Raw genomic sequence first — 70482 nt, forward strand, 5'->3', positions numbered from 1 at the left:
CTTTTATAGAAAGTGCTTACATCAGTTAAACACAGTGTTCCGTGAGCCATAAACAGAGTTAATTGCTGTTCTCACAATGTTTCCCACATCCCCTGCGATCACATAGCCCAAGTTTCCCATACATCCTTTAGATGCATACATCCTGCATCACAGTATTCCTGATGACTGCAAGTCCATACAACGCTTTCAGGTGCTCTGCATAATGCGGTTCGTTTTGAGCATCTTCACACACACCTTTGGCCATCTCACCTCTCCCTTCCCTATCCTGTGAGACCACCACCACAGTAATTTCAGGTCTCATTGTTCGTTTCCTTCTCTTTGTTGGTCTGTAGGACGAGTGATTTGCTGTGTGCACTGGGATTTAAGATACACGCTGGTTAAATCTGTGGTATGAGGGCAGACTGACAAGCTGGATAATGCCAATGCACTCTCAGTGGGTCAAATAATGACTAACACTCTGGGTCACTCTCTCAGCAGAGAGTGTCTTCTGTATCTACAGTTCTGATCCACACAGCACTAACAGAAATGTACTATATTTGAGACCCATGCACTTTGGCAGATTTGTTTACAATCTGGAAGTAGCATCTGGATCTGACAATTTCATAACATCATAAAACCTGACTAAAACTATCAATAGATATGACTGATGCCACTAGAAAAGGGGTCACTCACACAGCTATTACTGGACAACTCCTCACATCTCTTTTAATTTTGGATTATCAACATTTGTTACTATTTACAAACAGAAGGAATTTAATACTATCCTTCATTTTTCCTCAGATCTAATTTCTGACAATTACATTGTTTTGCTTTATTTAATTTCCTACCCTGTTAAACAGAAGCTTTCTCCTCTCTGGTTCTTTCAACAGAAGTAATTTCTCTCCACAAAAGAAGATGAATTTTTCCCTTTTCTTGAAGGACTTTTGTGGTGCTTGACAGCAGATTCCTCGTGGGTGCAGCTGTATGAGGTCTGGGTGGTGTATTCCAGCTCCTGACAGGCACATATGCAGGCTCACTCTAGAGCAGGGTAACAGCATCATCATCCCTACTGCTCCCCTTTTGCTCTCCTTGCTACTGTCGGTGAAACTGCTTTGTTATTTGATCAAATAATTGGACTTTTTTGGCAGAGAGGGACTGTTAGGTTGAAAAGGTTTGTATAGAGAAACAACAGATGCTAAGTTACAGCAATATGAAATTTGGTTAATCCATACGGTGATCTAATGTGTCCTGCAGGTGAAAACACCTTTGATTTTGAGGCTTTTTTTAAATATTAACTTACTAGTAACAGATAAACACTTTCAGCCATCTGCATGTGGGCAAACACACTTGAAGAGGTTTTTTGCACTCTTTAAGAGTTCGACACCGAAAGCCCTGTTGTGATTTCACTTAAGGAAGGGGAACACCATTCTCGTTCCCGAGCATTAGGTTTTGGAAGCAGGCATCTTAAGTTCTTATCTCTAAGAACTCCTGCGGAGCCTCACCTAATTTTCACTGTAAAGAAGAGCTAAATATCACACAGCCGCAGAATCACAGAATGGTTCGGGTCGGAAGGGACCTTAAGGATCCCCTGGCTCCACCCCCTGCCACGGACAGGGACATCTTCCAATAGATACGTTTGGAGAGGAAGTGAGACTTGGCTTCTGACGAGCACCAGCCATACAAATACTGTGATGCCCAAGCCCTCGGAGCTCCCCCGCAGCTCCAAAAAAACGCCCCAAAAACCAAAACCCCAGGCGGTTCAGCATTCCCGTAAATGGCAAAGCTGGCAGAGTTCTGTCACCGCCACTAGCAGCCCGGGCGTGCCGAGCCGCTGGGACCGTCCGAGCCGCGCTGCCAGAGCCGTGCCTGCCGCGTTTGCTCGGGAAGCCCAAAGCAAACAAGCGGCTGAGGCCCGCTGGCCCGCTATTCCCGGGATGGGCCAGCAGCGGCCATGGCGGGAGGGGCGCTGAGGGGAGCGCGGGGAGGGCGGCGCGGCGCCAGGGCGCCTGCGCAAGCGGGTGGGCGGCGGGCCGGGGGCGCGCCGGGAGTGTGGCTGCGTCCCTGTGGCACTGGGAGCGTGTCCCTGTCCGTGCGGCAGCGGGGACCACGCCGGGAGCGGGGCCGAGCCCCTGCAGCGCCGGGAACGGTGGGAGGCGCGGGCCCCGTAAGTACGAGCTCCGTGTGCAGAGCGGGGGAGCGCGGCGAGGAGCTGCCCGTCCTGAGGGCGAGCGGGTAGGACTGCGGGGGGAGGGTGTGGGAATGAGCGCTGGCGGTAGCGAGCGCCCGGCCGGTGTTTCGGTTTGGAATCGTTAGCGGCGGGGCCAGGGGGGCTGGTTTAATTCCACCTCCTCGGACTTGGAGCATCTGGTACGTGGCCGAAACTGGGTCGTCTTGTGCAGCTCAGGAGTTCCAGGGAGTCCCTGTGCGTGCGGGGAACCCCTCATGGGCATCACAGGCAGGACTTGAGGCTGTGATCGTGCGAGTAATGGTATGGGACATAATGTCATCACAGCATAGCTTTACTGAAATAATTTGCAATAGTTACATATTTAAAAATTACGTACCAGGTGGAAGTACGTATTGTACCGGGCTCGGGGATTGGAAGTCAGGAGGACGCCTGCAATGCACTGGTTTTTGCACTTTAACTACAGCTTTGAATGGGTTTATGTTAATACAGTACCGGGTGGTTTTTTTCTCCATTTCACACATGGAAACCGGAGCACAGGCAAGTGATGCTGTTAACTAAAATTTTCTTACTGACAGGACATAATTTTTTTCAGTCACTACTCCAGGTGTTATTTTGGAGGAGCCAGAATAGTGATCAGAGGGCTTGTAAGGAGACTTGCACAGGTTCATGGAAACTGCCATTTGACAAAAACACCCCAGAGGATGATGGAAATGCGTGTGCAGGTGTTGAGGGGAAGCAGAAGTGGGGCTACTAGCAAGAATATTCAAGGTTTTACTTCTGAATCATAATATAAATGCTTTTAAAGTAGAGCTCTGATAAGATTTGAATCCTTTCAGACTTAAGATTTTCATAACACTCGAGGAGTAATAGTCAAAAAGAAGAATATGTATATTCAGTTTCCTACTAATGCTTGCTTGTCTCAAAGAGTTAACAATGAATATCTCTTGTGGATTTGACAATTTTTCTACCCCTTCATTTAACAGCTATGGAAGTTCCCAAGGGACAGCTGAGGCAGTTTACAAGACAGTTTTCAACAGAGAGGTTTAGAGAAACAGAAGGTGAAAGTTTGATGTCTTTGAGATAGCTACCATTAAAAAAACCCAAAGAAATAAACTTTGGGATCAGTTCACATTCTTCAACTTAAATATTTACACTTTTTGTCAATGAAGTTGGTAGCTGTGTGAGATGCTCTTTCTCTAAATATCTTTTTTTCTTTGCCAGCTCAGTGATGATTCTGTAGGTCTTCTGTCGTTAATTACAAATACTCTGATTAAATTTGGAATACTTAAAAGTGCAAGTTCAGGGTATTGTATTGTTCTCTCTCACTGTTCAACTTGGATAATGTTTCATGAACCTTTCTTTAACAGTGTGAAGTATCACCTTTCATCCAGGATGCTGCTACTGTGAATGAGTTTTTGTGATAAACACTTCCCTTAGGTATGATTGATCTTGTTTTTGATTTATGTGGGTATTTCCTTGTCATTTTTGTAAAAGCTGTGTTTCATTTTCACAAATACTTTTCAGTTAGAAGCAAGACATTTGCTACTTCAACTTTGGAAAACTTGGCTTTTTGTTTTTCTCCTTGGTTTGAGTTGGCATGTCCTTCTCTTTTAAATAATATGTAGTAAAAAATAGGAGTTGATGGGTGTTTGCTGGCTTTCTATAATATGATCTTAAGTCTAAGTTACCTGTATGAGTTTGGTGAACTTGGGTTTTGTTAGTTTGAAGGAGGTCTGCCTGGAGATTCTGTAGCCTGGTCGATTGATGCAAGAATTTGGTTAAAAGCTGTTGGTTTTGGTTTTTTTTTTTTTTTTTGCAAATAAATAGTTCAAAAGTCACCCAGCAGGTCTGCAACTGGGATAGCTGTTTTTTTTTTGCTTCAGAGACTGGAAGTTTTGCCCTGCATATAAATAGGACCTTGAAAATATGGTAAAACAATGGGAGAGAGCTTCCATCACGTTTTTCTTTATGGTTTTCAACATCTTTAGCTTTATAAGTATTTTGTCTTCTGTTTGAAGTGCTTTGGCATGCCTACAAGTAACATGCCTTAGAGCTGCAATTGGGTCATCTTGGTGTCCTGAGAGCAACAGCTGGGTAATATTTATTTGTCAGGCAGTGAATTGTGGGATAAAGTTATCATGCATTCTAATTCAGATAATCCTTTTAAACAGATATAATGATGATTGTAAATGTATGCAGTTAAAAGTAAGAGCAATGTTTTTGGATCTGGTGTTAGTGGGACATCATCAGCACTAATCTTGTGTTTCCCCTCAGTCTTCAGTTCTGTAGTTGGCTTCTGAACTCTTGCAGCTAATTTTATTCATCAGTGAGATGGGAAGGGGTAAGGCCTGCACAGTAATGGGAAGTGAAAGGTTGGAAAGGAGCCACTTATCCCTGCTCTGCTTCTGAGTTAAGTATCATCCCTCTTGACCTTCTCTCTTCTTCCTGGAAAGAGAGAGAGGTCTTGGTGCTTTTGTGTGGAGGGTTGTAGAGACAGGAGCTCTTTAGCCCTGAGAGGGTCGGAGAGGAGGAGCCCACATCGCCATCTCCTTTAATTCTCCAGACTCTCAAGCAGGATCTGGTTAGGTGGGGGAAAGAAATTAGTAACTGAATGTAAGAGTGATATGCTATCTCCCTCTGCCTGAAATTTTGCTGAGCTACTTGTCCAAAAGGTTTAATAATATCCTGAGTCTTGGGAGTATATTTTTCAAATTGCTTCTGCAAGCATTTGATTAAAATTTCGTGTTGCAATGTTGTACTAGTTTTGAATTCCAAAATGTTGTTCTAGGCCATATCACTTCCAAAGGGTTTGAGTTAGAGCTCTTAAATTGTATGTTTGAAAGTTTTCTGCTGCATAAAAATCCATTTGCCAATTGGTTGAAAACTGGCATATGTATAAAACACATAAATTGTGTTTTAATGTGGAAAAAGTCCTGTACATTTAATAGCTTAACAAAGTCATGCCATCTGCGCAGCTTTTTGATAGATGTCTTTGCAGTAGGCCCTGACAATTTGTAATCCTTACTGGAATAAGACTGCAAAAATAATAAAAAAGTAAATCTGTTCATGCCTAAGGAAGCTTTAGCTGGAATGTCTTTGGTGCAGTTCTCATGCTGAAGTACCTTTATGAGAAACAAATAATGGGATTCTGTTCTCAGTTAAGATTTCATAATACATGTTCAACTCTATTAGTTTTCATTTTTTTTACAACTTTGTTCATAGGTACTTGTAAACTGAAAATTATAAATGTATTAAGTCTATACTACTTCTGTATTGCTTTATTTATCTGTGGTTGACACTTTCATTTAAAAAACTGTGTTGTGAAGCTGAAATAAGAATACACTATATTGTAATATAGTGGTTTTCTCAGATGTTATTTTATTGTGCAGGAGAGAATTGAGTGAGGAATTTGACCAGGAATGTGTTGACATGTTTTTATAAAGTATCAAGGCCTGTGACATCTGTCACCTATACTGACTGATGCCACTCCAGCAAGGCAGCAGCTGCCAGAAAAAGATAGGGTATTGCTGAGTTGAGTCGTGACCTGAGCATTCCATTACACACGAGGTTCCTGTGTTCTCAGAAATCTATTTTATCATGTGGTTTTTCAGGGTATTCCACTCATCTTGGATGGGAAGATGTTTTTGAAAAGTGCTGTATTTCTTTAAAAAATGTTTCTGTGGTAAGCATTAGGGAGTGATGGGCTGTGCCAGAACTGTTTGCTGTATCCCTCACTCCGTCGCTTCGGCTGGGCTCAGGCTGACAGTGCTGCATCTTACAGTGAGGTCAGTGGCTCAGCTGTAGCTGTGTAACAAGAGGGGCCATTCATAAATGTGTTTCTTGGCCTAGAGATGTTAGATGGCATTTCCTAGCGTAGCATCAGAATTCACTGTGCCTTAGGAAAGTGGAAACTGTACTGCAGTGTTGGAGTAACACCCGCTCATTTGCTATGGCTGGACGTACAGGCTGCAGAGAACTCTCTCACCTGAGTGTACAGTAGTTGACCCTATGTTGTAACAGGAGGAGATGCCTTGAGGGAAGCTGCAGCCTGTGGCATCCTGGCCTGGATCAGCAATAGTCTGCCCAGCAGGATTAGGGCAGTGATTGTCCCCCTGTGTTCAGCACTGGTGAAGCCACACCTTGAATCCTGTGTTGGTTTCTGGGCCCCTCACTAGAAGAAAGACATTGAGGTGAGTGCTGGTTTGGCCAAATTTAGACATATATCGTCTGAGAGAAGGCAGGTTACAAACCACCCCTCCCCCACCAGGTTTGGGAAAAAAGAAACTTTTTCCTCGAAGGAAAGTGAAAGAGATAAAAACTATTTATTTAACAAACACACGGGAAAAGGATAATACTGCTAAATAATAAAATCTCTCGCTGTGAGGAAAAGCCTGGGAAAATGTTGGAGTCCTCCCTTTGGTCTCCCTCTTCCTCGGAGCTGGGACTTGGCCCAGGGCCAGGCCCTCTGTGCTCGGTGGAAAGTCCTCCCGATGGGTTCTGATATTGAAGCAGTCCAGCAGAAAAAGGGAAAAAATCCAAAATTCCTGGAAAAACAAAGTTCAACTCTGTGGAGAAAAAAAATCCCGAAAAATGGCTGAACAAGCAAGCAGGGTGCTTTTCCTGCTCTCACACTCCCAGCAGCAGAAGGAAGAAAAAATGCGGAGAGCGAGAGTGTGTTGTCTGTCTGTGTCCTTGAAAAGCACTGCTTTGAGAAGTTTGCTCGGTTTTCGCTCTCTCCGCTCAGTTTAAAAGCATAGAAAGGCATAAAACTAACTTCTGGGCATAGAGCAACTATAGGGAATACTACATCAAGTCACCCCAAGACAAAATGCTTAAGCAAGTCCAGACAAGGGCAGCAGAGCTGGTGAAAGGTCTGGAGCACAAGTCCTATGGGGAGCAGCTGAGGGAGCTGGGGTTGTTTAGCCTGGAGAAAAGGAGACTCAGGAGAGATCTTACCTCTCTTTACAACTACCTGAAAGGGTCGGTCTCTCCTCCCAAGTAATGAGCAACAGGACAAGAGGAAATAACCTCAAGTTGCACCAGGGGAGGTTTAGATTGGATACTGGGAAACATTTCTTTGTAGAAAGGGTTGTCAAGTCTTGGAGCAAGCTGCCCTGGAAAGTGATTGAGTCACTGTTCCTGGAAGTATTTAAAAGACTTGTAGATGAGGTGCTTAGGAGCATGGTTTAGTGGTGGGCTTAGCAGTGCTGGGTTAATGGTTGGACTCAACGATCACAGAGGTCTTTTCTAACTTAAATGATTCTACAATTCTATGACCTGCATTCCTTGTCCCCCTGCACTGTTGTGGATTGGAAAGTAGAGGAGGTGGGAATGAATAAATGAAGTTGAGTCTGGGAAGAAGGGAGTAGAGGTGAATTGTACTTTTTGTCTCTCACCATCCCACTCAGTTTTTAATTGACAATAAATTACTTTTCCCCAAGTTGTCTCTGCCTTGTCAGTTGATAAATGACCTCTGAGTATTTACCTCCCCCTCTTCTGTTCAGGAGCGGTAAAGTGAGGGAGTGGCTGGATGAGTGCCTAGCAGCTGGAAAATCAGGAACACATGTTCAAAGGACAATGGACTTCACACATACCAGTGCTTAGGGACTGCTGCATTTGTCTAGTGCATTCTCTGTGGAGAGAGTTGTTCAGCTTATTGATCATAAACCAGAGCAGGCTGGAACATGGGAATAGCACTCCTTGTTTGGGGTAATATTGAGTGGAATAACAATGGTGTCCCTGTTAGGGATAAGTGAGATAATGAGACACACCTATTTTCTTCTCTGTCCTGCACATCCGAGTTAAAAATGTATGGAAAGTGCTCTTTCAGTGCTTTTCTGCTGTGATACTCTCTTTGTATGAAATGGATTTATTGTATTTACCTCCCAAGCCTTTCCTCATTTATGTTGTTGCAATTGCTGCTTCTGTGATGCCCACACTCCTGGAGACAGTAAGCTGTGTAAGCTAAAATATCCAGGCTATTGCCCTGGTTTCAGCTGGGATAGGGTTAATTTCCTTCCTAGTAGCTAGTAGAGTGGTGTGGTTTTCATTTAGTATGAAAATAACATTGATAACACACTTAGTAGTGCTTACCCCAAGTCATGGACTTCCCAGTTTCCCAGTGAAAAGGCTGAAGTGGCACAAGAGGTTGTGAGGGGGAATGGCCAGAACACCTGACCCAAAATGGCCAAAGGAATATTCCATACCAGAGGGCATCATGCTCAGTGGGAAGGCTGGCCAGAGGCAGCTGCTCAGGGTCTGGCCAGGCACTGGTGAGCAATTGCGTCATGTCTGTTCTATATTCTAATTATCATTACTGTCACAGTTATTCTAGTTATTGTTTTCTTCCTTTTCTGTCCTATTAAGCTGTTTTTATCTCAGCCTGGGAGTTTTATCATTATTACTTTTCTGATTCTCTCCCCCATCCCACTGTTGGTGGGGAGTTGAGGGAGTGGCTGTGTGGTGTTGCCAGCTGGGGTTAAACCACGTCAGTTGTTTCCTGGTGTGTTACGTATTCTTTTATCTTTTTTTTAGTTTGTAATTCAGGGAGTTGGAGCTGCCAGTACTTTTGTTCCTTTATATTGAGTATCAAGCAGTTATCAAGTAATAAATAATAAGAAAAAGAGTGTGGAGCCAGCACATCTGTGTATCTCTGTATTCTTGACATAACTGGAATATTATAGCTGGTAGTGGCTGTTACTGTAATCAGGCCCCACAAATGCACCTTGGTCTGTTTGTTTTTAACTCATACATTTCCTCTTTAAAATTGCCTGGTTCCAAGCAGTTTGTAGAATGTTACCAGTCGTTGCCTGGAAATATCTGTTATCATTCTCCTAAAATAACCATTCCCAGTCAACTGAAAGCTGAACTACTGTTTTTCTGCTGGTTGTCATATCAGGTTTTCTGACATTTTTCAGTGGGAAGTGTAGACAAAGGATTACAGAAGATTGCTAGAAATACTGCTTGTTTCCTAATTCAGCCAGCTCCATGTTTTCATGAGAGCTTGTGCTGGTGCACAGAAATTATAGTTTGGGGACTGGACCAGAGAGAAAGATGAGATGGTGACTAGTTGAGACCCAGACTGGTCTGGCTTTGTGACTGACCAGTTGAAACATGTGGTAGTACTAAAGGCTCTTTCCACACTACTGAGTATCTGAAAGGAGGAAGCTTTTCCCCGAAATACTTGTGCTGTCTTGATAATAGATAAGACCTTTCTGGCACAGAGGAGGTGGCACTCACTGGGGAAGCCTTGAAATACCTACCTGCTGGGGAATGCATGTGTTGCACAAGGAGTTCAAACAGGTTTGAGTTACCAGAGATTATCACTCCTCCTGAGGCTGTACCTATACTTTCTCTCCCATCCCTTACAACAATTCACCATACCCATATACCGTGTCTGCTCAGTTCTTATCTTTTCTGTATCTTTAGGTAATATCTGTATACCATCTGGAAGCACAAGAAAATCCCACACCTTAGCAGACAGGTGTGCTCATAAATTCCTCTGATGTAGATGCAGTTCTACTGAAGGAAGTGTGTTTGTCAGCACACACATACACAGAGCAGCTCAGGAGGAGGGTTAGGGAAGTTGGCAGGAAAACTGTACCGGAGCTGGGCTAGCACTGACATTGCAGTACTGCATCCCTGGTAGCCTGGGGGAGCCCCAGATGGGTGAGATGACAAAGTGACACCTCTGTTTCCGTCCAGCTGATCCTCTGAGGTAGCTAGAGAAGTTTTACAGGTCAGAGTGGTAGGAAAAGCACAGTGAGGGACAACCTTGTAGTAGAAAGTTGTCTTTCATGAAAAAGGTCAGTGAGCCAGGCTGTTTGCATGAAGTAGATGCTTTGGTCCATGGTGGGACTGTCATCAATGGGTATGTCCAGGTGATAACAGACAGGAGCGTGGTGGGAGCATCGGGACTTCTCCACAGATGTGGACATGAGGGTGGTGGGCAGCTTGATGTATGTAAGAAGAATGACATCTCTAATGTTTAAAATCTCCAAATGGAGCAGGTGCCAAAAGGGCACTGATAGAAATTGTGGTTTGGTTTTAGGAGCAAAGGCTTGAGCCTTTGTTTCTAATGGAAGGGTTTGTTGTGGGAATTATTTCTGAGCAGTATTGCTTCTGTCCTGGCATGCCTGAGTGCCTCTGTGCTGGTTCTGCTGTGCTAGGAGGAAAGGAGGGAGGCTGGCTGCCATCTGGGGCTGGTTCGTGAGCTGAGGGAGGGGCATGTGGGACAGCACCAGAGAGCCTCTTTGGCCTGAGGAAAAGTGGGATGTGTTGGCTCTTTTTTTTTTCTTTCTCCTTTAAATTTTTTTTTTCTCCCATCCTGTGATTTGAGCTGATTCTTTCCTGCAGCCTGTGACAGGTAACAGAGGTCTCTTTATGGTGTGGGGTTTCCTGGATGAAAAGTGTCTGCTGCTTGTGAAGTGCTCTCCGTAGTTCTTGGAGTGAGTGTTCGACAGGAAGGAGAGCGATGGCAGCAGCAGTGAATGGTTTAATGTGCTTTCTTCATTTGGCTTGAAATTCTGAGAGGTGGAAAGGGAGTTTGTTTGAGGATTGGATTTATTTTGCTTGTTGTTTTTCTTTTGAAATAGCACAATTTCTCAGCGCAGTTGGTGGGTTTTAAATAGGAAGAGGTAACAGGATTGTTAAAGTGTTGCATAAAAGAGGTGTTAAAAGCTACTGGCCTAGCGCCCTACTAAGAAACTAATCTGTTGAAAAGAAGGAAGTGTCTGTGAAAGGAGCAGGTATAGACTCTTGTGAAACTTGAAGACTTGGACTGTCCTGCATAGAAAAGCTGATGCTGTACAGTGATCTTTCTGTCTTGACAGATGTGAACGATTTTAGTTCCTTCTTGGTGGATTTCATGAAGAAGTCTGTTACACTTCAGATACACGTGGAGCTAACCCATTGCTGCTTTTGATTTTGGCCTAGATAAATTAATAAATTGTCTGCTTAGTACAGAGCTGATTAAATGCAGTCCCAAGGAACTTTTTCATGCTTCATTTCCTGCTTCAACTTATTACAGTTTTTAGAGTTCGGTTAAAGTGAATGCTCATTGCTGCTGAACCTGTTCTGCTACCTTTGGAATATGTGCATGAGCTTTAGGAGCTTGCAAGGGTTTCTGGAAAATCCTGCGTGGGAAATCTGTCCTTACTCGACTGTGTGAAACAGGTGGAGTCAGAAAGTTGGTTTGTGTAAATTAAAACTTAATTTTCCTTTCATCAGATGAATTATTGCTCTTCTGCATGAGTGTTGTGATGAGCTGAAGGTGACTAATGGTTGTGATCGTGCGTGCATATTTATGCTGCTCGGTTGAAGTGCTCAAGTGTATTTTAAGAGAGAGCAGCATTCTGTTGCTGCCACAGAACCCAGTGGAGATGTGAGTTTAGTTATTATGGGAAATTATTCACACTGACAGTAGTATAGTGTGAATATTTGTTAGAGACAAGTAACGTGAACTTTTAGTAGCAACTACTTATAGAATCTTGCAAAGCTGACAAAGGAAATTCACATGTGTGAGATTTGGAACAAGAGTGGAGGAGAGTAGAAATAGGGTTGGTGCAGTAAGCTCATAGTTTATGTCCATAATTTTAGCATCCTAGTATCTTAGCAATTTTACACCTGCATGCTCTTCCTGATATTTTAACAAAAACAACAAAATATTTCAGAAGCTGCTTCTGACTAATACTGCTGACTGCCTCCTGATGTTTCTTTATGTCTTTTCCCATGGATAGTTAATTTAAAATTTTATTTATGGAAAAAATAATTTCTTTTGGGGGAGGGACCATTTGCACTAATGTGAGTACCAGTGGTAAGCAACTGTTTTAACTCCTTTTAAAGATTGTAGTCCACTTCTGGGAAAGTGGGAAGCTGTGAATATAATAAACACCTTTTGATAGTAATTCGTTGCATGTTAAATTCAGTATCTTAACTTTTATGTTGTCCTTTTCAGCCCAGGTTTATCTGGGGCACACTTGGATTGGGTGATGGAGAAGGAAATTCCCTCCTTGTGCATGCACTTGGTGCACTGGGATTTTTGTGTTTTTTTGGAGAAAATTACACCCCTTGGGGGAAGTGCCTCACCTCATGAATGCTGCATAGTAGCTCAGAGGCCATGAAAGGCAGCAATTGAGATTATTCCATAGAAACTTGCAGGTAGAGTTTAGATAAGCAGATTCTAAGGTCTTTGATTTAATAATTACAGGCTAATATTACCCATAGGGTCCACACTGCTTTCAGATGATTCATAGAGCTTATCACTGATTTCCTGTATGCAACTATTGCAGGGTATAAACCACTGGGGGAGGATGGACATTTTCTCTTTTATTTGAGTCCCTCTACTTCCTTAGAGCAACACTGTGTGTTGCATGTGAATGGGGAGAGCAAGTTGGTTATTCCTTGAAGTGTCTGCTAGCAGGGACAGCAGCTGGTCATTCCCAGTGAACCCTGAGAAGCTTGGGAGTTCATCTTGTTAGTCCTGGGTCAGGCTCCCACATCCCACAAATTCTCCAAAAGACACCTGGCCTAAACTAGTGGAAATGTGGACTTACTCTATTCCTTGTGCCTGTGATACCTCTCCAGGGTCTCATGTACTTTGGAGGCTGGTATAAAATAACCTTTTCCATGTTTTTGTGTTTCTTCTCTTTGATCTAGCCTGTTTTATGTGCATTGTCTTTAATCACTGCCTTTGCTTCACTTAGCCTCAGTCCATGTTCTTCTCAGAGGCAGCAGTTTTCTCGTGTGTTTTCTGTATCAAAGTTCTCTTTCATTGAAGTTTCATTCTTTCTCTGCTATGAGATGATAATAACAGCGAAAAGAACTAGAGTGGTAACTATAGGATGATGGCAGTAAAAGGCTGTATGAAAATGGAGCTCTTGAAAGAGGGCAGGAAGTGGAACAAAGGATTGGCTCCTCACAGACCTAACACTTTTGAAAAACTGAACCTTTCCCTTAAAAAGCAGGAAGATTTTCCTCCTTCAGCTGCGTGTGAGAGGGGAGTACTGGACAAAGACCCATAAGGTGGTGCTGACAGGTAGCAGATAAAGAATAATGATTTCTGATACCGGTCAGGTTTCACGCTGCATTGTGCAGTGCAACATAGCATTGGTAATACTGTCTTTCAGAAGAAAACAGTTTATTTCTGCAAAGATTCAGGTGGTTTTCATTTTGGTGGGGCTTTACTCATACCCAGCAGAATCTCTTGCTTTGCAGCTGTTGTTAATTTTGGTAGGAATGGAAGTAGTAAAACCTGTGTATTGCCAAGTACTGTACACAGACATAACACTGGGTAGTGGTTGCACTTTCTGATCTGAAAAAAAAAAAAAAAAGATTGAGAGAGAAGAACAAAACAGGAAAGTGGTTTACATAAAATCATGCAGCTGGTTTGTGGCTGAGCTAGGACCAAAGCTCAGTGTCTTGGTTTCTGACCAATTGTTGGTATTTGCTGTTCCTTTTGTGTATTGTCATAACCTGTTTTCATGAAGTCTGTGAAGGTGTAGTAGTGGAGGTGGCAGAAACTAATTCTCTCCTTCCTTTTTTCTTTTTTTGTGGTCCAGGTTAAAGTCCTGTTTTGTGACATTTGAAGAGCAAACAATACTATGGCTCCATGAATTTCAAAACTGCAGGAAGTGTGGCAGCCCTCCCTACCTCCAGCTTTCCTTCCCTGACGTTCTTATTGGGAACTGTGGTTTCATCCCCACTGGATATGCAGTGACCTGCCTTGGCATCAGAGCAGAGGAAGCAGTTTGTGAATCAGGGAAAGCCATGGCCTTAGGCTTGAATGTTTATCACCTCTTCTATAAGTTCAAAGTGTTGGTGCTTGTCACTTCGATTTTGATGGTGCTATGGACCACATTCAGTTACTTAGTGGACACCAGACAGGAAATTCCTAAAGCTAAGAGCATGGTGGAATTTTTCAGGAAGGTAACTAGCCTGGAGCACAGTCAAAAGGAAGAGAAGATCAAATCCACTGCAGACATTCCCATGGTGAAGTCATTTCAGGGTCCCTGCCCAGCTCTGTCCCCGTACCTGCGTAAGTGATGGTGTTTTCCTCTCCTCTCTGACAAGTTAATCTGCTGTAGTGCTGCTGACTTGGATTTCTTCCTAGCCGTTTACCAGCTGGACACCTTTCCTGTGAGACCAGTACAACCAGTTGCAGGAAGCACTCCAGGGTGGGAAGTGTCGTGTGGCACGGAGTGCCTGTGCTGGGTCTGGCTGGGAGAGCAGCTGGTGCTGCGCTCTGCATTTGTGGGTAAAACAGCTTTGGTGACACATCGGTAACTTGGCTACTCTGAATGGCATTTGCACTCTCCTGAGGCTTTGTCTCTGTCTGTTTTGGCCCCCTAAAATCCAGTGGGGTGGGCAGGAGGCTGGGAGTGGGCACAGCCCAGACTGCTGACCCCAGCTGACTGCAGGGGTGTTCCATACCCTGTGACTGTGCCATTTATCATGCTCAGCAGTAAAAGCTCGAGGAAAGGAGGAAGGAGGGATGTTCGTGGTGGCAGCATTTGTCTTCCCAACAACTGCTGAATGTGCTGAAGCCCTGCTTCCCTCGATGTGGCCAGACACCTGCCTGCCAGTGGGGCTTAATGAAAGAATTTTTCTTTTTCCCTTGCTTATGTGTGCATCTTTTGCTTTTTTTTTTTAATTAAACTATTTTTGTCTCAACCACAAGTGTTTTCACCTTTCCTCAGGTTTTTACCTTTTCATTATTAAATATACTTTTGTGTCTCTGTGTTGACAATTGAAGGACTTCACAACTCTGTTGGAGTTAGCATTAATTATGATGAAGGTTCAAATGGGTGACTGTTTTCTTGGTTTGGGCATTTTTATTATTCTTCTTTCTTGGCTTGGTACTGCTAGCAGCACCAGGCTCCTGCTTTGCAGTATCATGTCATTATCTTCTTTCTCTTCCTTATTGTGAACCTGATTAGGGATTTGTTTGGGAAGGTGGATTCTTCCTTCTTCCCTGATGTAAACCAAAAAGTTTCTGTCTCCCTGCACACCCTCACTCCAACCCCAAGGTGTATTTGCTTAAGTAAATGCAGCATGGCTGTATTGTACTTTTTCATGGGCTTGCTGAGTCCAGAGGAGCTGGCATGATAGCTCAGTGGGAGATAAGAGATGAAAATTTCATTTGGCTACAGAAAACCTTGCTATGTTTTATCTTACAAATTGATAACCTTAAGCCTGTCATGCTTTTTTTGTGCTTTAGGTAGTGATGACTTCTTACAGCCACAGTCCTATGTCTCTTTCCACTTTCTTCTCCTGCGCTTTGCCTGGCAGTCATTTTTGCCCAGTCCTTCTGCAGTAGCTTAGAACTTCTCTTGAGTTTTTTTAAAATATTTTTTATTGCCACTACTTCATAATCAATTTAAGTGACTACATGCTTGACACCCTCTCTTTCCAGTGCCTGTGTAATATCCTTGTAGTACTACTTTTCTCTTGGAAGGGTAAGGAAACCAGTTGGGGCTTGAACTTGGGTTTCTTACACTGGTTACAGAGTGCCTCATTAAGTGACTGGACCAGCCACAATCTGAAATGACTCAGGAAAGCTTCTTGTGCTTCTCTTACAGGAGGTGCCAGCAAACTCTCCTTCAAACCATCTGTTACACTGGAAGAAGTGCAAAAGGAGAACCCTCAGGTAGCCAAGGGCCGGTACCACCCTGTGGAGTGCTCAGCCCTGCAGCACGTGGCCATCCTTATCCCCCACCGTAACCGAGAGAAGCATCTGCTGTACCTCCTGCAGCATCTCCACCCCTTCCTGCAAAGGCAGCAGCTGGATTATGGCATCTACGTCATTCACCAGGTGAGGCAGCTGTGCAGAGCTGTTTGGGTGAGGGTGATGGCTGTGCCGTGCAGCCTGAGGAGAGGCTTCTGCTGCCTCTGCCGTCTGACATCCATCCTCCAAACCTGCTTTGAACAGTTCTGCTTGCTGAGGAGTGCAACAGTGCCTGCAGCCACTGCTGGTGGCACTACTGGATCTCAGGGCTGGGAAGTGTTGACAGTGTCTTTAACTGGTGTTCATTTCCCAGTCTAAGTAACTTAGTGTTCCTGAGTTAGCATTCAAGGTAAGCATCTTTTGCACTGCTAATGCAACTCACTTCTCTTGCAGTATCCACACATGTAACTAGGCTGGCCTGTTCTGTCGTCACATTTGGAGTCATTTGGATAGAAGGCCTCAGTTTGTCTCTAGTCCCTCTCTCCCATCAGGCTCTTGTGCTTAGTAAGTTGTGTGTATAATATGGTTTTATGTTTGCTTTCTCAAACTAAACACAACAGCTGCTGCTTGTAGTTGCTTTATTTGCTCATCAAGTGTGGTGGGAAGTAGTCGTGATGGAAGAGCACTTGGTTCCTGAAAGTTTTATTAATTTCTTTATTTGCATTCTTCCTAGCAATGGTGTTTCAGTGGCTAAAACTTAAGCAGACCTGTGCCACATTCTTTCATCAAGGTGCTTATGTTCTACTTGCATGTGCTAATAGCATTATATATTGTTCTTTCATAATATGTTGTCTTTTTGTTGATCTTCTGTTATGTTTGTTTTCTTTCACTGTCATTTACTTATGTGTTCTGCTTTGGCTCCAAACAGACATTTCAGACAGCAGAAGAAAAAGGTGATAAATTAATACAGTTTCTCTTCCCTCCTGATTAAAGAGCCTAGAGTCAATTAATCAGTATGAGGCAGCGCTTTCTAGGTGAAAGCTTACACTCTTACACTTTTGCTCAGCTGAATGTCTCAGCAGAGCTGCAATAAAAGTCATGGCATCATATATTTACTTGGAATGAACTGCTCTTTCATTGTTTAGAGTCATCATGTGGCCTGTAGAGTGGTAAAACTGAGGGCTTTCTTTTTTCTGCATTACTACGTATTATAATCATCATCTACTGGCTCATTCTAGCAGGAAGTGGTGGTTAGGAATAAATTATTGGGAGAATGGGCATATCTTTTTAATTTCTTGAAATATGTGAAGTGGAGAACTGCTGTTTTCATGTTAGCAAAAAGTAATACAGAAGTATGGAAGTTTTGTCTGATGAGAGCAGCAGTGTCAAACCTGAACTTACTCTGTCAGAGATTGTGCTTGGAAGATTGGAAGCTTTCACATAGCTTTTCCATGCAGATAGGCATGCCCAAAGCCTGGAAAGTGGGTCTAACAAAACTCTTCTGGGGCAAATCCATTTTTACTCTCAATTTGTGATGTCATTAGTTGTTTTAAGTCTGTTCTGAGGAAAGACAAACAGGAACTTGACTGTTGAAATAGCCTGTTTTGGAGGTAGATTAAATGGGCCTTTTGTATTTTTTTCTATGAGCCTCTGAAGGCCTTACTCCAGATTTCTTCTTTTTGGGCTACTTTTAACATCTCTAAAGTCATGCTTCTTTAAATGTATGCATACATGAATGCTGTACTTAGAACAGTGTGAGTTTGTAATCCCTAAAGGGCGAGTAATTTCTTGCCCAAGTAAATTTTGTCTTGTGGTCAGTGTTCTTCTTCCATAGAAACAAAGGGAGACAATTCTGTCCTTGATAAAAGATGACTAAGTTCTGCTATTTGTTCAGTGTGTGGTCTGACATGGAAAACTGCCCTTCCTGGAAAGCACTGTCAGCTGGCATTTGGGTGCTGTGGTGGCTTTTGTGATAGGAAAACAGAATTTCAGCAGATGGAAGATGCTGCTCCTGAACTAAGCTGGGTTTGATACTCAATAGAAGTGATGGTCTCCAAATGTGTCTGACACCTGATTTGTTCTGTTCACTCAATAACCTATGTTTTCATCCTCAGGAGGAGATTATCTCATGGGTATTTTTATATACAGGACATTTTAAGAAGAACAAACAAACAAAAATCCAAAACACACAAAAGCTCCCCCATTCAGAAATTTGACACCCTGATTTTGGGTGAATTGTATCTAAATTTTCTAATGGAAAATTAATCTCCAGAGAATGAATGCAATTGATTATCCACCTCTTAACTTCTCAGAATGGGCACTGTATTGTATTTTTCAGACTGCAGGTATGGAGTTATAAATCCCATAAATCATCTTCGTGCAGGAGCAGATGGTTGTTTTAGTGATGGTGAACAAATTCTGCTTTAGAGGAAAGTGTTACTTTTTAGCACAATAAAACATGTTTTGTATACAACAGCTTTTCCCTGCAGCTCACTTTCTCTTAGCCTGGGGAGGCCAGCTTCTTTCTCATTTTCCATGGAGCCTCTTTCTGTCCAGGCACCTTCTAGAAAATACCCTAGAATTCCAAGCAGTTTCTCTTGAAATTTTTTTATTATTATTCTTTCAAGTATATCAGGTTCCTTGCTCTGGAAAATGACTGTCCTGTCCATTTCTGGGAGGGCAAAGTTTGGTCCTCTGGTTCCAGGTGGGAACTGGAGGCAGATCCTCACTTTGTCCTCAAGAGCAGAAAGATAAGCACATGTATTGCTCCAAAGTGACATGATAAGCTTACAAAACTGCCAGGTGTGTGTGGATATACCTATACCTCAGCAGTGAAAAATTAGATTTTTGAAAAGCAGCTACTAACTAACTTACAGCAAAAGCAAATGATGAAGACTAGTAAAAAGAAGGTGAAGCTCTGTGCTAGGAGCAGGCCGCATGCAACAGCATAATCAGGTTATAGGTAGGAGGTAAAAATGAGGAGACCTGCTTTTCGCTTCCCACTCTGCCATCTGTGTGTGAGCTGAGGAAATACAGGGAACTCTTTTAGCATCGCTGTCCTTGAGGCTGAGGGAACAAGCATAAATCGTTTGTGGCAAGGGCTCTGACAGCTAGAGATTAATTAGCATGGGATTAACATGGGGATTTGGTTTTGCTCTTTTAAAAAGAACTTCCATAAGCCTTACTGACACAGTTGTATGGAACACATTTTTAGGCTATACTGGTACCTCTCTGTTGTGGAGCCTGATGGTAACTCCAGGACTGGGGGCAGAAGGGCAGTTAAGCCACATGATGGAGCACTCACAGGTGGGGTGCCCAGCTAGCCACAGGCTTTCCTGGCCCTGGCTGTGTGTGTTCATGATGAATAGAGGCTGGAGAAACACTTTGCACCTTTGGTCACTCTGATGCTGTGCCCAGTGTTACGGGGCACTCTTTGTGCAGTCACTGCTGCCGAGGTGCTGGAAAAGCCTCACGGATGTGGTTGCAAACCAAGCAATGGGAACAAATGCCCGGGAGCAGCTCTGGTTTAAAAGCTGTGGCACCTTCTTCAGAGTTGTTTTTTTCCATTCTCTTCCACAGGCTGGCAACACCAAATTTAATCGAGCTAAACTGCTGAATGTAGGATACCTAGAGGCCCTAAAAGAAGCAAGCTGGGACTGTTTCATTTTCCATGATGTGGATCTGGTGCCAGAAAATGACTTTAACATTTACATGTGTGACACACAACCAAAGCACCTTGTAGTTGGCAGGAACAATACTGGATACAGGTAGGAAACCAGTAATATGGAAAGAACACCAGCGGGGAAATGCCATGTTACTGATAATGTTCCTCTTCTGATGGAGCTCTATGCTGATATCTACCCTTCCTTCTGACACCAGGTTTCTGGTGGTAACACTTCACCTCTCTGGAGTACAGGACTGGACAGACACCTCTGAAGTCAGCCCTGTGGTTTCCTGTACAAATGATCATAGATTCTGGTTTCTGGGGTTGAATTAAGAGGTGTTTCAAGAGGAAAGCAATCTGCCAGAGGTTGTGCAGAGACCTTCTGTCAAAGCTAGATACACATTTACAGTTTCCTGATCCTGTGGTTTGAGGGTGGGACTTTACTGTAATAGAACTTGCCACTTACTTCTGCTGTTGAAGAGGTAGTGCCTGATATTGAGAGCTCAAGTGTGGTAATTTGCCAAGGGATAGGTCTGTCCTTTAATTATTGGATTGAACAGTGTATAACACAAGATAATTCTGATTTTTAAATGAGTCCCCTAAGCGCTCATGTGATCTAAATAGTTTGAAGTGAAAAGTCAGGTTCAGTCTACCTCAGAGAGGAAAGGCTCTTGAACTTGGTGAATTTAATGACTAAAAGTGTTTACACTTGTTTCTTTCAAGATTCACTTCATGTCATGTCACTCTAAATATTGATTAGAAGTGGGCTTTGCAAAAGCTAATCTCAAAGTACTTTGAAGTAAAGCTCTGCTTTGCTTCTGCATTTCCTTTGTTAAGTATATGAGAGAGAGGTGGGATGTGCCAATACTTACACAGAATAATATTCACTTTCCAGTCATTTAGTGAAAACTGGAACAAGTACACACATCCAAGGCTTTTGGAGCACTTGCAGAGCCTTGCAGAGTATTCCACTGGAATACTGGTGGCTTGAATTTGAGTAGTACTTTTTCTGTGTCACTGCCTGTGTTTACGCATCCATGAAGTGGGGATAATAATGCTCTGCTTCCAAGGCATGTCTGAAGGAATTCAGATTCTGAGCTCAAGAATGATACTTGAACTGAGCTGATACCACAGGTTGAAATCTCGGTTGGGTGACTTCAGTGTTTTGCTGCAGCTGGGGTGAGCATACTGAGACATGTTGCTCAGATGAGGTAGAGAAAATGGAACTGTTCTGTATTAACACAAAACGTCCTGCACAGGAATGTGGGTTGGTTTGTGTTTTGTGGGAATTTTTTTGTTTTGTTTTGGTTTTAGGGTGTTTCTGGGGGAAGTGGGGGTTTTTTTGTTTGTCTGTTTTTTGGTTTTGGGTTTTTCTTTAGTTTCCTGGTGTTGCATGGGGGGAATTATTTTTCTTCCAGGGGGCTATATTCTATTGTGATGCAGTGTGCAGTAATCTTAGCACCCGTATTTCTTTGGAGATCCAGTGCCTTATCTTTAGCTACATAACTACAGCTCAGTTTTAGATTCTTTTAGACAAGATTTATATATTAAAGCTTTGAAGATAAGATTGGGAAAACTCTTTTATTTTAATAAAGGTTTTTCCTTGAGACCAGCACAACATCTTTTCCTCCTGACCATTCCTATTGTATGTATTCTTCAGTCAGTTTTAAAAATTCCAAAGGAGCTGATGTTCCCTTGTCCTCAGGGAAGGGTGGTTACAGGGGTTGTTACAGTGATGCATGTTTGCAGGTGATGTCAGCTGGGAGCAAGTTATGCTTGGGCCCTGCCAGTTCTGCGCTGCCTGAGAAGGGTTGAAAGCACTGTCCTGGTTACAGGATCACAGAATGGATGGGGTTGGAAGGGACCTCTGGGGATCATCCAGTCTGCCACCCTTGCCAAGGCACGGTCTCCTAGAGCAGGTGACACAGGAACTTGTCCAGGTGGATTTTGAATATCTCCAGAGAGGGAGAGTCCACGACCTCCCTAGGTAGCCTGTGCCACTGCTCTGCCACCCTCCATGGAAAGAAGTTCTTTCTCATGTTGAAGTGGAACTTTTTGTGTTTTAGTTTATGGCCGTTGCTCTTCATCCTGTCACTGGAAACCACTCAAGTGTCTGGCACCATCCTCTTGGCATCACCTTTGAGGTATTTATTTGCATTGATGAAATCCCCTCTCAGCCTTCTCCAGACTAAACAGGACCAGCTCCCGCAGGCTCTTCTCATAAGAGAGATGCTCCAGACGTCTCATGATCTTTGTGGCCTCTGCTGGACCCTCTCCTGCAGTTCCTTGTCTTTCTTGACCTGTGGAGACCAGAACTGAACACAGCACTCCAGATGTGGCCTCTCTAGGGTTGAGTAGAGGGGGAGAATCCCCCCTTGATCTGCTGGCCCCACTCTTCCCAATGCACCTCAGCTGTGGTTCCTTTGGTGTCTGCGTCTCCAGTGGTGTAGGAGAATTACGGGGTGAATAAGCAAGCAGTGGGGTGTGTGTATGGATGTGTGCATGGGCAGTCAGTTCCCAAACTGTCAGGCTGCTGGAATGGGATGTGATCCTGTTGGTGAGTGACCTGAAAGCACAGCTGAGTAGGGCTCTGCCCTGCTGTTCCTGTTTATGGAACCTCCTTGCTGTCCGTTCCATCTGTTTACTGCGTTCCTCTGGAGTATCTGTAGCAGAAGTCTCAAGGCAGTAATGTGTAATTAAAACTTGATGGAACCTCCTCTACCTTGTGGCTTGTCTCTTCCAGGAGAGGAGATAAAGGGGAGAGAAAAATTTGTTCACAAGTCAGGCCTGACCAACCTGATTAGCCTTCTCTGATTTGACTAGCGTGGATGAGGGTGTAGTAGTGGATAATGTTTATCTTAGGAAGGCTTTTAACACTGTCTCCCATAATGGTCCCACTGACAAAGTGATGAAATATGGACTAATAAGAGGACACTGAGATGGGCTAAAACTGGCAGAACTGCTGGGCTCAAAGGGTTCTGAATAGTAGAGCAAAGTCCAGCTGGAGGCCAGTCACTAGTGGTTTACACCGGGGTTTGATACTGGGGCTGGTACTAGTTAGTATCTTCATCAGTAGCCTGGAAGATTGCAGATTGCATTCTCAGCAGGTTTTCAGAGGACAGAAATCTCACAGGGTTGGTTTATGTAGCATGACCTTTGTCAGGCTGGAGAATGTGGGCAGCAGGAATCTGAACAAAGAAGTTCATCAAAGGAAAATGCAGGGTCCTGGGCCTGGAGAGAAGTAACTCTGTGCACCAGTAGCTGCTGGAGGCTAACTTTCTGGAAAGCAGCTTTACAGGAAAGGATCTGGGCCAGCAAGGTGTCCTTGTGACAAAGGCCACTGGCACCTCTGGGCTGCATTAGTGGGGGAGTTATCAGCAGGTTGAGGGAGGTGATTATTCCTTTCTACTCAGCACCATGGAAATGATACCTGGAGTGCTGTGTCCACTTCTGGCACACACAGGAGCAAGTCCAAATGAGAGCCTGAGATGATGATGAAGGGATTGCAGCATCTGACATGTGAGGGAGGCTGACAGTGCTGGGACTGTTTAGCAGAGAGAAGGCAGAGGGGGATCTTGGAAATGTGTATACATACCTGATGGACTGGAGTAGAGACTGTGGAGCCAGACCCTTCTCAGTGAAAGGCAAGAGGTAATGGGCACAAACTGAAATACAGGAAATTCCACTTAAACATATGAAAAAGCTTTCTTACTGTGAAGGTGGTCAAATACTGGAACAGGTTGCCCAGAGAGGTTGTGGAGTCTCCATCCTTGGAGATGCTCAGAATCTGACTGAACATGTTCCTCAGCAAGTTGCTCTAGCAGACCCTGCTCTGAGCAGAGACGTTGGATTGCATGATTTCCAGGGGCCCCTTTGACCTTCACAATTCCTCTGTGATGCTGTGACTGGAACAAAAATCAGCCAGGAAAAAGAGTCTTGAGGGAGGTTTTGTTGGGGGTCTTGTGTTGTTTTTTTTTTTCTCCTCTGGTGTTTTTAAAATTACATTAATGGTAAACCAGAAATAATAATAAGCATTGTCTGGCATGTCAAATGCCATAATGAGTACTTTCTAGCCCTGGCAATTTGTTCATCTGTTTAGATTCATATATGTGTGCAAATCAAAATGCAATCTGCAGCCATGTGCCCATCACCTCTGAATGGGCAGGGGCAAGGTAGTAGAGGCTGTGTTGTAATGTTACCTTAAGGGCCAAGACAGAGGAGGGCGTCATAAAAAACAATTAGCAGAATGGCCTAAGATAAATAAAGATGGTATGCAAACACCTTTTTAAAGTAGATAAATTTTTCAGGATGAGGAAGGTAAAAGTTAGAAATTAATCTCTAGAGCTGAGCTCAATTACATTGGGTTACTAAGTAACTTGCACTGTACCTTACCTTGGAATTGTTACTGCAATATCCAGTAGCACATGTCCCCTTGCTGTGAGCTGATTTCATTCCAAGTCTTTCAGATTCAGCTCTAAGATAATCAATGGCTTGCTGTTGTTACTGCAAAGCTTCTACCACATTAGTGCATAGCTTTGTTGCTTTTCTGTACATCAGAGTCCCCGAAGTGAAATACCTTTTTGGCTGGCAAGCGGAATTGTGTAAAGAGAGAGAAGCTTCTCTCAGTTGGGTAGGTAACTTTTTCTGGTCTAAAGCAAATCATCATCTTTTTGTGAAAGGAGAAAGAGAACAGGGCCAGCTTTTAAGGATTTGTGCACCCTTAATTCTGTGAAAGACATGTCTAGATCTGGAGTGATATTTTCATTGTTGATGGAATTTGACTTAATTCTTCGTTCTCTCTTCTTGTACCTCTAGGTTACGGTACCGGGGCTATTTTGGAGGTGTAACTGCTCTTACAAGAGATCAGTTTGCCAAAGTGAATGGATTCTCTAACAGCTACTGGGGTTGGGGTGGAGAAGATGATGACCTTCGAATCAGGTAAACAATGAGGAATTAGTTAAAAAAAATTTTAAAAAGTGGCGCAACTTCACACCAAGCCTCCAAGAGCACAACACTACAGGGGCCTTCATTCAAACCAGTATTGAACAGTATTGCAGTGGAGATGTGAAGTGCAGGATGCACTTCTGTGAGCAGTTTCCTCTTTGCAAGGGTTAGCTGTGTCTGATGCCTAGTCCTCTTCCTCACAGTTGGTTGTGGGTTATTTGGTTGGTTTGGTTCGATTTTGTCTCAGACACACAGCATTTGTATTCTTGCTTGGAAATTGGTTATAATTGAAGTCTGGAGTGTGGTTTGCCAGAGACACACAAATGTATTGAGTTCCAGTACTTTGCAAGAGTGTGGGAGTGTTTTGGTGGGACTGGGTGTTCTGCATTCATTGACTACTGGATTTACTCCAAGTAGGGCTTAGTTGGTATTTGTGTGGTGTTGATTATAGTGAAGATAGCAAATAACTTGAATTTTAGAAAAGCTACATATATATGCATATGCCCTTTGCTCTTGTGAAAACTTATTTTGCAGCTGTGCCTGTCAAAGTAGGAGAAACCTGTTGGCTGGAGAGGTTTAGTGGGACAAAGAAGTCAGCAAAACTTTTTTGTTGATCTTTTGCCATTTGCCTAGGAAGAAACCTCTAATCCTGCATTGCTATTAGTAAATGGAGAAAAAAACCACAAGCAAACAACCCACAACTCTGCAAGCTCTGCTGGCAGAGCCTATCAGTTTGGCTTATCATTTTTAGTTGCTATCCTTTCCAGTTGCTTTAATATGCAAACATTTTGGGGACAAAAAGTTTATATCCCTGGTGATGTTATGTAAATATACAGGGGATCAAGTGTGTTGAAAGTTAGGAACTTGCAAATGAAAGTGTTTCTCGGTGTCAGTCCAGCGGATTGCTCAGCTGTATCTCAAGAAATCTAAAAGGTCTGCTGGAGGCATGGATTTCTGTCCTTTCTTAACCACAACTATTTCTTCCTTCTTAATTCTGCTTAGACACACCAAATTCTCTGTGACCTCCTGGGAGTTGGCTTTTATAGTGTAGGGGGTGGCTTGGTGCCTTCTTATTCCCTGGCTTCCCAGGGTGATAGTTCTTTCAGATGTTCCCATGGGCAGCAGAGAAGCAGCAGGACAGCAGGATTTACTGAGGGTCTCTATGATGTTTGCAGGGAGTTGGAAACAAAACTGATGCTTGTGTGTGGTACTTTGTAACTTTGCAGCTGTTGAGGTCTTGGTCGGGAAACCAAGTCATGAGCCAGTGTGCGCTCTGTAACTGGACCTGGCTTGTGCCCTTCCTCTCGGCTGGGCCTTGGGCTGGGCCGGGCTGGTGACCGAGTTTGCAGGGGTAGGTAAGGGCAAGCTTGTTGTCTGGTGGGTTGTTGTGTGGAGAGATCCTTGGAGCCTTCCCGAGGGAAGTCAGCAGATGGCAGCATCCCTTCGGTGCCCTCAAAATTCGGGGCTGGGGACTCTCAGATTCTACTGTTCTGCTTCTGGAACAACCGTGATGGTCTCTTCTGGGCCCCCTCCTAAGGCGTGTATCACAAAGAGATACTTCAGATCATTTGTTGTAGGTGTTTGATAATTTACTGCTACAAAGTCATGGAAATCTGTAAGGGCTCAGTTTTTTCAAATCTTGGTTTCCTGTTTTTCTTTCAGCTGATGAGTGACTAGCAAAGAGGTGGACTATTCCTTAATTCCCTTGTCATACAGTTTCTTTCTTTCTGCTGTCAGAGCAAAGTTGTGCTCCACAGATAGGTGTAAGGTCAAAAGCTCCAAGTGCCTGATGTCAGATGCTTAAATCTGTGCATAGGGCTCTCTACTTCTGGCATTGTTCTCAGAGAAATTTTCTTCATGTGAACAAATAAAAGTTTTTCAACTGTCTGCCAGCTATTAAAAAAGAAAACAAGCTTTAAAAATTTTTTTTCTCTTTTTTTAAAGTGGAGAACTATCAAGTATAGGGGTTTTATTGCAGGCGTTGAGATGAACTTGTTGCAGAACATGTGGAGACTTGCTGCAGGGCAGTATAGAATAGTCCAGTCCATACTGATACAAATGTACTCTGTTGTATAATGTGTGCTTTAAGCTCTACATCTTTGCTATAGTAGCTGCCTGCTTCTGTTCAAAAGAAAGGTGTATCTGCCACCCGCCCCCAGACCTCCAGAAATGCAACTCTGAGCCTCATTTCTCTGGCAAAACGGGTTGTGGAATAGATGCAGATGAGCTTTTACAACTCTCTATATTTGCTTCCATAGCATCTACAAGAGATGAAGTCTCCAGTTGTTGGGTTTTTATCATTAAGAGCTGGTTTATAGGTGTTGTCTTCCTCACAACACTTCTGACTGCTTCTTGCAGGGTTGAGATGCAGAAGATGAAAGTGGTGAGGCCGCCTGCTGATGTGGCCAGGTACACGATGATCTTCCACAACCGTGACCACGGTAACGAGGAGAATCGAGAGAGGTGGGTCAAGAACAGGTTTCTGCCTCGTCTTGTCTTGGTCTGTGGCTGAGCCAGGCACCTGGGAACCAAGTTCTTTGCTCTAGGCCAAACAGGCATTTTGTGTGGTACCCAGAGGCTCTGGGGGACACCCCTGTGACAACACTGTTCACAGCTGGTAGCTGCTTTCTGTACATGAGATCTTCCTAGAACTGACTGGGTGGTGTTCCCTAGAAACTTCCAAAATTACAGTTACATAGGTATGGTTTGAGCATATGATTTCAGAGATTGCTCCAAAGGATTTTTCTCCCCATATGTGCTTGTGCTGAAGACAGGGGAAACAGGACTTTGCATTCCCAGTAGATAGAAAATTGCAGTAGCTTTGCTTCCAAATTTACTTCTATTGGGAAAGAGCTCAAAACTCCACTCCTGTGCATATCAGTGAAGATTTTTCTCCTCTTTGTCCTCAGGATGAAGCTGCTCCGTCAGGTCTCTAGAACATGGAAGACAGACGGGCTGAATTCCTGTTCCTACAAACTGCTCTCAGTGGAACACAACCCGCTGTACATCAACATCACGGTGGATTTCAGTGTGCAGCCCAAGGTCTCATAGGGGCCAGCACCTCCCAGGTTACAGGAAATGGCAACAGATCTCCTTTGTGGCTGCTGTTAGAGCAGATGACTTCCAGCACCTGCTTGGAAGAGTCCTTCAGTAGCACAGGAAAAAGTAAAGTGTTCCTTCACAGCATCTCATTGAGTGGTTGAGAGTTTCCTTTTGTGAGGACTGGAGTTAGAGACTGACCCAAGGGACAGGTCCTTGTGTTCTTCTATGCACTTTTTGCTGGGACATTGGAAAAAGTGTCCTTGTTTGGGCTGGTCCAGTGGAAGCACTTGAACCAAGTCCCTGAAAAAAAAATTTGGTTTGCAACTATTTCTAAACTTATTTGTGGTTTCATTAAAAGCACAATAATTCTTCAAGAACTACAAACTTGATGAGAAAAGTTAATTTTTTTCTAGCCTAAGGAAAAACTGCTTATGTGTGAGGGAAGGGCAGTAATGGTAATGGGTAAGGGGGTGTTGCAAATCTCTCAATAAATGCAGTCCACTGAACTCCAGAGTGTCTTGTCCTTCACACCACAGTGTCCCCTGCTGTGGGACTGCTGATGTAACCCATGGTAGTGATCAATCTCATTCTGCAGCAGGTTATGCCTGTTACTCTCCAGGGATGGGGAAGGAACAGCAGTGGCCAGCTGTGTTGAATAGGGAGAAATTCCTCTCCACATATTTTAATGCTTTGGGCCACACTGTTAGCAGAGTGTGTATCTGTCTACATACCCAGGCCATTATCTGTGAGTCTTGCTCAAGGAACAGGTGAATGTCTGTGGATAACCAGCTGTTCCACTGTGCTGCAGCATTTCTGCAGAAATCTTGATTAGAGCACTTGACTTACTGCATTGTATTTAACTGTCTTTACATGTTGATGTGAAGCCAAGCTTGGGAGAGTTTCTTTTAGGACATTATTCCAACTGTAAAGACTGAAACTTTAAATGTTTGTAGGTATAGTGGCATAGATGCAGCTTTTCAGTGAAGAAGGAATTTTTGTATCTTTAAGTAACAAGCCAAAATATCCTGTGTCACACTCTCAAAGTAACTGGACCTGGCAGGCAGTGCCACAGACTGAGTTGGCAGAGAAAGAAATTTTACAGCAAGGGTAAGGGTTTGGGCAGACTGTGTCAATCTCACAGTCAGGTAAGTACAAATGCATTCCTGCCAGGGTCACAGCTCCACTGTTGACATGTTTGACTTTGTTTTTGCTCTAGTATTTAATTTCTCAGAAGTATTTTGTACTGAAGACAGCTCAGCTTTGAATGACACTTAATGTTTGAGCCACAGCTGTAGTAGTAGATTAATTTTGCTGCTCTGAGCAGAAGGTTAGACTGCATTACTTGCAGCTACAATAAAATAATTTAAACAGTCGTTGTTCAGGTCAGAAAAAAAAAAATCAGGGATTTAAACTTGGTTTCAGGGCAACTTTCTCTTTTATTACACTCTTATTTAATATTTTATAAAACTCTTAAGCCAAACACATAACTCAATTTATTTTACTCAAATTCACAGGAGATATTTATAGAACTGTAACTGGCTTCAACACTTTCTCAAAATACAACACGTCAGAGGCCACTCTGACAGAATGGCTTGCATCCCAATTAACACTTAGTACAAAGCAGGACAGAGCTATCCAGCTACCGAACAAAGGTTCCAGAAAGCTTGGATCAGCTTCCTGTCACAGAGACATGGCTCAGGAGTCAGTTTTACAGTGACTTGGACAATTTTTACAGTAAGCCACAGGCTGTTTAGTAGCTGTCATACCCTATTCCTGGAGCCTCTTCTAAATCTGGAACAGTTTGAAGAAAAGTGAAAGGCAAAAGGGTTAATCTCAGGTGGGGCAGACGCCACAGGAAAATGGGAGGTATTGGCTGAATGCCCATGTGGCACCCAACCTCTGCTTTATTTTCAGTCTCAAGAAAATGGGGGAACATATCCAATATCCACAGTGATCTTAGTATAAAGAGGATGCTTAGTCCTTGAAAGGAGCCTGAACTGTAATGTATTCATTCCATCAGCTTTCCATGTCTTTCTGGTGTTGTGTCGGGAAGGAGGCCTGAGGGAGGAAGAATACCTGTGGTTAGATGGAAGAAAGAAGATAACATTTGCAGCTGAAGCTGCAGAAGAAAAGAAGTCTTCCTGAAGGCAGAAAAGCCCTGAGACAATTCTTCCCATGATACAGACTGAACAGATTAGAGTAGGTTTGCATCGTGTTCCAAACAAGGAGGACAATTCAGACTGGACCCTGATGAGAGAGGGAGACCAGTGAGGTGGCAGCTACAGTCTCCAAAAGCCAAGGAGCTGGCAGCAGCTCAGAGAGATCTGGGAGCGCAACACAGAAGTTTGCAGCCACGGTGTACAGAGGCTGCTGTAGGTAGGTTTTTGACAGGGTTGTTATGGAAACCTGGGTTTTGAGATGATAAAGAGAAATCTGCACTGTCGGTATGAGAAGCCTCCGCCACACTTGACCCAACACCCTCCTCCAGCTCTTCTATATAAAACAGTCTTTGATAAAGTCTCTCATAGCACCTTTCTCATGTCTTCAAACTAGAATATTGCTTTCCACTATTTTAATGGCACATTAACTCCACAGACTGAAGAGCAAGCTTTTATTATTGGGAACTTGTAACACAGTGCCTCTTTAAACTGCAATCTCCCTATTTACAAGACAGGCAGTATTTTTTTTTCTTTAAGTTTTACTTCCTGAATAATTTCGTATTTAAATCTGATGTTTTAGCTTCCTAGCTGGCATGTGTCCTTTACAATAGGAAGAAAAGGTAGGAAAGAGGAGAAACCCTTCAAACTTGAAGACAGGAGCTGAATGATTCAGTTGAAACTGACTGGGGGCTGCTTTTAAATAGCCTCCCTAAAGCAGAAAAAGCAGCAGTGACATGAGCCATACTTAGCCTGTTCTGGGGAAGATGACACGAACAGCCACCCTGCCACAAGGCACAGAGCAGCCCCGAGCCCCACCAGGTACCTCCTCCAAGGCTCTTGTCTCTCTGTCTCTTCATTGTAGTCCATCACTCGGTAGCGTCCAAGGTGGGGTGAAGTCCGGACTATCTTCATCCCTGCTAAGTGAATCCTTTAAAACAACATACAAATGTGTTTGCTTAGGTATCAAGGTGCCACTTCCAGGCTCAGAGTCAGAGATAATTTTCAGTGTTAATGCAATAAAAACAAAGTGCAGAAGCAGCATAGGGCCACATGATCTTCTCTAGCGGGCTCTCGGCCAGGCTTGGGCTAGAAAGCTCCCAGCTGCAGTGCATTTTCACAGGGCACAAGGGGATTAGAGCAAGCAGGGAATGAACTTCAACATAGAGCATTCAAGAGCAATTCCCCTGAATCTGACAAATGAGCATTATTCCACTTCCTCCTAAGAGCAGAGCTTTTGCTGCCTAAAGGTCCATCACCTAAACATAAACCCCCCCCCCCAAAACTAAAAAAATCTCAAACTTGCAGTTTCTGAAAGGAAGTCAGTCCTGAGTTTCCAAACCAGATTAAGCCTCTCTGTTCTTTGAGAAGTGCCATTCATTCAGATGGCCTGATTAGACTGGTTCATAAAATTCATAATAATTCATAAAAGATTAGGGATAAATACAGGCACCAGACAAACATATGTAAGCTCAGCTGCAGGATCATTAGATAAGAGGAACTGAAGGCTCAGAATTCCAGAACAGAGCTTCTAAAACCAGCATTTTGGGTGACTTTCAAGCAACCCACAACCCATTGCTGATAGCATCTATGTTACTTTGCCAATAAAAAGTGCCTTTAATAGTGCTAGGGCTACCAAACCTCTCTTATCACAGGACAGCCCTTAGGCAGAGAAAATTCCTGTGAATGTAAGAATGAATGTTTGCTCAACTGAGATTATCTAACTGGCATGTTGGCAGCATTTGACTGTGTTCCATTGGGATCTGATACAGCAGGAATGTTATGAAGCTGAAAGGCTACGGAACTGAAAATATTTGTTAGGCTAGAGCCATCAGATGATTATAACACTTCACTGACAGTGTTACAGTACTATTATTTCAGATGGAGTTTTAGCCAAAGTTTCTTGTTTTCTGAACATAAGCTTATGGCACATTCAATCATGAAGAGACAAAAAAGCAAGAACACTAAACTAGCTTTGCTGTTACAGGTTTTTGCATTGCAAAATAAAGACTAAAACTGTAGCCTGGAACAGTTAATACATTCATTTACTGTTAAGAAGAGGCCAACAGTCTTTCCTGTAGGTGAAAATGTTAACCCATGAGTGGCTCCAATTAGAGTAGTGTTTTCTTCTAATAGAAGGTAGAACCTGGTATTTGCTATGACTTGTATTATAGAGTGCTGCAGTCTGCCAACTATAAGTAGCAGCTGGCAGGTTTTTTTATTAACTCTGCTTTTAATAGGGAGGATCCTAGAAGAAAAATCATCTTTGCACAGAACTTTTTGAAACTGGACATTGAAATGTCAAAAAAAGAGATTCATTAATTTTTTTGCTACATGGTAAGAAGTACTTGAGCACCTCCTAAAACCCAGATCCCAGATGGTCATTGAAGAACAGCCAGTTCATTCCTAACTTCTGCAGGTTGAGACTTCAGAATGTGAATAAATCATTAACAGGCACTGCCCATGGCCTCCATGTATCTCTGGGCCAAAACATTGCTAATCATTAGTTAAGTTTTCTCTGAAAATATCTGCTCTAATTCCCTTCCAGAAAAGGCTATTTTGGGAGCTATATAATTCACTTGCCTTCCAGGATTCTCTTCAAAGAAGCGCACTCCTATGCACAACTGGCATGAGTCTATACCCCTGGTACCAAAAACCAAATTAGATGCCTAAGCTATATGAAGAACAGCTGAATAGACCCAGTATTGTAGTGCTTGATGTAAAGATCTATTTTCCTGGCATTCTCTTCCTTTCATAAATGCTGACTCTCTAAACAACCATACAACCTTTTAGTTGGCTTTCTCTGAAAGGCAAAGGAGGAATTCTATGTTAGAAGATCTGGCTTTCAATTCCCAGATGAATACTGCTTTGAAAAAAACCTCGTGTAACTTGTCACATTATGCAAGACAAAAATAACAAAGGCTTTCCATGGTCAGTTTAGTTTTATAAACTCCCCATGAGCCTGCCTCAGTGCTGGATCATAAAGGTGCACAGTGCAATTCCAAAGCTGAATAGAGAAGCTGCAGCCACGATTCTGTACTTGAAGAATTCGCATTAGGCAGAGCACCTGGAACTAAACTCGTCTATAGAATGCTGCTGCCATGGCAACCAAAGTACAAGAAAAACCATCAACTCTTGCTGTCACTGACTCACACTGGTACACAGGCTTCTCCATCACCCAGCACTGCAGACAAAAGACAGATTTCCTTGTGTTCCTTAATGCCAAGTATCAGTGATTAGGTAACACTTGGAGCAACCTAAATGCACTTAACTTAAATTCCCAACTGTCTGAGAATTAGTTAAGTACCTTCTTATCCTTCATGATTGCAGATGCCTTCCCTCCCTTGGGGAGGCACTTACCAACTACAAGTGGTTATAACCCCTTGCACTGAAGGCACAAGGATGTGAAGTAACATTCCGCTCTCCAGAAATGAGAAAGCATTGTTTTCCCAGCACACAGTGATTGGATTCATAGGTTCTGAGCATCTCCTGATAGTAAGCATTCCCAGTACCAAGAGCATTGGGGATTATAATGATAGTGCAAGCACATGAAGGAACAGTGTCTTGGTTCCTTTCCGAGGGTGCTGCTATGCTTCACTTGCCAGCTTAAATCCATTTCAAGCCTGTCCTGTGCATTGGTACCTTGTAGCAATGTCATCATTTTCACCACTGTCGCCCCAGTATGTGTTGGGAAACCCATTCATCTTCATGTAATGTTCTGGAGTCAGAGCAGACACGCCCCCAAAAAAGGACTTGTATGGCAGACTAAAAGAGAAAACAAACAAGTAAACAAGCACCACCCCCCCCAAAAACCCCAACCAACAAAACCCAAAGCATCACTATTGAAAGCTAATACCTGTCCTCTACAACTAACAGTGTGATCCAAGTCACACATACATTAATTGCATATTTGCAGACGCTGTCATGACAATGCCAAAACCCAGAAGAGTAACCCCAGTGTAAGTCCCATGATGTTCCAGTCCCCTCATTGATTCCCACCACCTTCCCCCAAAGTAAGCTGGTTTCAAACTTCATTTCTTGGATCAGTTTAAAGTACCTGTATCCTACAACATCATGTTCCATGTGACCCGATACTCCAACCTGATACTTTTTTTCCTGAAGGAAAGTCAAAGAGAAACCTGCCAGTCATTTGCCAAGCTGAGCTAACTGTGGAACAGGGAATTACAAGCAAGGAAACATTCAAGATTGCATGCTTGGGTCAAGAATATCCTTTTCCAGGGAAGTCACTACTGCACAACTTATACACAGAAAACCTCATAAAGGCTGTGTCTTTCACTGTTCCCACCCATACTTCCTAACAGAAAGTGAATCAATTGGAATATATCCACAGGAAGCAAATGGAGGCACTTACGTGTACTGAAATTTATCCATGGCACTGGCCATGTGCTTGGGATAGTATTCATCACAAATGTAGAGGTTATAATCATTCTCAGGGACCAGGTCAACATCATGCAAGACAAGGCAGTCCCACTCCTCATCCTTCATGGCTTCCCGGACACCAACATTAAGCAGCTTTGCTCGGTTAAATGAACCAGTCCCTACCTGGAAAAGAAAACCTACATTTCTTCATCAAAACAACAAAGATAATAACTCAGTTAAAATCTGTTTTAGTCAAAAAGCCTTATTCAATTGAATGATTTATTACTGGCTCCAAATTCCATGCTCCCAGCTTTGAAAATGTCACCCATCCTCTTCACCACACACTCAAAATTGTCAGCTTTGCTGTGTCAGGGGCTGTGCACTGTTGGCACTTGAAGAAGGCTGACTTTCAAGACACCCATAAGCCAATCCTCAGGTGTAATCTGCACAGCAACACTTTTGCCCTGACTGCTGTTTATTAAGGCTTACAAATGAGAAAAATAGATCTTGGTCAAACAAAAAAGCGTCTTTGGCCTCCCAATCAACTGTTGGTTTTAACTGATGAATCCAAAACTTGCTCCCTTGCCACTGATCTTTTGCAACACTACCCCACTTCAGGTACAAAAGGCTGTTTCACCTGCACGGACTGAGCCACAGCAGGGTCAAGCCACATGTTTGTACTTGATACAGACTAAAAATATCCAACTTCACTTCAGCATTTAGTCCCCAGGTTTCGGTCAGCAGCCACGCTGACAAGCTACAGACAAACCACACGAATCTCTTAAAAAGAGGAAAATAAAAGTTACCACCGTCTTGGGTTACAAAAGGAAAGTGCTAATGTGGGGTGTAACCAAACTCTGTATTCTACTTTCCTCTACATCATTTTCTCACAAACTGTTAACGATGGGTCGTTTGCAGTAGCTGCCCAGCGCACACGCCACCCCTCAGGCTACGAGCTGGGTGTTAAATGAGATAGGAAAAAAGAGGCAACCCTGCGAGGCACGAGAGCGTTTCTTTTTCTTCAGCTGCGGTAACTCCCTCCGGTGAAGCAGCAGTCCCATTCATCCTGAAGGGGTTGTCTCTGCTAAGTGGCCATCATGAACTCAATGGCACCAGCAGAACAGACAGCAGCATCGACCATCAAGACTGCAAAAATATTCTATCACTCATAGGACTGCATCACTTCACTGTGAAACTCCCCGCCCTGGGGGATGTACCACCAGAACCTGACCGCATATCATCTCGATTTGGGGACTTGGGACACCACCACCACCACCACTTGAGGGACCCAGATGAGGACCAGACCTTCCACAGGACCACTGTTTTCGACACTGCACCCATCACTTAATCAGACTGTGACCACCACCCTGACCAACAGGGGGACAGGCTGTACTCTGTCAGCTTAAGCCAGTGTTTCTGTTTTTTCACATTTATTGTAATCTTTCTACTAAATTGTCATTCTGACCTGAAATCTTTCTCGAGGTGGTTGTGTGGGGGTTCATTTCTCCTGTTGGTTTACTTTCAAACCAGCACAACCACTTAGTGACAAGTTCATACCACCAGGAAAAAAACCACAACAGAACCAATTAATAGCAGAACTATGATCTTGACAAGTGGTATGGTATTTCAATCATTAACACCCATGGAGATGGGACAGCACATATCTGACATCCTCTCAGCCCGTGCATAAAACAGTATTTCCACATCAGAAGAGTCACATTTCTTGTTCAGAGCCTAACCCTTAAGTGGTGTAGCTGAGCTTCCCAGCAGGCACATGTGACTTAGATTGATTTACCTGCTGAATCAGGTAGATAGTGTAGCTGAGCTGCTGGCGCTGCAGGAAAGGATGGATATAGTAGAGAAGATGGCGCAGGTACTTCTCCTGGTTCCTGTAGGCCACGAGGATGGCAGATTTGTAGCGTGGAAAGCAGTGAGGTGGCCTGTAGTGGCCACCAGGCTGAACAAAAGGATTTCTCTTCATGATCACCCTTTCACTAGGAAGCACCCTGAAGGTGATGGTTAATGGACCAACTGTAAGGAGAGACAGAAAACGGAACATCAGTGATGTTCCTCCACCTTTATTCAGACCTCCCAGATTAGCTACCCACGTTCAGTCCTTCAAACAGCAGCCCCACCAGAGAACAGCTAACAGTGCCCACACAGATGTGCCTCAGTGACAAATTTCACCGCTGCCTGCTGGCCACCTCCCCCGGCTCCGCACCGAGTGGTGCCAGGCTCAGCACCAGCAGGACATGCTACCTGCCAGGCATCCCGAGTCCTGGCACAGCCAGCAAGTCTCCCTGGGCTGCTGCACAGCTGCTTTTCCCTGGGATTGGCTGCCTACTATAGTCTTGTGTTGCTTAGATGAGATCCTTGAATAAATGTATTCACGGAAAGAAATAGCGTTGAAAATTATTCAAGATGAACAGACACATCTGCTTTTGCTACCCATTTGGAAAATTTCTCTTAGCCTCTTTCAGAAGAGATTCAAGGACAAAGATGTACAAGTGGATACTCAGCAGGTCAGGGGAGAAACAGTTTAAAGCCTGGATGAATACAAATGCTTTAGGAAATGTCAGCTTTACCTTTAAAAGCATTTCAAGTTCCATTTGATGTTATAATCACATGCCACAATGGCTGTATTTGCTATATTATTTCATTTTATACACTGCGACAAGCAGGCAGTACTTCAAAATGCTGGGAGAAGCAGATGACAGAACTGAGAAAGAAGAAAGATGCATTTTCAGGAACAGGCACAGGGTAGCAAAGGAAATGATATATGGTTGTTCATCTACTCAGCACTTCATTTTTAAATACAAAATATACTGGATATGTTCAAGAATTTTTACGTAATTAAAATAAATCTGCATTTTTACATGAATTCTTCCATTCTTCAGATGGAAAAATACTGACATGTCACGAGTGAAAAAGAGTCAGTATTAACTGTCAGTTACCATTTTAACACAAATTTCATTGCTACAATATGAATAAACAAATTCTACAATTATTTAAATGCCTGTCCTCCTGGGTAGTGAGAAAAGCTTCCAGAAGTAGCAGAAGACTTGTATTTATATACAAATCAGTGTGTCTTAATGGTTTCCTACAACTCAGAACTTTTAAGAAAATAAAGCACAGATGCAGAACAAGATTAACATCCAATGTTTAAATGAACTAGGGAAAAACTTTCACCTAAATCATAATTAGAAGCTGACAATTTCAAATGACAGTTCTATTCAAAAATTCTTTGCAGGCCATGCTGCCAAAGGCAGAATGTTCTTTTGCATCAGAAGTCTTTAGGGCAAGTTTGTTGTTGTTTTTTTATATAGCTATAAACAAGACTTTCCTTTCTTTCCAAGCTGATAATTAATGCTATGGCTGTCCTAAATCAGGTTTTCAGTATCTTGTAAGTCAGACTCCCTCTTAAACCACTGAAATAAATTATTCTCTCAAAACCTTCTGACAATGAAGCCTGAGAGAGAGCAAATATTTAGGCCTGGTGTTTAGAAGCTTTTATTTGAGCAGGAAAAGGTACAGCTGTGTTCTAAGACTAAATGAGCAGGTGAGTCCAGAATATGCTTCTTCCAGCCCATCCTATATTCAAGCCTCTGCTACAGTTCTAACAAAAACAAACAAACAAAAAAACTGAGCCTGCCCACACCCATATCCTGTTTAAGTGACACAGAAGGAAGCAACATCTCTCCCCTGGTTTTAGAGGTTTGGTTTTTTTGGGGGGTTTGGTTGGTTGGCTTTGGGTTGGTTGGGGGTTTTTTAGAGCAGTAACAGGGCTTAAGGACTAAATTTGTCAAAAAATTCAAAGTGTCCATTCAGAACTGGGGAACATTTTTCTACCATGAGGAAGTTGTTACACCTCACATTTCTAATGAGCAAACCTATACTTCATAAGTGCCTCCTTCTCTTCCCGGAGGAACACACAAATGGCATTTCCTGAAGGTCAGTCTGAAGAGCCACTGATACCATTTCTCATGCTGTCAAAAATGTCTGGTCTGAATCCCACTGCATGGGTTTTGTTGGTTTCTGTTTGTTTGTTTTTAAAAAGAAAGCCTGACTTTTGCTTGTCAGCAAGATTTTGCAAGAGCTGACTCTTAAATTCACGTTTCAGTCCTTCTCCAACTATTTAAAATACAGAAGAATTTGATTTTCACTGCATTACCTGCAGCAGGAAAGCAGAGTACATTGCCATGTATTTGTACCTGAAACAGAAGGGTGGTTCTTCAGAGAATCATTCTGTGGGCTATGAATCTAGGTCACACTTACAGTGAAGATTTCATGGTGTTATTTCCTACTTCCATGCACACAGTTTCTTTTCCCACCTTTTAGACCCCCACGTTTCAGTCCAACAATGTTATCAACTTACAGTTTATGTTGCTGTTTAGATTTAGGGACTCATTGATTATCAGATCTTTCAACTAAAGCACTATTAACCACTGATCTGATGACAACTGGAGCTTGCTAAAGAAGTATTATATTCAGAGATTTCAACTATAGATCATTGCTCTAAGGAAAAAATAAGAAAGGGAATTAATCCCTTTTATTCTCCCACAAAGGCAGGGTTTTGTTTTCTATAAAACACGTGGGACTCTGTATTACAGAGTAAGATTCTGCAGGAATAATCCTTAAATTCCAGAAAAAATAAGATTTTCCTTTGAACATAAGGGTATGAGTAAGATAATGTGAATAGCTTCACTCCTGTTCTCTCCTTCCATAACCAAGCATACCATTCAGGAATATAACATTTGCATTTTCCAGGTTTTTCAAGATATCATGTTCTCCCATGCTGCTTGGCTCCATACCTCAAACAAATCAGCTCAGAAACTCAATCTAGAATATGCCAAGGGAAGAAAAAAACCCCAAAATCAGTGTGACTTATATCCCCAAAACCTCTGGCTGCCCTATGCTCCTTGGCTACAAGCTACGTTCTGCCTCTCATGTCTCCCTGCTGTCCAGCTAACAAAAGGCTAATGCAATCTAATCCAATTAAATCCCAAATGTGAACAGAGCAGTTGAAAGCTGGAGACCAAAGAGGGATAAATAAAACTGCCAAAGTGCAGCTTTGGGAAAGGAAGAAAAACCCATCTTAGACATACAAGGAAGCACAGGATCCCTGTTGAGGCAGGGTACAGGATCAACAACCTGAAGTGTCCAAGCAATTTTTCCATGGCCTGGTTCCTAAGATGTTTCTGTGCTGTACCATCACACGGAGGGTGTTTAATGAATATGAAACTTCAGTGTGTAGAGTTAAGCCTCACAATTCCCTGTCTGTGTTGTCAGCTGGTGCCAGTGACAGCACACTCCCTGTTTGCTTTACTTTCCAGGCAGCATACTTGCCCGTCAGGTGATCTATTGACTTTGACCATATCTATCCCACCTTAGGAAAGTAACTCCAGGACTTCTGTTTAGAGTTTGCAGCTATAATTACCGAGCCCAATCAGAATAATCAGAACCTACACAAGATGAGCAAACAGGAACAGTAGCATGGGTGAATGCTGCACTCAGATAGTGCAGCACCACACACTACATTAACAGAGTCATAGTTGTATAATTCTATCACTGCTTGGGAAAAAAAAAATTAAAAATCAGACCAACAGCTTTCACTTAAGCGTCAGTTTCTAATGATAGAATACAAGGCTGCTGCAATGGCACCTGAAAATAAATCTCAGCATTAGCACTGTCACCTTTTTATTTCTCCTTAAATCCAAGAGAAGAAACACTGGCAGCATTAAAAAATGTAGCAGGAGCTACTTAATACAACAGATGGTCCTGCTCATGAACAGGTTATGACAGATGGGAGTGAAAGGCAGTAACTGCTATAAGAAGGGCTTGGAAAAAAATCCTTCCATAGCATGAGTGAATTATAAACAGCAGAGTTACAGACAGAACTTTGAACTATTAAAGTCCTCGAGGGCCAAACCAATTTGTTCAGCACATACCAGGCAGGAAGCAAGGTACTCCTTTAAACCAAAACAGAAATAATAAAAAAAGCCAAGTCTTCTAGCATCGAAAAGAGCATTCCTCGTGAGAGGAAAAGATGAACTGAAACAAAACATCCTGCATGCAATGTGAGAAAATCAAATTTCAAATTTAAAAGCTACTTTGTTCTGTTTAAAGAAGTACAACCCTGGCATATAAACACTTTGCTTTTCCTAAAAAGAAAGGAGGAAGAAACCAGTTACTTGTGTAGAAACTTTAACCTTTGAGGGAACTCAAGTAATTTATTCACAATATTAGTGAAGACACTGAACACCTGCAATGATTTTCAAGTTGGTCACAAAATGTTCAGTGGACACCACTAGGAGTTAAAAAAGTACCACTAGTCAGCAGGAATCTAGTTCCTCTAAGGCAGAGATTTAGCAATTACACTTTAATTCTTACTCCACAGCCCTGGAAGAATCAAGTTGCTGCAGATTCAGGAGACAGGAAATAGACAGATGAGCTGGAAGCTGATTTACATTCAAACAGTTATCAAAATGATCTACTACATATATAAATGGAAAAAGTGCTGCACTTCATAAAAGCCCTGATGCAGAAACCATTTAAGCCATTTGGCCTCCTTCCAGTTACTTTAACACGCTTTAGAGTGGGCACAGTGACTTATTGTCAACTCTGAACTGGAGGCTGAGTCCTCAAGAATTGATTTCAAATCTCATTTAATAGAGTTTATGAAATTAATATTAAAAGGCATTGCTCTCTCCAGTATAATGCTTCCAAGAAACAACCGTCTCATGAGAGACGATGGCAACAACTATTCAAGACATTTATAAAGTATTTATATCTCAATTCATATGTGCCCATCACATACAAAACAAAGGACAACTCCCTCACAAAATAGCACATTTCTCAGTTAAAAAAAAAAGCAAAACATCCAGAAGAGGTTGGCATGCAGTGATACAAGAAGTAGTAATTTACTTCCTACATTGAAAGGGAAATATCACAGTGTAAAAGTTAAGTTGTAGCAGTGTCATGGGTTCTTTTAAGTTTTGTGCCTACTTTGCTTTCTCCTAATTCTTATCTCACAGAAGGTAAACAAGTTAAGTAATGAGTATTTTGGACCAAACCACTACAAGCAGACACCTAATTTTTCTTAAGCTGAATCTGTATCAGTGCTCCAAATTAACTTGTGTTTCACCTCAACAAGGGCTCATATGCTCAACTCAGTATTTTCATACAGCAAAGCTTCCACAAATACTTTGCCTCATGGTTGGATTTTTTTTCTCCCAGCCAACTTACTGTTTGTTTCTGTCTATGACTAACATTCCATTTTAGCTCCGAAGTACCGCCTGCAGGACAATCCCCTGTTCTCAGCACTCCCGGTGACAGGGAGAAGAAGAGTGCTTAAAAATATTTCACAGCTCTAAGAGCACAGATTAGTGTAATTTTACTCTGCATCTGCCTCCTCCATATACGTCACTACTTTTGCTCATCTGATGGTTTGCAGGCAAGCTGCAGCATTGTTTGGTTCTTTTTTTTGACACTAAACCTGTCTCATTTGACTCTTTAGGACAGAGGATTTTCATCAGTAGTGGAGACAAATAAGGTGCAGTCACGTTTCTGCTGTGCTTTTTCAAATAAAACAACTCAGCCTGAAACAAGGAATTGTAGCTTCCCAGAACTGATGGGCTACAGTGCACTGAGACCGTGACACCTGGCATCTGTGCAAAAAGGCTCTGTGCTATCAGGATTTCAGGACTTAATAGAGCCATTTCTGAGGGAAATGCTGAAACGTACGCCCAGAGTTATCCTACAATTTCATCATACATACTGCGTGTACGTAATTCAATTGCAAGCAACAGGGGAAGAAGGAAACACCTCAAAAGAACAAGCATCGCTACAAAGACTGCAGTCTAAGCAGGCTCATCCACAGGGTCCCAGCAGAGTTCTCTAACCTAAGTAAGCAACTTGACACAAGAGCACTGGCTTCCCACAGAACTTCCACGTGAACCAAAGTCAACCACTTGCTCTGAACGGGCTCCATGTGTTCCCAGAACAGCAGGGCCACTGCTGAACAGCGGTCCAAGGCTAGGCGTATACAACACTTAGACATGCAGAAACCTATGCAGTACGGAAAAACCTGACAAGAGCAACTTGCTACAGAGCATTCTAAGAAGGTGATGGCCCCAAACCAGCTGAAAGTGCATGCTGACGGCACTTAATCCATTCATGGCTGGCTGAGTCGAAGGGATTCACTATTGCCTGAGCTTCACCAGCAATACACTTGCTTTATAGGTTTGACTTTGTACTGACTTAAAATTTCTCAACTGTTTTAGTAGTGCAACAGCTGGATGAATGCTGCTTCTAAGATGAACTCTGGTTTGGTCCTACTGTAAATATAGATTAACCTGTGACCAGATTTTCAGTCTAATGGAGTAGTTTCTAAGTCTAAAGGATGTGTAACAATCATAGGCCAAAGGATTACAATGAAGAGCAAGGTGCCAAGCTACATCCTCATATAAATGATAATTCAAGTTAACTTAATCAATTTATATTGAACTACAGGCTTGATATACGGCTCAGAGGTCATTGTTATGCAGTTACTGAATTGTTGGGACATTTTACACAGGACTGCCAGGAAAAAAAAAGTATTACTAACTTGATATTATCACCATGCACTGTTTTCACTCTTGCTCTACAATCTCGACATCTATGTAACCAAACTCTTAATACTGGAAATTTTTAGGGCAGTAAAATACTTTTCCTCACATAACCAATAAAAACAAGTTAGTTAACACGAGAAAATTTTATCAGTGCAAGTACATCAGCACACCTGTTTCAAAGTGGAAAAGTTTGAAGAAGATACAACTTACATTTATGACACGTTCAGGGTTATGACACACCAAAGAGGTTCTTTCACACCACGTTTCCACAGTGTTTGAATGGTTCATACCTACCCAGGACTGGGGACTGCGCTGAGCAGTACGGCATCGTGTCCTCACTGGGAGCCCGCGTAAACAAGCTGAGATTTGTGTACACATCATGGGGCTTCGAGTAATCCGCCCCCCGAGGCGACTCTAAAAACCCGCGAAACACATTCGAAGGTCCACCTCGGTAGAGGATCAGGATAAATATTGCTTGGAAGACAAACACAAACAGCAGAAAACAATGATTTTCCACACGGGAGAGGATCATAGTTTTTAGCCCATGCTCCGGGATCAGGGCGGTGAGGAGCTGAACTGCCTTCCACGGGCTGCCGTTCCACGTTCTGGGCTACATCGCTCTGCAGACCTCCTCCTTCTCTCCTTCTCCTCCAACTTTCTGAGGCGGCAGCGTGCTCCCCTCGCTGGGCTTCATCAGGACGCCGAGAGCCAGACCTCCCCTTCCCGCTGCGAGCTGTGCCGAGCGGGCTGGCGGAGGAAACGAGATGTGGGAGGCCACCCCGCTCAGCGCCCCGGGGCAGCGGCACGGGCGCGCTGTGGCACAGGCGCAGCACCCGCCCACCCCCGCCCGCCTTCCGGCGAGACTACAGCTCCCAGCATGCAGAGCGGGGCAGGGCGGGCCCCGGCCGGGCTGTGCTGCCGCGCAGCATGCTGGGAGGTGTAGTCCTCGCCCCCTCTTTCGGCGGCAACCGCTGTGGGGGAGGAGGTGGAGGGATAGGGGCGGCTGCTGGGCTGCACCCTGTGTCGTATCCTCGGTCAACACCCGACTGCTGTCCTCACTTTAAACTGGTTATTAAACTGGTCAGGGAGAGATGAACGGAAATTTAGACATTGGAATGCGCTGCTCAGGGAGGTGGTGGAGTCTCCATCCCTGGAGGTGTGTGAGGAAGGACTGGACGTGGCACTCAGTGCCATGGTCTAGTTGCCATTGTGGTGTTCGGTCATAGGTTGGACTCGATAATCTCAGAGGTCTCTTCCAACCTGATTGATTCTGTGATTCTTTGGAATGGATGCACCTCAGCCAGTGCCTAAAGGGACCACAGGAGCATGGCCACTGTGAGAGCCCTCCTGCCAAGGCCATGCTGCCCCTAAAAATTTCAGCTTTTATGCCCCTCTCTTCTCTGGCTGATTTTGTAAAGAGGTGGGACTTAGATTGTGCTGTCAGTCGTCTGCCTGTTCTCATGTGCCTGCTTTTGCTTAAATGCAGCAGAGGAAAAGACATTTTACAGATATTAAATTGCTACATGACCTCAAAGCAGAGTTGTCGTCGGCTGCGTTTGCATTGGGGAGTTAAAAGGAAATCTGTACCTGTGAGAGGGAACAGGCTCCCTGAGCCCAGCATCCTGCTCCAAGGCATAGCTGCTGGCTGGGCAGGCAGCCCGTGTGTGCTGGCCCAGACCAGGCACAGCACTGAGCACCAGGACAGGCTGCCCAGACAGACTGCAAGTCTCTTTCCCTGGAGATATTCAAAAGGTGTCTGAACACAGTCCTGAGCAATGTGCTCTAGGGGACCCTGCTTGAGCGGGAGGGCTGGACCAGATGATCACCAGTGGCCCCTTCTAGTCTTACCTGTTCTGTGATTCGTGAGGCTTGTGCTGCTGTTTGCCTTCCAAATGGCGTGCCATGGGAAGAAGATGGGGGGACAGAGTGATATCACTTCTGTGAGAAGTTGGGAATACTCTTGCTTCAGAATTGGACTGAGATGTATGGGACACATCTATGGGAAACTTGATCTCAGTCATTCTCCTGCACAGAACAACCCATTATTCAATTTAAGTGGATTGGTTAAGGCCTGGATGCAAATTGTCATCATTTCACATTTGATTTTAACTTAATTGGGTTTTTAAATAAAAAATGTAGAGAACATTTCTTTTCCCTGGGCAAAGTCTTGCTTTACTGAAACCCACCCAATGCTGCTGCTGCAAAGGTTGGTTTTTTTATACACCACAATGAGTCTCTACTGTTTACATTCTCCTTGTGCCATTCCCTCTACCATCATGGCAAACCCACCCTGCCTGTCTTCCCCTCCATAAAACAAAGCAACACTCAGTGTTCTGCTGATAGCTCCAGCAAGTACAATGCCAAGGACAGGAAAGAATTAATCTCTGCATCAGCTATGGAACAAAGAAAGGAACCAAGATTTTCATGGTACGATCTGGGGTTGCAGACAGCAATTGTTTTAGGGCCAGTAGTGCTTTATGTTTTGCTTGCAATCCTTCCTTGGATCACAGTAGGAAATCTCAATGTAGGAACAATTTGGACAAAGCATGTCTGCCTCCATCTGTCTTGGAGAAGTTTGAAGCTGGACCCACTAGAGCTGTCCCACATCAGTGGCTCTGCTAACTTCCTTGCAGTCAGGGCTTAGTTGTAAAAATTGCTACCCTGTGCCAGTTCTTGGGTAGAAGAAGCAGGTCAGATGGAAAGGCAACAGCCTACCCCAATGTGTATTTTCACCTGTGTGTATATTTGTTCTCCTGACTGGAAAACTAAATACGGCTAGGCAGATCAGCTGTCTGCAGAGGAGCCAGCCAGCATGTGCTTCTGTGCAGGCTCAGAGAGCTGAATCTCCAGAAATGTCTCCCTCAGGAGCCTTCCAAACCAACTGCAGTTCCTCTCCTTCCCCTTCAACCATCAACACTGAAATGAGTGGATTATAAACCCACCTTGAGCCTTCTCCTCAACACAAAGCAAGCAAGTTGGGACCAGAGAGCAAAGTAGGGGTCAGAACTTCATGGTGCCAGCAGGTCTGAGCCTTTTCAAGGTCACAGTGCTCCTGTTTTAAACAGAGCTGTGGAAACTAGGGTGTGTTTTGAATTAAAAATGAATTGGATTGCTTAAATGCAAAAAAAATAATGTAACTGTCTCCACTGAAGCGTGGAAGGGAGGTGGCGGGCATTTTAGCAACCTCTGTGCAGAGATTTATTGAGGGCAGTGATGGAGGAAAACAATGTGAGACTGGATCTGTAAGAAACAGGCACGGGGCTGGCTTCACAGTCAAAGGTCTGCCTTTCTCATTTTCACACAACTCCCTGGGAAATTAAATTGAATGCATACAGAAAAAAACCAAACCAAACCAAACACCATCTTCAACAGAGCTTGAAATTAAGTTTGTGCGAGAGCCTCTGGATTGTCCCAAGGGAGGGGGCTTTCCCTCCCTCCCTCCCTCCCTCCAAGTGCGGTTTCACCTCCAGTCGGGCCTGAACATAATGAGAGTCTGAGAGAAGTGCCTTACCCTGCTTAATAAGATTCATTCTTGCTTGCTCTTTTTCTCTCCCTTTCTCCTCCATGCCCTGTCTCCTGGGGGCTGCACTAGATCCTTGCTGAAAGTACAGCAAAGTGGCTTTGGGAAGCTTTGCCTTGAAAATGCAGGGCCCAAGGAGGGGAGGAGCAGCTGGTGGAACACAGTGATACCAGGCTGGGTGCTCATACAGTGCTGGTCAATGTGCCTTTTCCACTGCCCTCCCAGTCCCCAGGGTTTCCATTAAGGGAAGAGGAAGGTAGCATTAGTCCTTCTGCAGGTGGAATCTGTCAGCCAAGCAGAGCTGTTCCTCATTTTTGGGGGGTGAGGTGGTTTTAAACCATGACACTGTGTTTTCTGGTGAGGTGGATGTTTCAGGTACTTTGGCCACAGCAGTTCTTTCTCAGCCTTTTGCAGGATCTTGGCTTGTAAACTGCACATTGTTCTTCTAGCAACACCTTTGTGAATGTGATTTTTTAATTACACAGGCATCAATTTGGCTTGTGTTCTAGTATGCTAAATTTTTAGCAAGGCTTCCTCAGAAGAGTCTTAAAACTGCTTCCATGTTTTTGGGAGGTGAGTGCCCTATTGTTAAAAAACCCAGATAGCCGATGTCGTGTACCTTGGACCAGTGACAGAGTAAATTAGTGAAAGCATTAGAAACAAGAACTGGATATCCAAGCTTCTCCCAGGCTTGTGGAATAGCCAGCAGTGGGCTCCTGTCAAATAGACATTTCACTGAGACAGCTTGTGGCACCCTTCCCCTTGGGATGGAGAAATGACTGCCAAAAAAATATGTTTTGACCATCACTCACTCACTTCTGAGGCATGGTCAGCACCTCTGCAGAGCAATCTCAGTAGGGATGGGCACCGTGCCCAAAATGGCTGCTAGAGATGCCATGAGACTATGGAGTTTAGGCTACACTCTTCTGTCTCCTATTTCCTTTATCTCCATAATGCAGGCACTGGTCTCAGGGACCTGAAGTGTTTTTGCTTGACTTTCTTTTGTAACATTTAGGTCAGATGAAGAGTGAAATGAATAGCCTTGAAATGAGAACGACTAAAATAGATACTTTTCCCATTATAGGTTCTGCTGTGTTTTCCTGGAAAAGGAGTAAGCACTTAGGCTGCAGACAAGACAATGCAATATCATACTATTCACATCATATTTAATAATGCTCTAGTACCATTCAATATAAATAAATAACCATTAAAAAGTACTTTCTCGGCATTCTCTTTTGTTCATCAATAGTATTTTCTGCAACAGCAAAGGTTAGTAATATTCATTGGTTGGTGAGTTGGATGAATCTCAGAGAACATGAGTATCAGTACTAGTAAAAACCAGGTGCTGGGATGCCTCTTCTTGTGTTTAAATACTTCAGGCTTGTTCTGTGGCTTCCCTCCTTACTGCACTCACTTCCCCTGAAGCCTGTAACCCCGACACTGCTGCTGTCCTGGGCTCTCCCACCCAGCTCTGCTGGTGAACAACCATCTTGTGGTGCCTGTTACTCGCCATCCTTAGCTGATATGCCTTGGCCAGCAGCAGTCCTTGCTGTCCTCAGGCTGCCCTACAGGGAAAAGAGTATTTGTGCTGAACAGGCCCACATGTCTGCTAGCCTGGAATATCAGCTGCATACATTCATGCTGTCCATACAAGGTCTTGGTTCTGCACAATGTAGTGACTGACAGAACTTCTTGGTTCACAAAAGGTCTGCTCCACAGGGCCAGGCTGGGGCAAGAATGGAGATGGTGCAATAGGGCTGGTCTTGAGAGCTGACTCTGACCAAGACTGAACTGACAGTGTAGTACATACAGAAGGAGTAATTTTGCTTTCTTATAAGGATGTAGAGAGAACAACTCTCTAAAAACGTGTGTGGCGGCATCTGTCGCAATGGGAATAGATCCTTGCTGCAAACACTCACTGTCAGTGCCTAGACCCTAGGTAGGACCTGTGTGAGATTAAAGGCCAGAGAATTAATCACCACATCTCCTCCTGTTCATACGGGCAGAAACTTTGCCCATCTCAGAGGAGAAAATGGAGGATCATAAATCAACTCCTTTATTCCCCTCACTCTTGCTCATTCATTGAAACATCAAAAAAGGGGACTTAGTCTTGGGTTAATGCTGGGTAGAAGCACTGAGCCCACCTGTGTGGTGGCAGGATGGGTTGGCAAAGCCCACTGGAGTGCAAGCCCTGCTACCTTCTGCAGAGGGCAGGACAGAAAGCCATGACAAATGCAGAGTGAAAAGCATTCTGTGGATGCTGGGCTTGCTTCATGTTATCCAGTGCCAGTATGCCATACCCTTGCTCTGTAAGACCTTTCTAGGGTCCAGAGAAGACACTGTTCTCAGCCCATTCAGTATTTTCTTCATGTTGAGACAGCTGGCAGGGTGGGCCTGTACTGCTGGTGTGTTCATCCAGACAGACCCTGGCCTTAGTCTCACTAAATGCAGTCTCCGTTTCTCTAATTGATGCCTATTCTTTGATTTCTTCTGTCTCTCTCTCTCTGAAAGGAGGCATCTCATCCCCTTTGCCCCTCCCATACTTTGGCCCCCTCCTATAGCAGGATGTGTGGCTGCTCCTTTTCCATTGAAGGAATATGGATCAACTCCCTCTCTCAGATACCCTTCAAAGAGCCCCCTTCATGGAGGCTTCCTGAGATCCCATGGGGACTGTCTGCTCAGTGAGGCAGTCCTTTGCTCATGTTTTTACCTCACTATGATTGCTTGGGAGCCAGAAACTTAGTGCCACCCATGTCTGTTGCATAAAGGAACTGTAATTTCCTTCACTGTACTGCCCCCCTTGCTGTGTTTCTGATTATTTTGCCAGTTTAAGATACCATTGTAAAGAAACCCCAGGGAGCCCAGAACACACGACATTCATTGGCGATCACCAACCTCTACTGTTCTGAGGCAAGGGGGAAAATATTCTTTCTTCATGAATATGTCACATGACCTAAGCTAAAAACCAAAATTAAACAAGGAATAGGCAGAGAAGAATTCTAGTATAAATAAATCAACAAATAAATAAGATTCCTGCTAGCCCAGAATTTCTTGGGCAAGGGATTACTCAGTTGCTTACAACTTTCTCCCAGCTGTGACATCCTTGATGTGTTTTGAATGCCTAATGCCTTGTTTCTCATGGCCTGAGTGAAGAATGTTTTAAAGATATGCTCAGACAGGTTTCTGGGTCATTCAAGGAATCTTCCTGGAAAAGTCACAGCGACACCACTCCCCACGCACACATATGGTACCAACACTTGTGCTTTTAATCCAGTGCATCCTTCCTTCGGTCCTCATTTGCACCTCCTGTTTTGTAGGCTGCCTCCCACCTGGCCGTCTTCCTGTTTTATTGAGGGAAAGGGAAACCCTTCCACATGACACTGACTCCTCTCTCTTCACAGCACCACATACTCCTCTCAAAGTTCAGCTGGAAAACCTTGCCACGCTTGTTATTTCAGTTGTCTTGTATGTGCTCAAGATAGGTTTCCCGGTGATGTCTCCACATTCCTTGATGTTCTCACAGCAGGTGAGTGCAGGCTGAGGGTTCCTCTTCTCCGAGCACTTTTCACCCACCTCCCTCTCAGAGAGTTGTCTTCCTCTCTGGAGGTCTAGGAAGCAAGTCCATGCACATGATTTGAGGCTACTGAAGCACCTGATGGTGCTGCAGCAGGCTTCCAGGCTTTGAACACATTCAAGTCCACCCATCTTTGCCCCTGCTTTCTGGTCTCTGCAGCAAGACACGGAGGCATGGCCTTTGAGGTACAGTACCTGCCGTGTCTCCCTGAGCAGGAGAGGAACTTCATCCAGAGGGCTCTGTGCCTGGGGATCTGTTTTCCAAAACAACTTTAAGCAGGGACAGTTCAAGATCTGAGCTGAGGGATAGGTACCAGATCCTCCCTGAACTCCCAAACCCCAAATGAGGTTCTTCAGCACAGCTTCCTCTCCAGCACTGAAGGCTGATCTGTGTACATATTGGAGTGCATCCCTCAGAGGGAGGGACTCTCGTGCTAGCTTTATTTTAAAGCTGTTTTGAGAGCACACCAGCCTCAGGCCAACAAGTCCATGTTTGTGCTTTAGTGACAACTCCTGTCCTTGAACTACTGCAGCTCACAGCTGCTGTACTGAAGCTCAGGTTTCACGAAATGCCAGGAGAGACCTTTGGTGGCACCTGCACCCATCCTGGATTTCAGCCTCTGTGCTGGCACAGCTGAGAATGAAGATCACATCTAATAAGTTATAATGAATGGTTAAAAGTACAGGGCCCAGTGGGGAAGGGAAGCACTCCTCTCCCAGGTGGGAAGGATCTCAGGGCACCACATCAGCTCTGTCCCTCCTTATTACCACCTCTTTGGGCAGTGGAGCTGTTTGGAGTGATGACATTTGGGGGTGTTTATCATCCTCCAGCTGTGGAGCAGAGCACTGGGCAGGACAGGCAGGGTGCACAGCTGCTACGGTTGCTGATGGACTTCTGCCTCTGTCAAAACAAACACAAGGTGAGGTAAGAAGGTGTAAATACAACATCCAGTGTAACAGGGCTATCCTCTGGCTCAGACAAACACCTTGCAGGCATCAGTAAACAGGTTCCTCAACCACACTGTGCACGGCTTTGGGCTGGGGTATGGCTGAAGAACTGCTTGTTCTATCTGCACTAGAGTCTTGGCTGGGAGATTTTTATTTACGAATTAGATAAAGTTTCTGACAGATTTTTTTTTTGTCTGCACTTTAAGTCATTACTTTAACTTCTTTGATAATTTTTTTAAAGAAAGAGTAGGAGGATGAGATCTGAGAATCTCTATTCAGTCTGTCTGGAAGCTCTGAAATGCAGATGAACCTTCTCTGTTTCCAAATTTCACAAGGCAGCAGGAGTCCTATGCTAACCTAAGCACATTCTTCTCTTTCGGATGCCTGTAAATAAAAGTTAGCAATAAGAATAGGTAGTTTTTATAACACCAGTCTTCTGTGATAGTTTTCAGGACTTTAACAAAGAAAAATACGAGGTGAAATTGATTTCCATCTCCTGTTCTCAGAAGCCAAAGCCTGTGTTTCGAGGGTGTTTTAATACAGTCGGCAGGGATGTATGCTGTGACAGCTTTTGGCTGCTCTGTGGCAAGCAGCCATGCACATGGTCCAGCTAGAGATCAGGAGAGTACCAAATCCCACACCAAGCAATGTCTGCCTCACTCACATCTGCAGGATTTAAAGGGAAGGAGGGCTCTGGGAGGTCTTGGACTTAACTGGCTTGATCTGATCCTCAAGGAGGACTAATTGGCAGGAGGGAAAGATGGAAACATTCTTCCTATTGTGTCTAAGAGCAGAAGATCCTCAGGGGAGCAATTTTGCCTCTTTTTTTTCTCAGCACTGGCTTATCTAGATCATGCCTATCAAGGCTTTGAAGCTCAGCAGCCTTGATACTAAGGACCTGCAAAACACTGTAGCCTTCAGCAGAGATCTCGGTGTAAAATTTTAAGAGAGGCAATCTAAGGATTTTGCTTGATTGCCCTTGATCATCAAGCAATTTACCTTGCATGGAGTAGATGCCACCTGCCAACTTGGTGAGTCAGAGCAGCTGCCCCCACATGACAGACAGTGGTGCAAAAGGGATCGTGGTCAAATTCACTGCTAATGCAAGTGCAGAGATCCTTCAAAATCTGCAGGGCTGACCCGGCCAATAATCTGCTTGGAACCGTTGGAGAGGATGGCTTGGATAAAGGTGCAAGTCCTGCTGGTGAATCAGTGGCAGTGTCTTAATCTTTTAGAATCGTTGCTTTCCTTTCCTTTCCCACAACAAGTGACTTGTGGGGAGCCATGCTCATGAGAATCCATAGCTGGTGCACTGCATTTCTTGTGGAGGCTGGCTGAGTGTTTGGCCAGGGAGGGAGGTGAGGACTAAAGTGCCCATCCATAAATGGCACATTTGTGAAAACATCACATCTGCACTCTGCATCTCCAGTGGAGCAGTCAGCCCCTCCTCTGGCAAGCAGGCAAGGAGGGTCTAATCTATCTGAGATTTATAGCCCTGCTCATCCTCTACAAAGTAGGTGATTCCTCCAGACCAGGTAACTGGACTCTGAGTCCTTATGAGCTGAGTTTGGGCAATCATAGCTGTAGACTACTGCAGACCCAGCAGGGATGAGAGTGCAAAATGAGCCTGTTGCTGCTAGTGGATCTCACAGAAGTGCTGGTGAAAAGAGGAGCTGCCACCTAAGCACAGGTATTTTGCATCATTTATGGGTTTCTAGGATATCTGAACTATTAATAAAAAGCTGTCAGAAATGGTACAGGGTTTGTGTGCTGTAGGAGGTCCAGGTAGGCTACCCCAGGGTCCCTATGGTGGCACCAGGTGTCTGTGCTCAGGTGCCTGAGTCCTGTCCCTTCCATCTGCTGCTGGGTGTGCAGGCACTAGGCTTGCTTTGCACTATTTGTGGGGCTGTCACTCAGAGATGATGAGGTGCTGTGGAAATGTTGAGTGCAGCTACTAGTGATGCACACAGGAGATCAGTGCAGGAGTTGAAATACTCATGACTGCCTGTATGAAACCTGTCAGTTTTATTTCCACTGGTACAGCTGAGCTGAGGTGTATATTGGGGTCAAAACTGAAAGCAGTCCTGGAATATCTTCTAAAGAAGGACAAAATCATTCAGCATCCTGTGTCCTGACACAGATACAAGTCATTTCAGAAAGAGCTGGGTACTCTGAAATTGGGATACTTTTATTCTTTTGGGACTTTTGGGATAGGAGTCTGCCATTGAGATCAGAGGGCATGGCATCTGGCAGAGGAGGTCATAGCTCCTCTGAAGCCTGTTCATCATCAATCTCTTTCTAAGAACACATCAATGATCTCTGATACATTCCTGCCATCACCTGTGGTGGTTGCCATAATCCCCCATTCTGCTGCTGAACCTGGCTCTGTGAACTGCAAAGGCACTTCCTAGTGCCTTCACCACTTCTCCTCAGCTCCTAGCTCTGGTAGCATTGGTAGCACCTCAGACTGAGAGAGTCTGTGTAGGCTGTGCTTTGCCAGTTCCTGTTCTGAGGTGCTCTAAGTAAGCATTCCATCAGCCTTTCCCTGCTGCACCCACACCACAGCTGTTCATGCAGGATAAAAGGTGGATGCCTGAAGCACTATAGAGGTGGCAGGGCTGCTGGGACGAAAGGCTGCCTGCAGGAATGTGATCTCGTTCCACACTGTAGGACAACTCCCACACCAAAGGGAGTTTGGAGCTGGATTAAAGAGTCCAGGGGCAAGGAATCTGGCTTGTCATTAATACTGAGTGAAACTGGGGGATTCTGCTGTCACTTTTCTCTCTGTCAGGCAAAACTCCCACATGGTCTGCAAGGAGGCTTGAATGAGTAAGAAATACAGACCATACATGGATAAAGATGAGAACCTACTTCTTGTCCAAAGGGTGGCATGGTGAATTACTGGAGCAGTTGCATATGCAGTTTTTGAGGAAATAATAGTAGAAATAAAGAAACAGGTACAGATTATTTGCCTTGCTAAAAACAATAAAGACAAAGATACTCACACCCTGGAGCTGGCTCTCTGCTTACACCTCTACTCTGGGGTCTGTAAACCCACGCTTGCCTTCATTAACCAGAGTGGGCCTCTCAGTTCTTGTGTGCCAGACCAACACCTAGAGGGAATCACAAAGAGTTCAGGCATTCTGACTGCCATGGAAACAACAACAGTACTGCACCCATTGATTGGATGGCATCCTCAGAAACCTGAGGCTCACAGCTGTTTGAAGCATGTGGTTCAAAGGGCTTGATCCTGGGAGACACTTCATGGGCACATGAAACAGTGACAAGGAGGAGGGATCATTCTTGACCAAAATTCCAGGCTCAACCCTCTGCCAATCCTGGATTTTGGAGAAGCAATCTGGGCACAAATTGTCCATCTGAGACTCTTTAATAACAGAGAATGCACAGCACTGCTCCTCAGCTTTCTCTGAGCTTCACATCTGTGAAGAATTTAGCAGGCTTTGTCCATCTGTCTGTCCCAGCATCATTTGGCACTGACATGTGCCAGCACAGGGCAGGCACACTGGAAGGTGGAGGGGTGTGGCAGGAGGCTGTAAAAACAGCCAGGACCCAGCAAGGAGACTGTATCTTCCAGATTTCTTGTCCTACTCACCTTTGTGCAGTTGGCTGCTTTGGGCTCCAGCCCATCCATAGTCACTAGATCCTTCAGCAGACTGGTTTCCTGGTAGCCTCCTTTAACTCCCTCCAGCTTGAAACTGGCATGAGGCTTCTCCAAAATCAACTTGATGCTGATAGCAAATCCGGCCATGTCAATAGCAAAGGGCCGGTTAGGGTCAAAGACGGTTTTCCAGCCCACCACCTTCCCTGCTGGGCTCACTTTTGGGGATTCATATCGCAGCCCCCCGACAAAAGCCACTGGCCAGACTGAGACCCTCCTTGTGTAGCGCATCTGTGTGCCAGAAAGAGACAGTGCTGTGAGAATTCGACCCCACCACGTTTGTCCCAACCCCTTAGTGCACCATCCTCTGCTTTCATTGGCACCTGTCCTCCCCCATTGACTTCCTAGGCAACCACACTGCTCTAGGCAGCACAAGCTCTACTTCACCTGTGCTGCTGCTTGAAGAGCTACAGCTTCCACGGCCACGAGGCAAGTTTTTAGCACATTATTCTCTGAACACCAAACTCACTGCTTTTCTTTGCCCACATTCAGTCCCTCAGAAGAATGAAAACCTCTGGTTTTCTCACTGCTTTTCTGTGCCCACATTCAGTCCCTCAGAAGAATGAAAACCTCTGGTTTTCTCACTGCTTTTCTGTGCCCACATTCAGTCCCTCAGAAGAATGAAAACCTCTGGTTTTCTCATCCCATTTGCACTTTCACCTTTTTGTTATGGTAGAATTTTATCATTTTTGTAAATGCCAAATACTACTTCTACCAGGCCTCTAGCTCTGTATTATCAACTCCACTCACTCCTTCACACTCATGCAAGTAATCTCCCTCCCTGACTGATTAATCTTCGTCCTCACCTATTGCAATTTCTCCCCCTACCTCCTGCCTTGTTTTTCCAACCATGGCTACTGCCTTAAAGTGTGGAGGTTTATTGAAATTGTCAGAAAGGACCTGGAAAGAAGTAAGAAAGGATGAGCTTAACAGAGACCTAACAACTCTGAAAACTGGAAATATGTTCTGATGCATAATTCTGCTCTTCAAGTGGCTTAGTACAGTTTGGCTTAAATGGGTGACAAGGGAGTTTACTGGATTTTTGCAAGTTTACAAGGGCTTGGCAACTCACAAACGCCAGGTTTCCAGCAGAAGTCTGGGCAAGCTTCTGTGATCCCAGAGGCACAGCCCTGTTGTGGCTGGAACTTGCAGAACTGAAGGGCAGTCAAGGAGAAAGTCAGACAACTTTTCTATCATTCCCTACCCATCTCTTCCCAACAACAGTGCAGATTTATGCCTTACCAGAAGTTTGTCTTTGGTGCTTATTTAAACTTGGTCAGCTCTCCCTGAGGAGATGCATAAATTCTGAGGTATGTATCCTGTGGTCCCTGGCAGGGAGAACCCTAGCTGGTGCAATGGTGTGTGAGTGGCTGTTCACATCTGCAGCCTATAGCATGGCAAATGTGTTTTTTGCCCTTTCAGCCCTTTAGAGCACTGGCTACTGGACTGGGTTTACATAACTACAGGCTTGCATCTGTCCTATACCCAGCTGCCACTGCATGCAGAGTGGGTGAGGTCTTTGCAAGTACAACTGGGCTTAAGAGGCTCTGCAGCTCTATTCTGCTTTTCTGTCCCATGTAATTTTATGTCTCTTACCTCCTCAAAGAGCTCCAGGCTGTAGGTGTTATCATCATCGGCAAAATAGACTACCCCTTCTGGTGGTGCGGTGTTGCTGAAGCTGTCCCTCAGCCAGTGCAGCCCCAGGTTCCTCTGTAGTGTCCCTCTTGGGGTGTGGGATGGGATCCAGGACAGACCCAGCTTCAGGCTCTTGGGTGTCTCTACGTTGAGGTGGGTGAAGTTGAGCCCAGCCTTCTCCAGCAGGTTGGATACAAGGTTGGTCCTCCGTGGAGAGTCCTCCACCACCACCCAGTGCAGGTTCTGTACGTGGAGGAAGGTGTTGGCCAGACGGGTCAGCTCAGCTTTTTGCACTGGCCGGGTGTAGGTAGGGGTGATAACAAAGATAGTTGGCAGGGTGTCTGACCATGGGGGAGGCCTGGAGTACACATAATTCTGGATGATTTTAGGCGTTGCCCCTATGCTTTGCTGCTGCCGAGTGCATGATGAGAAGCCTTCTTCTCTCAGTGCAGACGTACCATTAAGGAGAGCTTTAGAGGTCACGTTCTCGTCTGTCTCTTCTGGGGCAAAAGGAAGGAAGAAAGAGGAAGAAAAAGAAGATGTTAGAGGACTAATAACTGTTGGGCTGCCTCCTGTCCAGGGAGGCACACATCTGTCTGGAGTTAGTGCTTAGCACAACAACATCCTCTTCCCAAAGCCAGCCTAAGGTGCATGTTTAACGTGCTCTCAAGAACACTTTATGTTCCTGCTGTTGGCAGACCCCGAGGGGGCTTTCAGGCAAGTTTGTCTTTGTTTAACCCATCCCATGAGAGAGCATGTCCTGCTCAGGGTTCACACCAGAAATCACCACAGCCACCAGCACACCGACAGCAGACCTTTTGCACTTACTTCTCAGCAGGCTGAGGTAGTGGGTGGTTGGATACTGGTGCCACAAGGTTAGGAGAAGAGCCCATGGCAAGGCAATCAGGAGCGTGGTAAGAAGGTTACGTCTCCTCAGCATGCTGCAGGGAGCTTCCAATGCCCAGGCATCTCTCTACCTTTCAGAAAAGAAAAAAGAGTAAGGCCTCCGAAATATCAGACACCGAAAATGCAGGGAGGCATGACAAATGTTTGGCCCTGATCCAGCAATGCATTGTCTAAGTTTACAAGGAGCTCCATTAACGTTGCAGGTCCAAACCATTATCCAGCTCTAGTGCTATTGAATAGAAACTTTAAGCTATTTCTATTGCAATAAAGAACCTCCCACTATTCCGTGATGAAACCACTGTCCTTGACTTAGGGTTGTTCATGTTGCTGATTCTGAAGTCAGAGATGACTGCTACTTGCCTCATCTTCATGACTTATGTTCATCCCTGAGCTCTGTGGTGACCATTTCATTTGCTTCTTTTGTACAATTTTTTAGAACTGTGTGCAAGATTTGTGAGCTTGAACATGGAACTGGACAAAACAGTAGATGTCAGGCATTCTCTAGATAGCCAGCATCTCTTTACACTTCTGCAGTGTTAATTCATCCTCCTCATGCAGGTGCATTGAGGAAATCAGGCATGCACGCTATCACCTACTAAGTGTTCCATGAAATCCCTGCCGTGGCGATTCCACAGTGCTGGTGTTGCCTGCTGAATGTTCAATTATCCCACATCCCTTTCTACTTCTGGTTCACAGTGTTTGGCCATTGCAGCATTTAGTTTAAATCACAGACTTTGGAGTACCCACCAGGCCCTACCAGGTCCTCTTGCACTCCTAGGCTGAAGGCATTTTGAGGGAAGAGAGTGATGGCATCATGCTGATACAAAAGATTGAAAGGAGGTTCAAATTGGTTGGCTCTAAATTCCTCCTCTGCCAGGGATTTTTAAGTGTACTGAACTCTGCCAGTCAGCTAAAACCAAGGTCCTCAAAGGGATGCAGGCACATATTGTTCAAAGGCAATTCCTTGCCCAGGATTTGGGTCCAGCAGCTCATCTGTCCAGAGGGGAAGGATTACCTTGCTTCAGAGTTAGAGAATTGTGTGAGAAGAAACATGACAATTGGTCTAAAAGGGCTCTGCACTGACAGCAGCCACAGAGTACTCCTGGAAGATATTAGAACATGCTATTCTAAATTCATCCTCTGGGACCTTCTTAGAATCTGTCTTAAATTGTTCCTCTGACATTTGACCTTGGTGTCCTGAAAAAACAAGGGTTATGCAATTGCAGGGCTCGTCAGTGCCCTACCACCAATAGCTGTCAATCCTATTTCAGCCAAATCTGACAGAAGACTAGCATGTCTCAGCAAGTCCTCTGGCTGGCAAGTGGATGTTCATAAGCCCACCTACGGAAATTACTGCAACACCAGCTCATTCCTTGTTAGACACCAATGGTACCGTGCTGGAGCAGTCCCTTAGGGTAATGTATTCCCACTGACTGCTCCCCAAGCCAGCCATTAATGGTGATAATATCTAACGTTTCTTACCTCCTCCTTGGGAAGCACCATGGTGAGCATTTCACTACTTTCAAGCTATAAAAAACTGATGAAGAAGTGAACCAAGGAGCCTGTGTGGCCAGGGGCACACAGGAGTGTTTTGGTGATGTGAGCAGGAGCTTTGTGCAGCAAACGTGCTGGCTCTGCTTAACTTCACTGCTTTTTGGTGACTGGGTCTGGGCCAGGTACAAGAGTGTCCTTGAAGCTTTAGTGCCAAAGGCAAGGATCTTTGGTAAGCTACAGATCCAGGCTGGGCACACGGCAGGACGATGTTACCCACACCAAGGACTGCTTTCCCTACAGGAAATCCTTTCTCTTACCAGCAGTGTAGAGTAAAGCTTCCCATCACTCATGGCTGTGACAACAGACAGAGCCACAAAAGAAGTCCAAGGATTGCTATTAACAACTGCAGATACCTAGGTCCACCCAGGCCCTGGCTCAGGGTCATCACAGCTCCTGGATTCCTTTAGTATGCTTGCAATTACAAAAGTCCCTGCACCAGTGTCAGGCAGCCAGTGCTTCTTCCCTTTAATAAAAGGCCTTAATTAGACACAGTTTCTATGCAGCAGACCTGCTACTGCTGCAAACTCAGGTTACTTCTGGAGGGAAGGAGAGGCAGCCGTGTTACCAAGAGAGCACAGAGGAGAGTGGATCGGGGTTAGAAGAATTTTTCACGAATTCCCTTTCTAGTTCTTTCTCCTCCTCCCTCTTCTAGCCAGCCCTGTTCATGGTTCCCAGACACTGCAAACAAGTGGAGATGCTGTGTGTGCAACTCCCCTGGTGCTCCATGCTCATTTATTTCTACATGCACCTTCTCTCTATTGCTTTTCCGAAGCAAACAAGGCTGAAGAAGTTAAACCCTGCATAAAGCCCCAGGTAACTTGTGAACCTCAGAGAGGAGCTGACTTTAACCCCATTTCAAAAAAATCTCTCTTGGAATACTTTATTTTCTTTTTAAAATGCTGCCTTGTCTCCCCCACTGTCTCCCCCTGCATCCATCATGCGTGCTCTTCTCTGTTGCTTTGTATCTTTCACCTGCCTTTTCTCAGTCCTTCAGAGTCTCTTTTCCTCCCTGTTTCCAGGACTACAGGAATCCCCTGGCTTATTAATAATTTTAGCCTTTGTCTTCTGTCCTTACCCACACAAAGGCCCTTTGCATTCTCTTAATGTCCACCCCAAATGGAATATTTCCCACAAAGTGGTCCATTAAAGCATCAGTCCATCCTTTTGAAAACACAGCATCAAAATCCAGTCACATATCGATGCCTCTGGGTAGCCTGCTGATGGCCCCATTGGGGCTTACAGAGGTTTACTGCACATATTTTTACCTACTTTTTATAATTAAAACCAAAGTCTCCTAAGTGGCTCGGATTAATTGCATGCCTGCTGGCAAACATTACTGTGTGTATTCTTGGCACAGCCAGCTACCTTCCTCCTGCCTTTAACCCCTCCCAGAGTAGATTCTATTAAATGAGATTCAAGATCAGAAGAAAATTTTGTGATCATCTAAACCCATCTCCTGCGATCATCTGGTAATTCCTGGGTTTAAGCTGTAGAGGGCAGGGACTATCTCTTAATGTGCTCGTACAGTCCGGCACTGATCCCAATGGGAGCCTTTGGATGTGATTGCAATACAAATATTATTGATTGTACTCTCTTGCTGGCTCTTCTCCCTAGCTATTTCCCCTGTCCTGCCTATTCCCCGTTCTCTTTCCTTTTCTTTTTTTCCCTAGTGTCTCCTGCAGCCCTTGTTTGTGTTACACACCCTTAACAACATTAGCTGAATGTTTGATGGATGCCTTCAATATGCTGCCTGTAGCCTTCTTGAGCTGTTTTCCAATTACACATCCCTCTTCTTAATTTCATCCATCAATCTTCTGTTCTCCATTAAAAAATAAACAAACACACACACAGTGCACAAAGCTGAGTATGATAGGGACAAAATGTTTCTCGTTCTACTCTTGCTTCACGCTGCTTTGTCAGACTTCTCGGCTCCTGGGATGCAACACCATTCATTCTCCATTTAAGCTCCATGTGCTCATGCAGGGGGCATTATTCTGAAAGGATTCAGGAGAAGACAATGAGAGAAGCACACGAGGGGAAGATCTGGATTCCCCAGAACGACGCTGAAGAGAAGCAAGATCTGGCTGAGACTCAGACCATCACAAGTGACCAATTCCTTCATCTGTTGTTGACTAATTACCAACAGGAAACAATTTGTTATGGGCAGGACAATCCAGATTTTGAGAGAGGGATAAGGATTCCAGGCTGGAAAATGACCCAGGCAGTGACTCTCTCCTTGAGTTGCAGAGTGTTTGAAAGGACATGCTGGGTGAATGGGAGAGAGGTGAAAGTTAGGGAGAGATGCAGCTGACTGGGGATTATAAGGCTAACACGTTCCAGTGCCTCTGATTTTCCTACAGCCCTGTTGAGGAGGTGCTCAGTTTACATCCTCTTTGATAACTCAGAAATGGTTAGGATCACATGGGCTTTGGTAGTTCTCTTCTGAGGTTTTGGTTCTGCCCTCTGCCTGCCTGATCCAGAATGAGAACCACACCTTTCGAAAAGTTTGCTCTGCAAGAAAGGTGATTTTCCAGCCTCTGGTTCAGGGCAGCTGGCCTGTCTGAGCCAGGCTTACAAAACTCTGAATGCTGGACCAAGCCCAGCCCCAGGACTGTATGGCTCCAGTCAGAGACACAGGCTCTAAAGATCATTACCTTCCCAGAGGGACAAATTTCACAGTTCAAACTGTCCCTTGGGAACATCCCACCATCCAGTGTAATGATTTTCTAGGCAAGCACCCAAAGCAAATTGTTCTCAGGTAATGGAGCCAAAAGTTTCAAGAAAGACTCCCTAATCTTGTTTTGAGCCATGTTTGCAAGCCTACCATTCCGTGTGTACCCTGGGAGGAGACAGGTGTGGAAAGGGGAGGAGAGAGGAATGTGAGGGGCAGGGCTGAAGCAGACCGGCAGGTAGCTGCAGATGACTCTTAATTTCACGCACCAAAGCTGTCAGCAGGGTTTTTGGTTTGTTTTGCCTGCATTTTGCTGCCTCTCTCCACGAACCTCTGGCCACCTTGAGGAAGTCCATGCAGATTTCATGAGTTCCCAACTCCCGGTGTGGGAGATGTGATGCTGAAGGCAGAGCAGCGAGCTTTCAATTATTGATGAGAGCGACCTCTCTTTAAACAAGGAATGCATAATTCATGGCAGTGCCGGTATTTGTGGTGAGCAGCACCGGCTCAGTCTCTGCCTTGCTGAGATGCACAGGAAGCCGTTGTCCCCTCTCCCCCCATTCCCTTGGGCCCATCAGAGCCTTCAGCCAAAACTACAATAGTGCTAAAAATTGAGGCAGGCTGAGATGCTGCAGTGCTTCCCCTCACTGGGCAGCTGCTTGCTTGTTTGAGATGTGCACGATAAAGTGGGAGGATGGATTCAAGGAACCACAGAAGTGGGTGGAATGGGTTATTGCTCTGGGATAAGCAGGGGTAATTACTGTGCAAACACAGCCAAAACAGGGCATTTCTCAGTAGCGAGACTCCTCCGACCCCCAGACAGGTCTTTAGGAATGGCATCGTTGTAGGACAGAAAGGATAGGCTAGATCTAAAGGACAGTGCCTGAGGGCTCACATCCAGCTGTATTTCTTGTGGGGGTGGGAAAGAGAAGGGGATAAGGGAGATTTGGATTTCTGTTCTGTAAGTAGCAATTTCTCCCCTAAACTCTGCTCTAACTGGGTGACTGAAAAGCAAAGGGGAAAAAAAAAGAAGCAGTTTTTCCAGGAAGGGAAATGTTAATCATAGAATCATGGGTTGTTTTGGTTTGGAAGGGACTTTAAAGATCATCAAGTTCCAATCCCTCTGCTGCGGGCAGGGACACCTTCCACTAGACCAGGTTTCTCAAAGCCCCATCCAACCTTGCCTTGAACATTTCCAGGGATGGGCTATCCCCAGCATCTCTGGGCAACCTGGGCCAGTCTCTCTCCACCCTCAAAGGGAAGAACATCTTCCCAATATTTAACCTAAACCTACCCTCTTTCAGTTTGAACCCATTCTCCCTTATCCTTTCACTACATGTTTTTGTAAGAAGTCCCTCTCTAGCTCTCTTGTAGCTGCTTTATGGTATTTGAAGGGGCTCTAAGGTCTCTCCAGAGCCTTCTCTTCTCCAGGCTGAACAGCCCCAAGTCTTTCAGCCTGTCTTCATAGGAGAGGTGGATGAAACAGGAAGAGAAAGACTGTCCTAAACCCACAACTGAGATCTTGACCTCCCAGTAGCCCAGGCAATAGCAGGAGACTGTGGTTCTGTCCCAAGGTGTAAGAGTGCTCTTCTGCTGGGGGTTTTAATCATCCCTCTGCTGCAGACTGGTGAATGGCTTCAGGCAAGTGACACCTGCAATCTGAGTGAGGTGAGCACTCCCCTACTGCTCATGGGGATGGAGGGCAAAGGAAAATTAACAGAGTCCCCTGGAGAGACAAAACCCAGGGAAGTACAAATAATAAAACAATACGGGGAAGGATGGCCAGGTCCTTCCCCAGAGCAGGAAGAGCAGAACTACCAGCAGCTGTGTAGTTTCAAGGCTCAGCCCCATCAATACTCTGTGCCTTGGTGTGCAGGCTCCTGTGGGGACAACTTCCCTAGGAAGTGAGTCACTCCCAATGAAACAGTCGCCCTTCCCAAGCCCCCCGTGCCTTTTCCTCAGATGCAAAGAAAGGCTTCATCCTCTCCTGCCAGCTCTGATCCCTCCACTATATGGGAGCACAGTTCCTTCAGCCCAGAAACCAGGCTTGTCCCTCGGGAGTGCACCGTGCACAACCCCCATCCCTCCGCTGCCCACATGAAGCCAAGTTGAGCATTCCTCAAAGCTTGGTCCGTAAACAGCTTGACACAGCACCTTCCTGAAGATATGTCCTTGTCCTAGACATGTGGCTTGTGTGTGTGAGCATGGACTGGAGGAAGGGCTTTCTTCCAAGTCAAAAAAAAAAGGAAAAAAAAAAACCCAACAGAAAACAAAAAAGAAACTTTGATGGAGCTAATTAAATCTGCCAGCTAGGTCCCACGGGAGCCAATACTTTAGAGACAGCACGTGGCTCAGCCTGCTATCCCCAGGTACATCAAGGGTATCCAGGCACTATCTGGGCTATCAGCAGGAATGGAGATAACCCAGTTTGAATACAGACTAGACCTTGAACTTGGCTGCAAAGCCCGTCCTTGCAGGGAGCCTTCCGGAGCCTGAAAAAGGAGGTCTAAGCCAGGCTATTTTTAATCAGCCTAGACCCAAATGTCCTTCATGATTGATCCATACAACCTGTCACCACATTTCTGCCCCCTGAACACTGGTGAGGGTGGGCTGTGACTCAGAGGGACGCAGCCCTCTGCCCTGTCACAATTTCCCTGTACTGCAGAGCCATAATCCAGGGATGCCAGAAATACCCAGAGAAAGATTAGCAGCTCAGGCCTGAAGAGAGGCAGGGGGTACCAGATGTCTCCTGAGAAAGCTAGCTCTCTCCTGAGAGACCTCTAAGCTTGGAGTTATCCTCTCTTGAAAGGGAAGTCAGGGGCTTATTCAAACGTCAGCTTCTCTTCCCTGCTGCTGAGCTCTGGCAGAACTGAGGTCCTTTTTAGATGCTGATGACTATTACAGAATAATAATTCCAAACGTATCAGCATGAATCAGCCCAATATCTTCACTAGCCAAAAAAAAAAATAGCTGCTTTTTTTTTTTTTTCCCAAGGAGGCAAAATAATTCTAAGGAAGCAAAAACAATAGCGGGTTGTTCCAAAGTTTCTATATATTTCATTCAGAGCTTTCCCTACTGAGTTAACAGCTGATGCCTGTTCAGCAGGAGTGGGAGCTGTCATTTTACAGCTTTCTTACAAAAGCAGAAAGGAAAAGCCCATAGTATTTCCTTCCAGAACATTTTCAAAGATGGAGAGGAATTACTTTTTCAGAGAAAAAGGCATTAGGCATTATTTGATGGATAATTACATTTCACAGGTGCTTGTTATGGGGCAAAAAAAAAAAAAAACACATTGATCACGAGCTCCTTGTTAAGATATGGGGCCCAAAGGTCAATGCTGTTCCTCTGGTAGCAGCCAGGATGCAGAGACAGGCTTTGATCTTAGCTATGTGTCAATATGACATCAAATGCAGACCTCCAGAGGAACATGCTATCACTAATGCACACTCTTGATTGATTTACACAGCTTGTTTTCCTCCTGCTTTCAAAGGCGATGTTGAAATGCTCTTCCCTGCTGGACTTCCCTGTTACTCCTAGGGAGAGCAAAAGAAAGCAAAGGAGAAACTGCTCTGGCTGAAATCCCACTGCAAATGAGTGGGGCAGCAGTTCAGTTATGCCATTTAAAACACCGATGTAGCTAAATACGTCTGTCTTCCCAAAACCTGTGGAAATACTGGCATTTTAATGGTTACACGTGTGTGCTGGCCCCCTGAGGAATCAGAACCCTGATCTGCTATTGCGTGGAAAGAACTGTGGGCAGAGAATGAGTGCAGTGTAAAGGCAAGAATCCCCCCAAGTTTTTATTTGGGAATGCTGGCTGAATTATATGATCAATAAAAGCATCATGCAAACAGCAACTTTGTGTGGAATGTTCTTGTGGGTGGCTGCTCCAGAGAGATTAAGAGGGAGAGGACACTGGGCAGCACTGATGCCACATCATGCAGGTGTTAGTTGTGTGAGATTAGAGAGGGGAGAAACACCACTTTGGTCTCCTTGATGGACATTTTCGCTGTTGCAGCTCTCTGAGCTGTGTGAAATATGCTCGCTTTGTAACTAGATGAGGTGGTCCAAAATGCTAATTCTGATTTCTTCCTCCAAATAAATCATCAGCACTCTTTATATTTGCCACCTGCTGTGCAGCATCCAAGTGTCATGCGGACACTTCTAGAAACAAACGTAGAATGGATAAATTGGCACCTAGAGAATCGTCTTTTGCAATAGATATACGTTATGGTCCGCTGCTTGATTTGTACCTTAAATGCCACAGCTGATCTGTATAGCTTGGGCTTGATGAAAAGAAACACTAGAATGAAAATTAGAGTCAGCAGACAGTGTTTATTTTCCTGCCTTCTGTGTGTGAAATAAAAAGGGAAGAAGAGAGCAAAAGAAAGAAGGGGCAGGAAGGCGACGGTCAGTGTCCTGCTAGGACTGTCCTGCTGCCCTTCCCTGTCCTAACAGGGAAGCTGTTGACTCTGGACAGGCATTCAGACATTCAAATTACGTGCCTAAGTGTTTGAGATCAAGAGACCCATATGCAATTCCCACCTTCTGGGAATGCCAGGGGAGCAATATCTGACTTGGGCACTGGCAGCAGCTGCCAGAATATATCCCTGCATCATGATCAGAGTGAGTTTTATTTTGTAGTGAAAGTAAGCAGTGCATTTGGGTGAAGAGATGGAGCTAAGGAGTAGCAAAAGTCAAATGCCCCTTTCTAACAACAATCCAAACCTACCAGAAGAAAAAAGATGTGGGTTTTGGTTTCTGTTTTCCCATGTCTTGCACAGTTAAAATGGAAGAGTCTGTTGGGAAGGCAGGGAAGGCTGTGAGGGAATTGAGGGCAGACGAGCTCACAGCACGAGAAACAAACTGCTCTCTCTGAGTGCATGGGACTTGCCATAGGGCTTGCTTGTATAGGAATTGCTCTCTGCCATGCTTCTTAATTGCCCATGAAAGCAGCCTGGCCTGAAAGTCATCTTTGCACGTAGTGTTTATAAACCTTCCCTTGGGAGGGAGGTCAGCCTGTGCTGTATTGTACTCGTGGGCTTATCTGTGAAGTTGTGTGCTTCAGGCTGCCCTAGGCCTGGATGCAAAAGGGGGTTGATACTATCCCCAGGCTGGTGAGTTGCCTGCTCTATCTGTTTCTTGTGACTGGAATATCATCTCTGCACAAATACAACCATGATAACCCTGAGAGATGCGTCTCCCCAGCTCTTACACCTCTGCACTTGGGGTGCTGGGCAGTGCTGTCCTTCCTACCTTAATTCCACATTCATGGGCTGCCAGTTGGCCTTGGACAGAATAACTGATGAATAGATACTTCTGGCTGGAGAGGAAAGATGAACTAGACTTTTTTTTTAACCCTTCTCTGCAGTTTGAGAGCCCTTGGAGTTTCAAAGGCAGACCAAGTTGGCCTGGAAGATCAGGGCAGACAAAGAGTGGTTTCTTGTTAAAACCAGAAATGGGCTGCTGCTATAAATCTGAGAGGTGGATACGAATTTCTCCTGATTCTGGGGATGAATCTGGCTCCCTCCTTGTGCTTGGGGAAGGAAAATTCTCTCTGGTTATAAGGACATTTGCGGAGGTCAACAAGCCAGGTCAGGTATTCCTAGCTTCACACGTGGACACATGAACTATATCCATCCATTACCAGCTGTGCAGAAAATACCCCTAAAGGGTCAGCAAGAATTCCTAGGTGGAGGAAACATCCAAAAGCTGCTTGGGAAGGAAGAAACTGTATTTTTGCTGCTGCTGCTGCTGTAACTGATTTCTAGGCCATTTGTGCTTGTTCTGGTGCTCAGATTAGGACCTGTGTTTGGGTTAGGAAAGAAATACTTGATATCAGATTTTATCAGTCTGGTAAGTGCAATGCAGAAGGAAGTATACAAGAGCAGAAGTCTTGCCTAGTGACTATTTTGCACCAGTGTTTAACAGTTCCAGGACTTGGTTTTACTTCAAGAGAGCTACAATCCAAGTGTGGCTTGGCATGTCTTGATGGACTATGAATAAAACTTGCTGAGATGGCAGCTTATCTACCACTGAACAGGAGCTGGTGCTGACAGAAGAGCCTCAAGCATCCTCTGCAGCATGCCCAGAAGAGACTGCTAGGTGGGATAAAGTGTGCAGAGTTTGTCTAGCAGGCTAACATGACTAGGAGCACAAGTGGGGAGACTGGTCATGATACAGAAACACATTACACAGGAACAGTCTTGGATATATTCTCAAAAGGGGGACAAGAGAAGACAACTCCATGCATAAAGGCTCTTTGAGTGGTAATGATGCCTTTGCAGTAAACCATATTCACCCCAAAAGTCTTAGCACAGAGGTCAGCAGTGATGATCATAGCAAAATGCTTATCAGTATCCTGTGACTTCCCTTGTAATGGGGCTGCTGATGCATATCGAGTAATAAAGAGATTTGTTGTGTTTTCCTAAATGCTCCAAGAGTCCTATGCTAACATGGAAGTTAGGAACATCACTTTGTCTGTAAAAAACCTCTTGTTATAATTGGATACCATGCTGCTGAGCACTGTAGGTTTGAGGGAAACAGGAAACAGTACAAGAGTTGCTAACTAGAATGGCTACTGGGATTACTGGAGGAGCTATGGAGAAGCCTGTGGGCTGCTACAGTTCAAGAGGTGCTGGTATCCCATGCTGGAGGGCAGACATATGAGTTAAGGCAGAGCAGGGGTCTGGATTGAAGAGGATGCCTGAAATATCTAATTGTTCATAAAACAGAGGCTGTAAGATGTTGGTGGGACTAGGATGGAGAAGGTGGTTCCAAGGCGAAAAAGAAAACAAAAACAGGCTGAGGGAGCAATGTTGGCCAGGCTGAGATCTGCCACTTAATAACACTTGACAAAATGCAAATAATTTCTCCTTCCTAAAGATCTGCCAGGGGATGCCTCAGCTATCTGGGGTCAGTGATTAACACTCCTTCCTCCTTTCCTATTGCTCCACAGAGATGAGGAGCTGGCACGCATGTCTGCGGGAGGAAAGAAACTTACTGCGGACCATGGAGCAGCAGGATTTGCCAGCTTGCCTCTGACTGCCCAGCCCAGCCCTGAGATACAGCTCAGCCAGGCTCGCATTTGACTTCAGCAGACACTGCTTGTGGGCTTTGTGAGGTGCACAGGGATAATCAGGATTTGGTTTCTGTTTGCTTGCTAATTTCAGCCCCTGCTGTGAGATTTGGATGTTTCTGAGGATTCTGTATTAGCTTTAATGATTAAAAAATTATTTCAATGCTTACTGAAGAAGATGCATGATCTATCATTGAAGCCGCTTAGCAACAGGACTCATTAAGACACGTATTAGTACAGAAAGATACCCTTGCCCCAGCGCCTTCTTGGAATGACTATCCACTCATCTAAACAAGATAAAGGTCTTTGCTGGCCTCCTCTGAGACCAGAGGATAAAGCAGTCAACTGTGAAACAAGATTTCTTGGTTCTTTTTCTGGCTTCAACTATGCGTCAGTATGTGGATCTGGGCAAATCATTTCACCTGCTTCAGTGCCTCAGTTCCCCCACAGGTAAGATAAGCACAACAATGTATAAGCAGTCTGGGGAAATGACTTTTGACTGCCTAGGCTCATTAGAGAAAAAACAACCAGTGAGGTGAATAAAACTGTCTCAGCCCCTTGCTGGTAGTTTGTACTAACCACACGGTTCACTTTGCCCTCCTGAAGCCCCACATACAGTTAGCTAATTACAGGGGAGAAAAAAGATCTTCTCCTAACTCCTTACCACCTGGTGGTAGCCAAGCACAGATGTTAAAACTTGTCATTTGGCTCAAAAGAATTAATTTTAGGCAAAGCATTTCTGGTTATCCTTCAAGGAAGGAAAGGGTCTGCCAGTTCCGGGGCAGGATCTAATTTTGCTCGCAGGAACACTGTTAAATACCACGTCTGAGAGGAGAACAGTAATACTTTGTGTTTTATTCCCAGAGTCATTCACTGAATCTCTCAGGCAGCAACATTCTTAGGAGGAAAAACTGAAGTGAGGTGGAAGAAGCAGGTGAAAGAGCAGACATTTTGGTCCATGGTGAAAAAGCTGAGGCACTCCTGATTCTTTGGCTTACATGCAGGACATTGAACTTCATACCTGGATGCACAAGCCTTGGTCACATCTTAGCATGGGGTAAGGGTAAGGGAAGCATAAATGGAAGGAAGACAAGGGAAGAAAAACAGGTGTAGGTGAGAAGCTAAGGTGTGACTGAAAGTGATTCCTGAGGAAAGGAGAGGGAAAAGAAGAAATGAGGTTAATGGGAATGTGAAAGTGGGAGAAAGGAGGAGGAGGAATGAACAAGGGTGAGGGAGCAGGAGACCAAGTGGGACAGTGAGCAGGAGGCACAGTCAAATCATCTGAGCTCTCTCTGAAGAGATTGCCTATTTTGTTTCTGCCTTTTTTTGGTGTGTGATCTTGCCTTAAAATTGCAGGAATGTGGCGGCACAGCACTGGCGCTCTGACTTATTAATTCCATCCCGTCCCACAAGCCCATAAAACAAAAGCATCTGTGTTTGCTCAAGAGAAAACCATGAAGGGCCTCATTCACGTCAGAGGTGGAGAGAGAAGCTGGCAGATACAGGAAAGCCATCGTCTCCTCCTTCCTTTTCACCTTTGTGTGGATCTGGGCTGGGGGAAGGGCCTCGGGAGTGAAGGATCCAGGGGATGAGGTATCAGCAGGGAGAAAGTTAAGATCACCCTGGCAGTTTGTGCTGGAGAAAGTGGAGGGGAGACACAGTGAATGCAATAGGCTGGACCAGTGAGGAAGGCACCCCAGCACAGCAGAGGACAAGATCCCTTGCTGCTACCCAGGCTCTCCCAGCACTGGTCTCTGAAGTGGCACTTTGTGCAGTACTACCCCAATGAACGTCAGTCCTATTGCTGTGGTCACAGTCAGGGCTTTCATGAAGCCCAGCACTGTTGCCTGACCCATAGCTATGCACATAACCATAATAATAAATTAAATCTGCCAGTCACAGGGGAAATACCCCTTTACAGCTGTTTTTAGCTTTCAGAATGAGGGAGGGTCAGGGCAAGATGAATGTCAACGATCCTACTTTAACAACTGAGGCATGAAGGGGAAGAGGAGCCAGCAACCTCTGCTCCTGCCAGGCAAGGATCAACTGTGCTGTTTCTATCAAGAGGCACTGGGAGATTTCTGTTGGGAGCAGAGGACCTTGCTAAAACCCTGCCCTTAAGGACAGTGTCTTTAGAAGCCAGGCTGCCCTGCAACGCTCCAGGGAAGGCAGGGTCTGCAAGTTACTGCTGCCTGCCTGGCCCTTGGCTTTTCCTCCAAGTTCTCCCACACAAGGATTGCTGAGGAGCAATCCTGCTTTGCTTAGCAAATCACAGTTCCCATGTGCCCTGTAC

At 44.6% G+C, this 70482-nt stretch overlaps 3 protein-coding genes across 3 annotated transcripts; 1 reads left to right on the forward strand and 2 right to left on the reverse strand.

Moving 5' to 3' along the window:
- The first annotated feature begins 2052 nt into the window (after positions 1-2052).
- B4GALT4 (beta-1,4-galactosyltransferase 4) lies at positions 2053-27672 on the forward strand. The gene is made up of 8 exons (XM_082278029.1): positions 2053-2143; positions 3535-3604; positions 13726-14201; positions 15745-15977; positions 19410-19597; positions 24310-24432; positions 26797-26901; positions 27348-27672. The coding sequence occupies exons 3-8, from the start codon at positions 13934-13936 to the stop codon at positions 27487-27489; spliced, it is 1059 nt and encodes a 352-aa protein (XP_082134155.1). The 5' UTR covers positions 2053-2143; positions 3535-3604; positions 13726-13933; the 3' UTR covers positions 27490-27672.
- A 1353-nt stretch (positions 27673-29025) lies between these two features.
- Positions 29026-43394, reverse strand: LOC309571192 (beta-1,4-galactosyltransferase 3-like). Its single transcript, XM_082278478.1, has 6 exons — positions 42920-43394; positions 35812-36047; positions 34009-34199; positions 33279-33401; positions 30463-30567; positions 29026-29538 (listed from the first exon to the last, which is right to left on the reverse strand). The coding sequence occupies exons 1-6, from the start codon at positions 43155-43157 to the stop codon at positions 29397-29399; spliced, it is 1035 nt and encodes a 344-aa protein (XP_082134604.1). The 5' UTR covers positions 43158-43394; the 3' UTR covers positions 29026-29396.
- Positions 43395-50520: 7126 nt separating this feature from the next.
- Positions 50521-56920, reverse strand: LOC309570937 (galactosylgalactosylxylosylprotein 3-beta-glucuronosyltransferase 1-like; the record flags this gene model as incomplete). Its single annotated transcript, XM_082278012.1, has 5 exons — positions 50521-50619; positions 53672-53779; positions 54280-54576; positions 55942-56480; positions 56809-56920. The coding sequence occupies 4 exons, from the start codon at positions 56918-56920 to the stop codon at positions 53693-53695; spliced, it is 1035 nt and encodes a 344-aa protein (XP_082134138.1). The 3' UTR covers positions 50521-50619; positions 53672-53692.
- Positions 56921-70482: the final 13562 nt, after the last annotated feature.

The sequence above is a fragment of the Coloeus monedula genome, assembly GCF_965178545.1.
Source record: "Coloeus monedula genome assembly, chromosome: 3".
Taxonomy (NCBI): Eukaryota; Metazoa; Chordata; class Aves; order Passeriformes; family Corvidae; genus Coloeus; species Coloeus monedula.

Excerpts from the sequence above, each read along its gene's own strand:
- B4GALT4 (XM_082278029.1), top strand. The coding sequence starts at position 13,934 with ATGGCCTTAGGCTTGAATGTTTATCACCTCTTCTATAAGTTCAAAGTG. Across the intron at positions 14,202-15,744 it reads AGCTCTGTCCCCGTACCTGC|GAGGTGCCAGCAAACTCTCC; the intron begins GTAAGTGATGGT and ends CTTCTCTTACAG. Across the intron at positions 15,978-19,409 it reads GCATCTACGTCATTCACCAG|GCTGGCAACACCAAATTTAA; the intron begins GTGAGGCAGCTG and ends TCTCTTCCACAG.
- LOC309571192 (XM_082278478.1), bottom strand. The coding sequence starts at position 43,157 with ATGATCCTCTCCCGTGTGGAAAATCATTGTTTTCTGCTGTTTGTGTTT. Across the intron at positions 34,200-35,811 it reads CTATCTACCTGATTCAGCAG|GTAGGGACTGGTTCATTTAA; the intron begins GTAAATCAATCT and ends TTTCTTTTCCAG. Across the intron at positions 29,539-30,462 it reads AGACAAGAGCCTTGGAGGAG|GCCTCCTTCCCGACACAACA; the intron begins GTACCTGGTGGG and ends TTCCTCCCTCAG.